Source organism: Lupinus angustifolius, chromosome LG13 (assembly GCF_001865875.1).
Source record: "Lupinus angustifolius cultivar Tanjil chromosome LG13, LupAngTanjil_v1.0, whole genome shotgun sequence".
Taxonomy (NCBI): Eukaryota; Viridiplantae; Streptophyta; class Magnoliopsida; order Fabales; family Fabaceae; genus Lupinus; species Lupinus angustifolius.
The window spans coordinates 15,972,221-16,033,570 of NC_032021.1; the positions used below are offsets into that span (position 1 = coordinate 15,972,221).

General features: G+C 32.9%; 5 protein-coding genes and 1 long non-coding RNA gene across 21 annotated transcripts; 2 read left to right on the forward strand and 4 right to left on the reverse strand.

Moving 5' to 3' along the window:
• Positions 10,606–24,340, forward strand: LOC109325247 (chromatin modification-related protein EAF1 B-like). 9 transcript variants are annotated; one of them, XM_019557486.1, is made up of 24 exons: positions 10,606–10,935; positions 12,454–12,631; positions 12,738–12,792; positions 12,873–12,970; positions 13,102–14,482; positions 14,580–14,699; positions 14,837–15,109; positions 16,110–16,301; positions 16,545–16,625; positions 16,734–16,791; positions 16,866–17,371; positions 17,472–17,525; positions 18,336–18,393; positions 18,487–18,692; positions 18,786–18,839; positions 18,961–19,041; positions 19,397–19,534; positions 19,647–19,763; positions 20,267–20,367; positions 20,549–20,764; positions 20,860–21,235; positions 21,436–22,622; positions 22,668–23,084; positions 23,913–24,340. In XM_019557486.1, the coding sequence occupies exons 2-23, from the start codon at positions 12,474–12,476 to the stop codon at positions 22,999–23,001; spliced, it is 5,844 nt and encodes a 1,947-aa protein (XP_019413031.1). In that variant the 5' UTR covers positions 10,606–10,935; positions 12,454–12,473; the 3' UTR covers positions 23,002–23,084; positions 23,913–24,340. The 9 variants fall into 9 exon arrangements, with proteins under 9 accessions (XP_019413031.1, XP_019413032.1, XP_019413033.1 ...); XM_019557487.1 differs by having other exon boundaries at positions 14,837–15,005; positions 15,066–15,109; positions 21,436–23,084; XM_019557488.1 differs by having other exon boundaries at positions 14,837–15,005; positions 15,066–15,103; positions 21,436–23,084.
• Positions 25,575–32,893, reverse strand: LOC109325251 (phosphatidylinositol/phosphatidylcholine transfer protein SFH9-like). 4 transcript variants are annotated; one of them, XM_019557492.1, is made up of 16 exons: positions 32,758–32,893; positions 31,858–31,905; positions 31,437–31,737; positions 31,044–31,143; positions 30,529–30,795; positions 30,341–30,418; positions 29,688–29,789; positions 29,559–29,608; positions 29,348–29,447; positions 29,141–29,248; positions 28,965–29,057; positions 28,173–28,257; positions 27,215–27,600; positions 27,044–27,118; positions 26,010–26,175; positions 25,575–25,916 (listed from the first exon to the last, which is right to left on the reverse strand). In XM_019557492.1, exons 1-15 carry the CDS (start codon positions 32,849–32,851, stop codon positions 26,122–26,124), a joined length of 1,941 nt encoding a protein of 646 aa, XP_019413037.1. In that variant the 5' UTR covers positions 32,852–32,893; the 3' UTR covers positions 25,575–25,916; positions 26,010–26,121. The 4 variants fall into 4 exon arrangements, with proteins under 4 accessions (XP_019413037.1, XP_019413039.1, XP_019413038.1 ...); XM_019557494.1 differs by having other exon boundaries at positions 29,156–29,248; positions 32,758–32,892; XM_019557493.1 differs by having other exon boundaries at positions 29,156–29,248; positions 31,437–31,743; positions 32,758–32,892.
• Positions 34,810–40,993, reverse strand: LOC109325249 (probable LRR receptor-like serine/threonine-protein kinase At5g48740). Of its 2 annotated transcripts, XM_019557490.1 has the most exons (16): positions 40,707–40,993; positions 39,506–40,046; positions 38,970–39,421; positions 38,756–38,873; positions 38,601–38,669; positions 38,445–38,513; positions 38,295–38,363; positions 38,095–38,166; positions 37,925–37,993; positions 37,611–37,843; positions 37,326–37,531; positions 36,704–36,830; positions 36,503–36,571; positions 36,110–36,299; positions 35,900–36,032; positions 34,812–35,365 (listed from the first exon to the last, which is right to left on the reverse strand). In XM_019557490.1, exons 1-16 carry the CDS (start codon positions 40,780–40,782, stop codon positions 35,147–35,149), a joined length of 2,712 nt encoding a protein of 903 aa, XP_019413035.1. In that variant the 5' UTR covers positions 40,783–40,993; the 3' UTR covers positions 34,812–35,146. The 2 variants fall into 2 exon arrangements, with proteins under 2 accessions (XP_019413036.1, XP_019413035.1); XM_019557491.1 differs by lacking the exon at positions 38,095–38,166 and having other exon boundaries at positions 34,810–35,365.
• LOC109363294 lies at positions 46,153–50,141 on the forward strand. Of its 2 annotated transcripts, none has more exons than XM_019609508.1 (2): positions 46,153–46,262; positions 49,441–50,141. In XM_019609508.1, the coding sequence occupies exon 2, from the start codon at positions 49,474–49,476 to the stop codon at positions 49,837–49,839; it is 366 nt and encodes a 121-aa protein (XP_019465053.1). In that variant the 5' UTR covers positions 46,153–46,262; positions 49,441–49,473; the 3' UTR covers positions 49,840–50,141. The 2 variants fall into 2 exon arrangements, with proteins under 2 accessions (XP_019465053.1, XP_019465052.1); XM_019609507.1 differs by lacking the exon at positions 46,153–46,262 and adding an exon at positions 49,292–49,341 and having other exon boundaries at positions 49,372–50,141.
• LOC109363295 lies at positions 46,823–49,087 on the reverse strand. The gene is made up of 3 exons (XR_002109485.1): positions 48,934–49,087; positions 47,345–47,350; positions 46,823–47,298 (listed from the first exon to the last, which is right to left on the reverse strand). It is a non-coding gene; the product is annotated as an uncharacterized LOC109363295 (long non-coding RNA).
• On the reverse strand, positions 53,620–56,843 carry LOC109363323 (cyclin-dependent kinase inhibitor 3-like). Of its 3 annotated transcripts, XM_019609549.1 has the most exons (4): positions 56,375–56,841; positions 54,529–54,534; positions 54,200–54,391; positions 53,620–53,966 (listed from the first exon to the last, which is right to left on the reverse strand). In XM_019609549.1, the coding sequence occupies exons 1-4, from the start codon at positions 56,725–56,727 to the stop codon at positions 53,897–53,899; spliced, it is 621 nt and encodes a 206-aa protein (XP_019465094.1). In that variant the 5' UTR covers positions 56,728–56,841; the 3' UTR covers positions 53,620–53,896. The 3 variants fall into 3 exon arrangements, with proteins under 3 accessions (XP_019465094.1, XP_019465096.1, XP_019465095.1); XM_019609551.1 differs by lacking the exon at positions 54,529–54,534 and having other exon boundaries at positions 54,200–54,364; positions 56,375–56,843; XM_019609550.1 differs by lacking the exon at positions 54,529–54,534 and having other exon boundaries at positions 56,375–56,833.

Here is a 61,350-nt window from a genome sequence, read left to right on the forward strand (position 1 = left end):
CAGCACCTTCCTGCATCTTTAGGCCATAGAGTCTCTGTTTCAAATACAGCTTATTTGTTAGAGACTTGGACATGAACCGCTTCTCTAATGTCTCCCATACCTCTGTTGGTGATGTCAGATCCATAACATGATACATCATCTCATCTGATAGACAAAGCCTTATGGTTTCCGCAGGCTTCTCCTTCAACTCTTCCCAATCCAGTTGATCCATACCCTCTGGTTTATTCTCATGCAGCGCCTTTGATAGACCTTGTTGAGCCAACACATCCTTAACCCTCCTTTGCCACAATCCGAAATTACCAGTTCCATCGAACTTCCCCACCTCGAATTTGGCACCTGGGTTAAGAGCCATCTGATACCAATTGTTGGGAACAAGCGAACAATCAAATAGTAAAGAGTATAGAGACAAGAGAATAACACAAGAGATTTGGTAACGAGGTTCGGCCAATTGTGCCTACGTCCCCGGGAGCGTTGAGCGGCTACCACTATATATTATTAGAGAATAAGGATTAGTGTTTTACTATTCTTCTCCTTGTTACATTAGGTTTACATAACATCAATATATATAGCCCTCTACCCCAACCCCTTTACATCAGCCCAAGCCCATAACTTGTATTGCTGTTATCTAGAGATATGAGTCATTGCACAACAACTATCAAGAATATCTCTTACATTTTGTGTAAGGAACTAATCTCTTTCGGAGTGTGGTTATCCCTCCCAACAAATGATACTCTCAAAAAATGAATACTTGAACTTTTAATCATTCTCGAGATCTAGCAGGATCTTACACTACGAAATCAAGTCTCGTTGATAGTTCAATTTCTTGTTGCTTAAACTCATATGTTCTCATTAAATATACTTAAACATCTATAAAAAGTTCTTCTTGTCCATGAATTTGTTCAATTGGATATTTAAAAATATAAGAAGCTCTATTTTTCTAATGTAAGAAAATATCACCAAATTCGTGGTAAATGAGAGTCAGAGGACAATGATTGGGTGGTTATAAAGTCCTAAAAAATGCAGCCATTTACCTAATGATGGATGATGAAAATAAATATATGTCATCACAATATTTTCAGGATTTGAATTCATAACTGATACATCTAGCAACAACACGAGCTAGTAAGCCACATAAATAGACTTATGAATGTATGATCATATGTGTGGATTAGAAGTTCTTCTTGTTTATAAGCTTGTTTTATTGGAATTGTAAATTCAATTACTTGATCTTCCTTTAGGCCTAAGAGTGGGGAAACACGTTTATATAATTTATGGAAAAAATAAACAATTCATGGGTAAGATGAGAAGGGAATGGTGGAGTTCTTGTAAGTATCTCATATGAATAAAATTTTACTTTTAACAAATAGATAAAGAAATATATATATTAACAATGTATAAGTTTTTTATATTATTATTAGATTATTTATTATTGATATTTAATCATCATTGATTCTAAAAAAAAGTAAGTCAAATAAATGATGGATAATAACCATGTATAAATCTTTAACAATATGGTGTCCTACTGCGGTACTAACAAACCAAATCATTGTTAAGAGACTGTTAACAAATTGATTAAGTTGTTATTATTCTAAAATCAAATCTGAAGTTGATATGTAGTTTAAATTGATTAGTTAGTTATTATCCTAAAATTAAATCTAAAAGTGATATGTAAACAAATTTGTTTAGATTTTAGAAACAACTTTTGTTTATATAAAGTATACAGTATTGATGAATAAAACATCTGAATTCATTTCTTTACATGGTATTAGAGCCAACCAAAAAAAACTTTGAGAGCACAACAAACTAGAGAAACATTTCAATTAAGTAATAATAAAGCTTCTTATATATTTGACTTGATACATTATGATTTATGAGGTCCATATAGAACTCGTTCATCTTGTGGGGCTTCATATTTTTTTTGCTATGGTTGACAATCTCTCACGTTTGGTTTAGATCTATTTACTAATTGATAAGAAACAAATCGCCAAAGTGTTGACAAGTTTCTTTTCTATGGTAGAAAATCAATATAACAAATGAGTTAAAAGTGTGAGAAGTGATAATGAAACATAATTCATTTGCATGAGAAATTATTTTCTAGATCATGAGATAGTGTTTCAAACTTCATGTACAGGCACACCTCAAAAAAATGGGAGGGTCGAATGAAAACATCGTCATATTCACAATGTTGCACAAGCTTTACGGTTCCAAGGTAATTTGCCTATTGATTTTTGGGCAGGGTGTTTGTTGACAACAAACTATTTGATCAATCACACTCCAAGCACACTTTTAAAAGGTAAAACACCATATGAAGTGTTACTTGGATAAGAACCCTCATATAATCACTTACGTGTATATGCTTCGCTCACAACCAACACACCAATGGCGACAAATTTACCAGTGGAAGTCGTAGATGTGCCTTTGTGGGATAGCCCTATGGGCAACGTGGTTGGAGAGTTTATGATTTAGAGACTCGTGAATTCTTTGTTTCACAAGATGTACAGTTTTTTAAAACCAATTTCCATATTAGTGTTCCGCAAATGAGAAAGAAATCTCTCATTCCTTGCCTATTGATGATATGATGGACACTAACTTTAATGATATGTAAACACCATCTGAGCTTGCTCTCAACTAGGGGTATATGTACTACACCAACCACAGGTGAAGCTTCAAAAAATCAAGACTCTGACATTCACCTGCGAACAGTCCCATAGCTGACATCTCAGATATCAGTTTTGTGATTTCAAACACCATAATGTCCACTAATTTTGATGAAAATCCATTACTTGGACGTGAGTATCGTGTAAAACAACCATCAAGGAGACTTCAAGTGTATGTAACAAACACAATATAAAAGTTGAGTCATTTTCCTAGTTCATCATCTCCATCACATCCTTCAGGTGTTTCCTATCCTATTGCTCACTATGTAAATTGTGACAAATTTTCTTTGCCACACTGACATTTCGTTACATTAATCGCTATAGAAAAAGAGCCCTGATACTTTCATGAGGCAGTAAGAATGCACAATGGAGACAAGTCATGCAAGCTGAAATCGATGCACTAGAACGTAACGATACATGGAGCATGCAAGCTGAAATCGATGCACTAGAACGTAATGATACATGGAGCATGCAACCATTGCCTCTAGGGAAGAATGCTCTCGGATGCAGGTGGTTGTATCGTATCAAGTACAATTCTGATGGCACCATCGAGCGATTTAAAGCCCATTTAGTTGTGCTCGGAAGTCATCAAGAGAAAGACATCAACAACACTGAAACATTTGCTCATGTTGCAAAAATGATAACAATGCAAACTATTCTTACAGTGGCAGCATCCAAATCGTGGGAACTTCATTAAATGGACGTACACAATGCATTTCTACATGGTGATCTCCATGATGAAGTATTCATTTGCTTGCCTCCTAGTTTTTTTGTTTCCAACCGAAACATGGTGTGTAAACTTCGAAAGTTGTTATACATCTTAAAGTAAGCTCTGCGATGTTGATTCACTAAATTGTCTCATGCACTCGAATCTTATGGATTTAAGTAATCATGTCTTGATTATTCTTTGTTCACCTTGCATGAAAAAGACGTTCAACTTGTTGTTCTTGTTTATGCCAACGATCTAGTCATTGTTGGTAATGATTCATAATCCATCAAATGCTTTAAAACCCACCTCAACGAACGCTTCCACATGAAAGATCTTGGCACATTGAAGTATTTTCTAGGTATTGAGGTTGCTCGCAAATCTATATATTTTTTTTCCTGTTAACATAAGTACACGCTCGATATTATTTCTGAAGTTGGCATCGTCGGTGCTAAACCTGCAGGCACCCCATTAGAACAAAATCACTAGTTGTCCCTTGCTACCAGAACTCTTCTTGCCAACCTTGAATGCTATCACCAATTGATTGGGTAATTGATTTATCTATGTTTTACACTTCCAAAGCTTTCATTCAACGTTCACACACTATCTTAGTCCATGCAGAAACCACACATTGAGAACTAGGAAGTTGCCTTCAGAGTGGTTCGGTTTCTTAAGGGCAAAAGGCATATTGCTTTCTCACAATTGTGATCTCCAGCTTCATGGATGGTGTGACTCTGACTGGACTAGTTGTCCTCTTACACACTGCTCTGTTACTTATTGGCTGGTCCAATTTGGTCAATCCCACATCTCTTGGAAAACAAAGAATCAATACATTGTTTCTCGATCGTCGATTAAAGTTGAGTATCAATCCATGACAACAAACCTATGATTCTTCACTATAATAGTCAAGCAGCCTTGCACATCACTAAAAATCCAATATTTTATGAACACGCTAAGCATATAGAAGTTAATTGTAATTTTGTTCGCAATGAAGTCCTCCACCATAATATTCTTCCAACATCTTCATGTTTGTAAAAACTTCAATTATTTTCCCATTCAACATCTTTCTAACACCATAACTAGAGACACGTGGTGTTAGAAAAGAGTCCTAATTTCTCGACTAGATTACTAAATTTATTCTTAAACGATAAATCACCAATATAATTTTTTGATCCCTTAAAATAATACTTTTTGTTCATGAATGTTGAAAATATTAATGAAATAAATCTTTGGATGACAAAAATATCACAAAGTTAATACTACTCAAAGAATTGTTTAAATCCATATTTAATAAAAAATATCATTTACTATTATTTATTATTATTATTACTAGTGTTGTGAGAAACAGATCGCAGACTTAAAAACGGCTCTATATTGTAGTCTTAATCGAATGAGAGTTAGGTCGCTTTGAACCGGAAAAGTTCCAGTCCGACCGTGTTAAACTCGGTTAAACCAAATTAACCCGAGAAGTTAACCGAATGGTTCCTTAGAAAAAATGGACACTGCTATAATATTTTGTTTTACTATCATCTGAAAAAGATAATGATGTTATTACTTCAATATAATTATACATAATTATTAATTATATAAAGTTTTATATTTATATATAACTATATATATTTATAGAAAAAATTATTAATTATTTATGGAATCATCCGATCAGATCGAACAATTTAATTTTTTAAACCGATTAAACCTAATACGGAACCTCTACCAGTTTGATGTCTGTCTCGGTTACACAATATTAATTATTTAAATTATGAGGATATTATGGAACAAGTTAAACAATATTAAACTTACATTTGTTGGCAAAATTATGATTTTTTTTGGTCTTATAAAAAATAAATAAATCAACAATAGTCTTCTTATTTAAATATATAGATGTTTTATTTTACAAAAAAAAAACACCAATTATTATAACATAAAAATCAATGGTAAGAAATGAGAATAATTAATATAAATACCTATTCTCGGGAGTCATCCATGTCTTCATTTATATTCCCTCTCTTTTCTCTCTAGAACACCTTTCTCTCGTTCTGGTACGGTTTTTTTTTTCTCTCTCTCTTCCTTTTCCTTCTTTATTTATTTGCTGAAATTCGTTTCTTGATTTATAGTTTTTCTGATTTCAATTATTTGTAGGGCTTCTCGCGTCTCGTTTCATTGTCGAAGAATCATTCAACATCTATGACTCATATCCTTTTTCCTATTACCAATTCTCGTCGATTTAGGGTTTAGGTTAACTTTCTGTTTATTTTCCCTTGAAATTCGGAGAAAATAAAACAGCGAAATTTCTCATTTTTTATATAATCTTGTTAGATCTTATGAGTTCCATTTAGTTAGGATCCAAAACAAAAGAGGAATTTTGATTTCAGAACACTGCCTTAATATTATTGTTTCTCCATTGATCTTACCTGAATAATAATTATGAAGAATTTTAATTTATTTTTATTTCTTGAAATTTGGTATTGTTTGGATTTAACTTTGAAGCGAACGCGGTAACCAGAGGGAAAAAGATCGGGAAAGGGCTCAAGCCAGAGGTGCTAAATCTAAGCAAAAGGAGGATGGGTTGACCCCTGAACAGCGCAGGGAAAGGTTCTATTATTGTGCTTTCTTTTAATTTTGAGAATTATTTCAAATGAATAATCAAATCCATATATAATGAGAATGTTGAGAATGTTGCGGTGGATTATTGGGCACATCTGATTAGAGATGAATGCATTAGGGAGAAAGTCGGAATAATTCTTGTTGTAGGAAAGATGGCCTTAGGTGGTTTAGAAATATGTAAATGAGACTCTTAGAAGCCCCCCTTAAGAAGAGTAGATGGTTAGAGTCCAATTTCTAGAAGAATATGGAGGCCTAGAAAGAAAACCATATGTCAAACAATTAAGATTTAAAGATGAACTTTTTGTCAATGAACATGATTTATGATAGAACATTATGACATCGTTCGATTTGTTGTATCTGTGTGTGTTTTTTTCCTGAAATATTGATCTTTTGATTGGCAGAGACGCAAAGGCGCTGCAGGAGAAGACAGCGAAGAAAGCTGCTCAGGCTGCAGGAGGGAGTAATGCAGGTGGCAGTGGAAGCAAAAAATAAGCAATGAATTGATTTATGGTGTTGATGATGGACATGGAAATGTTTGTGTTGCATATTTTGATCAAGGTTATTTTAGTTATGAATTCATATACGTTGTTCAGAAATGTCACTTGAAATAAACATGCTGTGTTTCGTGGAAATGTGTTGATTTTGGCTGCTGAATCATTTACTTCTATGTTTATTTGAAACACACAAGTATTTCGTGACGATCTTGTGCTCTTCCATATCTTATTGTCTCTGAATATAATGCAGAATAAGCATCCATTAAGTCCCTGAAAGTGTAGGTTGCATCAATCTGGTGATCAAATAGTGTTTACATTAATGCAGTCCCTCTATCATGGTTATTGATATAAAACTTTTGTGTGTCTGTTATAGACCATGGAGAACATGTTGTACAAGTTTTTATTGAGGGACTAAATTGATGTTTTCTATGACTAATACTAAATTGATGTTATTTTCTATGACTAATACTAAATTGATGTTATTTTCTATGATTGAGAGACTAAATTGATGTTAACTTTCTTAAACAATCAAATTCATGTTGTTTTTTTTGTTGGAAACAAGTGATCAATCAAGTAGTAAAGAGTATAGAGAAAAGAGAATATCACAAGAGATTTGGTAACGAGGTTCGGCCAACTATGCCTACGTTCGGAAGCATTGAGAGGCTACTATTATATTATTAGAGAATAAATATTTGGGTTTGACTATTTTTCTCCTTCAACTCATTGATAATGAGGTTCTGCCAATTGTGCTTGTGTCATTGGGAGCGTTGAGTGACTACCAATATATTATTAGAGAATAATGATTACAAATCCTAGTACACTCATGGACCCACCTACCCATATAATATTAATTACTCTATTTCAATAACAGACAATGTGAGACTAACACAATAACATATTTCAAGTATTCTCAACACAACACTTTTCATGATGCTCATATGCATTTTTTGATGAGTAAAATGAGTGTCTCCTCAATTATCCTATTTTCACTTGTGTAAATAGTGTCCAATCATATTATACAGCCTACAGAACCCTTTGAATACCATGAAAGTTGCTGGTATGAATATTGCATTGACAATTGATGATAAGCATCAAAATCTTTGTATTGAATTTTATGAAAAGGGTTTCTGTTATATATCTCTATCATGTTGAGTAAAATGAATAAATAATTTGGCATTTGTGTGGGGTGCATGTTATAGTTATAGACAGCTTCAAACCGATGACTTTGGGCTGTGGTATTTTTTAATGATCACGTTCTCCTATGAGGCATATTGTCTCTGAGGGGAATTGCTTATACTATGATTCATATTATATGTCAATCTACCAACAGTCGTTGGTTCAAGTGGTATATGCTTGATTTCCCTTAAGTAAGGTCTCGGGTTCAAGTCTTCTGGATGGAAAAAATGCTCGCTGGGAGAGTTAACCCCACGTACATGTGGATGTTTTCGGCTCAAATATGATTGTCTCCAGTGCGAGATACATGTGGGAACCAAAAAAAATATTATATGTCAATCTAAATGGTTTGAGGAAGCAATGTTTCATTTGTACAAGTTGGTGTGAAGTGTGAGCCCTTTCTGGGGAGCACATCTTCTATTATATGTTGTGTCATTTTATGTGTTATAAGTTGTGATTGATAAAAAAATATTTAATAACCAAATTTTTATTTTAAATACATTTTTTTAACCAATCATAATTTATGATATATAAAATGATATATTTTGTGAGACAATTGATATACTTATGTAGAGGTGGCGTGAACATGTAGTTTTTGTATATATAAGGAACAATTAATTCAGTATTTGTCAGAGTGAATGTAGTGGCTGAAATTGGGGACAAAAGTCCATAGGGAAGAAGAAACTAGATACAAAAAGAAAATGTTTCCAGCCAACAATAACCTCAGGTGCTATCAAGAATATCTCCTTACCCTTTTGAATATGGAACTAATCTTTTTTGGGTGTGTGACTGTCCTCCCAACAAGTGTTACTTCCAGTAATCGAACTCTTAACCTCTTGGTTATCCCGTGAATCTAGTAGAATTTTACATCACTTGACCAATATCTTGTTGATCTTCAATACTTGATTTTCGGTTCTCATGTAGAGACCAAGGGTGGGAATCAGTTTAAGTTTATAATGGTGCTTGGTTTGATCAGGATATTTTTTGTGTGCAAAAGATGAGAGATATGTAAATCAAATTTAAATAGTAGATAAAATGATAGGGCAAATTAGGTGATTTGAGGAAGGAAGAGAATTACATGATTCAAATTTTAAGTTGTGATGTACCAATAGGACAAAGATTGAGAAATGAATGAGTTGAAAGATGGATATGTTGGATGTAAAAAGAATAGAATATAAGATTGTAGTCATAGTTTGGAACAAAAGACACCTATAATGTTATTTGTGATTTTTCACCCAAGAAGGTCAATTTAAGTTTCAATTAACAAGATGAGGAATTTTTTATGAGAATATTGTTGGGGGGTTTGAACCAAATGCACCTTCTATCAATTTTATAGAGATACAATGTAAGTTGGAAATATAAATTATTTATAAGGGTAAAGTAGGGCAAAACTAATTTAAGTGATCTAATTGTCAATTTCATTGATACAAACTAGTGTTTTGGCTATCCCTTTTGGTTATATCAATCAACATTTTTATATTATAGAATAATATTTTTAGAAATATAAGTTATATATACTACATTTTTTTTATTATAAATATTTGGCCATTATAAACAATGAGTTGGCAATTAAAATGAATAATAATATATTCTCCTCGCAAATTCCATTATCCATAAGATAATGATATATGTTACTTGTAAATCAATTATTAATAAATAAAATGTTATTTTATGATACTTAATACTTTTCTTATTATATAAAAAAAAACTATATTTTTTATTAAATTAAAAAACTTAAACGATTAAGTTGTTTACTTAAAAAATATTGGTGATAAAAACAACTTCTTACCATAACAAACAAATACATATAAGGAATTAGATATATCATACAAAGGTTTATTTTGTGTCATATGAGTTCATGGGATACATTCAATTTTCTTAGCGCTACCAATTTTTTACTATAATCAATCTTAGATTATAAAAGCAAGTATTATATACATATTTAACCTTTTAATAATCATCAGCAAGTAAATAATATTTGCACAACTCTAACACTAAAAACTAAGTGTTTGAGTTGTATAATGAATTATAACTTTGCAAATGGGGGAGTGAAATAAATATGAAATGTAATAACCAAACAAAAACCAACATGAATTCAATATCACAAAGACTAAAGAGATGTGTTTCCATAAAATAAAGTATAAGGAAAATAAAAATATGAAACTCATGCTTATAGGACTATGGAATGTGTCTTCATTAAAAATTTCACATTCTAACATAATTTCTTTTCACCCACTAAAGATAATGCTTGATAAAAGAGTAACAATGTTCAATAAAAAAGTAAACTAGAGTTTGTTATGATACAATTATTGAGTCAAGATATCAAACAATTCATACACATTGAATAATTTTCTAAGAAAGTACATATCCTTTTTAATTAAAGGTATCCATAATATTATCTATGCATAATTTCACAAACAAACAATAAATATTCCACAACAAACCATAAAGAAGAGTGAAAGTTATTTCTAATTCAAAGCAAAAAAAGTAATTGCAATTAAATTTCTAACAAAAAGACAACATAATTCATTAACACCCACCAATCAATTTTAGAAAGGTTATTATTAAGAACTTATTTCAACTAAAATCAATTTCTTTTAAATAAAGAAACAAAATCTAAAAAAACATTGTTTTCACTTGGTATATCACATAATCATCTTCCTCAAAATCAAATCAAACCAAAACCTGCATCATTTTTTTATATGTTAAAACTATATTTTTTGTACTACAAAGAGTATCCCTTACCTTTTTGGTAAGAAATTAATCCATTTTGGGGTATATAATTGCCCCTCCCAATAAGTGTCGCTCCCAAGAATTGAACATTCGACTCCGAAGATCGAAAGAGACTTTACACCACTGTACCAACACCTTCTTAATTGTTAAAACTATTTTGATTGAATGAAAATCAAAATCTACAAATAAGAAGCCCAAAATGAAAATTCAATTTCCCAAAAGCCCTTTTTCTCTTTGCTTCATCGTCCTCATGCTCCTAAGCCCACACCACTCTTTCTAGCAGAGTTTCTCTTTCTCTTAATAACAAAAACAAAAAAAAAATCAAAACTTTTTCTTCTTCATTTTATAGTGAGCGAGAAATTCATAACCCCAATTGTTCCATTCACAAATCAACTTGAGGAACCCTTATTCCATGGCTTCAATTTTGTTCCAAAACGTTAGCTTCTAGGGTAATTCGTTCTGAGCAAAAGGACCCCTTTTTTCAAAACCCTAGGTGAAGAAATTCGACTTGGGAAGGGCTCGAATTGTGCTGTAACTTTCAATTTCGACGACCCTTTTGAGCGTTCAGGTGTTTTTCTATGCTTAATTGTTGTTTTATTACCATTCCCGTGATGTTCCTGGAAACCCTAGAATCGTGCGAATTGGGGAATTTTAAGTGGGAATTAGTGTAGTTAGGGTTTTACCTTGTTTGTCCAACTGTGCTGCGTTCCTTTTGTGATTTGCATTGTGTTGGAATGGCTTCAGGTTTGTACCTGAAGTTTGTGTATGCTTATGCTATTAAATGTGGGATTTTTTTTTTACTTTATTAAGTAACTAATTAGAGTGGGAATCTTTTGTTGAGGATATAGTAATTTGAAGGTGGTTGATGATTAAAGTTTTGAAATTTGAAGGGTGTGAATAAGTATTTATAGTATTAACTGCCATATGTATTTTTTTTTTAATTTCTTTTGCTATAAGTTCAGTTGACATCATTTAGAAGAACTACATCCGAGGGTGCTGCTATTATGCTAATTCTGTCTTGTCACACATTTCCTTTCGAGTGCGAACATTTTAATCCGGGGTGATTTTTTTTGCATTTTACCCAAATATTTTAATCCGGGGTGATAAGAAAAGCATTATTTTTACTTTTTCCTATTCTCTGTAGGGCTTTATATATGCTATTTTATGCTTATTACCTTTTACATAAACGGTATAATGTGGTGACTTATGGAAATCACAACTTTGTTCTTTAATTTTGTTCAGTAATGGGAGTTGGTAGGGTAACATGTATTTTGCTAAAGGAATGTTTAAAGCTCAATTGTAAAGGAGGATATATTTAATTGATTGATAATTTACATAAGCATTAAGAAGTTATTGTACATGACCTAGAAGTATTATCGTATGTAAGCTATTCAATACCAAATGAATTTGGTTGGGTTTTTATTTTTGTGAAAGATCCCCTATCATCATTTGGTAAATACGTTGAATCAATGCCATATGTATAATTTTCAAAAGATTTCAAATGTAGATGCAGTGCATGAACAGGATGCACAAAATGCTATTCACATCATATTCCACATTCACATCTTTCTCTAAGTACGCACATATTATTATTTAATTACTTACTAAATAAACTAGGAAAGTGTATAGTTCTACTGCAAATATAAACACCCTGCAGATATTTTCTTTCCTGCTACATAATAATTGCATGACCGTTGTTTCTTAATCCTTTTCTCATTTTAGATTTAATTAGTCAATAAGTAACACTGCAATCATTGTTTGCAAGATGGTCTCAGATATCCTAATCTAACATCCCGGTAGAGTTGAGTCCACTTTTAATTTGGGGAAATTTTTAAATATTGAATTAAATCTTGATAAAAAACATGTTACCTATTTGGCTATTTAAAATTCTTCTTTTGGAATAGATTTCTTTATTTTTCCTAAGGTAATTTCCGTGTATCTCGTGCTTTGCTTGTTGGCGAATAGTGTTAACATTTCTAATGTTTGGCCAGCGAGGAAGTTTTTGCGTCCTATGATTTTTTCTGTAATTGGATTTATGTCTTATTTATCTTTATTTTTTTCTTAAGTTTGGCAGATTTTTCAATAGATGGGAATTGAAGCTATTAGATGTTAAGGGTGGTAATGCATGGATGCAACTCAGGATCTGCTCTCCGTGTAAATGCTGAGTTTGATTCCATGGGAGGAGTTGTTGATGGCGGAGTTGGTATAGGTTTGAAAACCTCTCCATGTCGAGTATCAATTGAGAAGGCTCAAGCAGAGCTCAGGTGATGTGAAAACCCTCTGTGGACTTGCATTTTTTCTGATAATGTTTACGGGTGCTAATGTACCGTGTAGAATGTACCAAGAATAACCCTTGCATGTTGTTAACAGACAGGAGTATGATGTTCGTGAAGAAAGAAGAAAGCAGCTAGAATTTCTTGAAAAAGTATGAAATATTTTATGTTTTTCATTGTACACTCCAATACATCTATGTACATGATGACCACCTTTTCTTTGTAAGTGCAGGGTGGGAATCCTCTGGACTTTAAGTTTGGGACTGCTGCTTCAGTTAGTGTCCAGTCTACATCACTCACTGATCAGCATCATGAACAGTTCGGGACAAGGTTGACTGTTCTGTTCTTGTTTTTCTCTCTATTTTATCACCTTTGTGCTAGATGAGTATGAATATCCGTTATGCATTAATTTACTTATACTCTGTTGCTCTTTTCTGTTTTTCTCTCCTAATGTTATTCAGTGAAGCAAAAGGTAGTTTTGCATTGACTGCCTCTCCTCATGGCGACTCTGTTGACAGTAGTGCTAGACCAGGGGCTTCTTTCAGTGAACCAAATACTGCCGATAATCTTTTACTTTTTGATGGTGAAAATGAGTTGCTTGAAGGCAAAAAGAGGTCTCTACATTCAAATAAAAGGCATAACATTGCTCTGCCAGAACAGTGTTCTCAAATTGGTGTGAGTCAAAATGCTAAGGAGACCGAAGATTGTGCTACTGTCCGCCCATATGCACGAAGGAACAGGTCCAGACTAAATCATGGTCCTCGGGGGGGTTCTAGGGATGGGAAGGGATTAGTGTCTGATACAAGCAAACAGAAGGACCACAATGTGCCTCCCAGTTTTAAGCCAAAACCTGCTAGTGTAAATGGTGGCATACTTATTAAAGGTCCAGCATCGGATAATCCACTAGATAATGATAGGGTTGGTGTCCGAGCTCATCAAACAGCTAGCGGCAGTGCTAGTGTTCATGAAGATAAATGGGATATTACCTTCAACAGAAACTTCAAAGCAGATCAACGTATTCTTCCTTCTGAAGATGATATTGCACAAAAACCTGTTGCATTGGCTTCTGGGGAAGCTAATGCAGTTGAAGAAAGGGACCCGGGAGCCTCAGCTGATATTGATCCTCTGCCTTTCATAGCTACTGCTCAACCTGGAAAGGAATTTAGTCGTGGTCTGCCAAATGGGCTAGACAACTTAAAACTAGACAAGAAAGGTGTACCAAATGAAGGCCAACATAGCAGTGCTGCATTAGGCATGAAGAATTTTGATTCGGAGTCCTCCTGCGCGCAAACTAGTTTAGCTAGAGATGTAAATGATGATATTGATATGTGTACTAACAGAAAGAATGTGGATGAAAATGGAAATACCATGGAACAAACACTGGAATCTGAGAAGAAAATAAATTTAACTGGTTGTGAAGTTGTAAAAGAAAGGAACAAGACCAACTGTGGTGAGAGTGGTGCTACTGTTGATTGTGAACATGGGAGTGGTTATCTAGACTATTCTGGTAATGATAATATGTTCAAAATTGAGGAAGACATCCATATAAATAGTTCTTGCATGCAAAACAAGGTGATTGATTCTTCCAATGAGGATAGTACCGTACCAAAAGCTGCTAAAGAGGATAGTATTGTGGTGAATCATTCCAATTCTGTCAAGGAAAACAAGTGTGAAAGAAATCAAGTTCCTGTGGATGGGTCAATTTCAGAAGCACCTCAAACTGCTCTTGCTGAAAAGGTTACTGCTGCTGCGCCTGACTGTCGACCATGTTCTACGCACCACTTGGAGTTAGCTGACAAGGCTCATGAAGATTCTATTTTAGAAGAGGCCCAAATTATAAAGGTTTTCATTTTTTGTTTTCATTTATAGTGATAAGTGTACTCTTAAATTTTGGGTTTGTTCAGTAAACTATTAAGTTCTGATGTCATGTGCTAAACAGGTCAAGCGAAAGAGGATTGCAGAGTTATCTGTTTGCACTTTACTCACACAAACCCATCGAAGTTCTCATTGGGGTTTTGTCCTTGAGGAAATGGCATGGTTGGCAAATGATTTTGCACAGGTTTAATGTTTTAGACTTGCTAGTGATTCTGTTTTCTCCCTTCACCCCTGTAGTAGGGTCCTCATTTAGAGGACTTGAAGAATCTGAACTCTTATTAAATTGAAGTGATACTTAATTTATATAATACATATTTGTAGGAGCGTCTTTGGAAGTTAACTGCTGCTGCACAATTGTGTCATCGAGCATCTATTACTTCTCGGTTAAGAGTTGAAAAACAAAACAAACTTCTGGGGAGGAAAATTTTGTCTCACAGCATGGCAAAGGCTGTCATGCAGTTCTGGCATTCAGTTGAGCTTCTTCTCAACAATGATGATAATGACTGTAGCTTAATTGGCGGTTCTGTTGAATCTGGGAAAGACAATTCAAATGATGCTTCGGGGGACAAGAGAAGAGATTCTGATATGGTGCTGGTTATTTATCTGCCCTTTTACTTTATCTACATAGAAATTCTGTTGGTCACTACTTTGGCAAATGTAGTGATAGCCTGATAGGTCTTCATATATATGAATATTCTCTCTTTCTGATTTTTTAAATTAGTTGGGTTTGGAAAATATTCCTTCGAGAGTCAAAGGATTTTACAACAAGCTACTCAATTGATAACGCATATATATTTGCTACCGTGTAAATTTAGAAGTAGTTGCTAAAGTGTTATGCTTAAGGGAAACCTAAATCTAGTGATTGAATATATGAATGCATATTTTGCACAACAATAAGGTTGTTTCTTAGTGACCATGAGGTCACGAATTCTAATCCTGGAGACCGCCTCCCCGCTTGTAGGGGTAAGGCTGCATACATCTAAAATTTTATTAGATTGTGTGGTTGTTTGAGTTCTGGATTTTGTTACTTTGTTTCATTTTTTAGTTTTTGAGCTAAATTAATTTGGAAAATTTGGTGGACTTTATCATGATTGATGCTATTAGTTATTTCCTATTATTCATGCCCTAAGAATGAAATCTAAAATTGCACAATGTATTATATCCTCCTATAGTCCTATTATTTACATTTGGAGATCCCCTCTCCCCTTTTAAAAAAAGAGAAAAAGGAAAAAAATATTTTTGCCTATCAAAAAATTGCATTTGGAGATGACTTCTGATTTTGTTTTATCTTTAATGGGGAATGTAGCTTCAGAGCTGTTCATTCTCTGTATATGGTATATGTATATATGTATATTTTATTATGTTCTTGTCTTCTTTAATCATATTTTTGCCTTCTGTTTGGAAATTGTTGTATCCCATGCTGATGCATATTTGTCTGAGTTAGTAGCCTCTTTTTTTCATTAGATGCATCATAAGTTCAAAACTACCGCATGATTTGAATTTGTTTTGATATTATTATGACCTGTGTAATACTATTTTGTTTACAATATTAGCTATTTCTGACTGATGTTTTAATGGTGGTGGTTATGTTCAGAGGAGAAGCAAATACTTAGAAGGACAAAATCACAGAAAAAATACAACACTTAAAGTGCATGCGTATGCTTTGAGGTTTTTAAAGGATAGTAGATCCCGTGGAATTCCCTATCAAGCAGAAACACCAACAACACCCAACAAGATTTCTGACTCAGGCACTGTTGACATGTCATGGGAAGATCATCTTACAGAAGTATGGGTCAAGTAACCTTATATTTATTTGATTTACATACTAATTTTGGATGTTAGTGATCCCTCTCAGGAGGTTTGTTTTTATCTACATGTTAGTTAAATCAAATGTTCGCTTGTGAAGTCCATTGGAAGTGGCTTTTTCGATATGATTTAATTGATGCTTTTGCGGTTTACTTTTCCTACTAGTTTGTTCTAAAGTACTTTTTTAGAACAATTCCTTTACATGTTATCTTTTAATTTCCAGGAAAATCTTTTCTACACTGTTCCTCCTACTTCTATGGAAGCGTACAGAAAATCTGTTGAATCTCATTTCCTAAAGTTTGAGGTATAATCTATTTTACTACCTCATGCCTTCCTGGATGATATAACACTTCAGGAATGTTGTTTAAGTCTTATTTCTAACTTATTGTTTGTAATAAAATTAAATTTTCAGAAAGCTGGTAGTAACATTCAAAAGGAAGTTGAAACAACTACATATGATACTACCGCAGGTACTATTGGTACTATATAGATTATCCGATCTGTGATTTTGCAACTAATCTTTTATATTTTATACTTCAAACAGAGTTTGGATCTGAAGAAATGGCATATGATGAGGATGAAGGAGAAGAAACTGGCGCTTATTATTTGCCTGGTGTCTATGAGGGTAGAAAATCATCAAAATCTGTACATAAGAAACACAAAAACAGGATGAAGTCCTACACTCATAACTCTAGTGAAGTTGGAACTGATATGGCTTATGTACACTATACTAGTGGAACTCACCCATCTGTGATATTTGGTAAAAGGCCTGCTAGTTTAAATGTCGGTGCAATACCAACAAAACGCATCCGTACAGCTTCTAGGCAAAGAGTTGCGAGTCCTTTTGCAGTAGCAACTGGGACAGTGCAAGCTCAAGCTAAGACATATGCTTCAAGTGGAGATATCAATTCCTTTCAGGATGACCAAATTACTTTACATGGATCACAAAACCAGAAAAGTGTGGAGGGGGAGTCAGTTGGAGATTTTGAAAAGCAGTTACTTTATGATTGCGGAGAAACATCCGTTAAAATGAAGAAGCCCAAGACTATGGTAATTATAAATCCAAATTCACGTTGCTATAAGTCTACGTCATACAACAGTTTGCTATAACTGTACTTTAGCTGTAGTTGCTTAACAATTATTTCTACAGGGTTCTGCCTATGACCAGGGATGGCAATCGGATTCTGTTGCTCTAAATGAACAGGTAATTCTTTGTTTTAATTAAATTTTCATGCTGTGATATCTGTCTTCCTCGTTGGATGTGGTGAAACTAAACTTGAACTTTTGAGCGAGTCATTTGGCATAATATGCAGTATTTTGAAATGTGTTATTACATTGATTACATTAATGTGATGTTTTTACATTTCATCTGCTATCTGTGGTGTAGCGGCCACTCCATGATGCGCTATGCTGCTATAGCGTTTTTTGGGGGTGGCTTCTTCTGACTGCTCGACCTCGTTTAGGAGGTTATTTACTTTTCTCTCTTTATATTGTTCTTTTTAGTATATAAGCACATACTTATTGGTTTGAGCATATCGCTAATTAAAACTGGATCAGAGCAATGCCTGTATCTTTTAGGATATTTTGTATCTCGGAAGCCATTTACAATAACCATGAGGAAATCGGCTTCTATTTGTGTAAAGCACATGGTATTTTTGAGGGGGTAGGGGTTTGGAAGGGGAAGGCTCCTGACAAACTTTACCATTGTTTGGGTTTTTAGAAATGGGGGATTATGTGTTGACCTCCAACCAAAACCATTGTCCCTTCAGATTTTAACTTCTATTAACATTTTAAAGTTTCTCTAATTTGGATGATCATATATCCAAATGACGGAGTAGTTAGAATTCTTGCATTAAAAAATTGTTGGATTTCTATTTTTAACCACTGATACATATTTGATGATTTTAACCTCAAAATAATTCTACAATGGTTTGGGAATTATAGTTCTGCTGAAATAATTTTAATTTTTTTTTAATTTTCTGAAATATTTATGCTTTGATCCTTTACAATGCAGAGGGATCATCCAAAGAAGAAATTGGATAATTATCACTTTGAATCCAATGGAAGTAGTGGTAAAGCATCTTGTTATCTGATTATATCATTTCAATTGTCTTTTTTAGTTTATTTTTCTTCATGCTTTACATATTCAAATGCACTTTCTGAAGGTTTGTATGGGCAACATAATCCGAAGAAGCTGAAGACAGTGAAGCAATCACTTGACAATACTTCTGACAATATTGCTCCAATAACTAATTCTATTCCTCCCCCAGCTGCTTCACAAATGAGTAACACGTCAAATCCAAGCAAACTTATTAGAATCTTTAGCGGACGAGATCGGGGCAGGAAAGTGAAAGGACCGAAGGTACTTTTGGTATGAAGTTAGATGGTCATCTGGATGCAAGTTATCATTCTGTGAACCTATTGATTTATTTGTTTGCATTTTTATCATTGTTCATTCCTATAGGTTTCTTCTGGACAGCCTGGTTCTGGAACTCTTTGGTCGCTATTCGAAGACCAGGTTGTTTGTATTTCATAAGCTATTTCAAATTTATTTCGGTGTCCTTTTTTGAACAAATAATTTGATTTCTACCTGTATTGACTGGAATGGAAGGCTTATTGTATTATCCTTCCTGTTGCAGGCTCTTGTTGTCCTGGTGCATGATATGGGTCCAAATTGGGAGCTTGTAAGTGATGTCATCAACAGTACTCTACAGTTCAAGGTAACGATCTGCAAATATGCTTACTAATTGAAGCACGGTGCCAAGTTTGCAGGAAGTCTCATATCATTCTTCGCACAGTCACCCAAAATTCTTAAAAGATTGTTTATTGCCACCATTTGAACCTATTGCATCATAAGAATGCATAAGTGTATAAAACCTTTAGATTAAGAACAATGTTTTAGAGGGTAGGGTATGGATGATGATATTTATCACTAGCTCTATAGGAAGCCAGTTTTTATATCTTTGGGAACTGTGTTGCTCTGTCCATTATGAAATTTCAAGTACTGAGATTTAGAAGAAAAAAATATATTCTTGACTTTTCATGATGCACTATTTTTTTCCTCAATATTTCCAGTTTATATATCGGAGGCCAAACGAATGCAAGGAGCGTCACAAGATTTTAATGGATAGAAGTGTTGGGGATGGTGCAGATAGTGCTGAAGATTCAGGGTCTTCTCAGTCTTACCCATCTACACTACCTGGAATTCCAAAGGCACAAATACTATCATCGATTATTGTGTATTGTGTTTTCATGCATTTGTAGATTCTCGTTCTATAGCTTCGTTTTACAGCTTTTGTTAGCTTTTTTCTTGTATCTTTAGCAGGGTAGTGCCATGCAGTTGTTTCAACGTTTGCAAGGGCCAATGGAAGAGGATACCCTGAATTCTCATTTTGATAAAATTATCAAGATTGGGCAGAAGCAACATTACCACAGGAATCAGGTTTGAATCAAACGCATTTATATTAGTTGCAAATGCAATGACATTTTTATTGTGGTTAATGAAAAATCGGTTAATAAACTTAATTTGAGTGATACTTTCAATGGTATGAATACTGGTTTTGAGATCCACTTGTCTTTCAGAGTCAGCCTTATATTATTGTACATGATTTAACTTGTTGCTGTGATATTAACAATCTCTTATTCTTGCCTCAGTTTTAGCTTGTCTTTGTTTTTGTATTTCAGGTTTATTGCTGTCTTTCATGTATGATTATTCAAATGTTTGTAACCTTGTTTCCTGCTTCTTACTTTTTGAGAATTGGCCCTACCACATGTCTTTTGGTTTATATCCTGGATTTTCCAAAACTGTAGTCAACAAGAACTAGGCAACCTTTTAGTTTCTTGGATCTTTACAAGCAGGATTATAGCAAAAAATCTAAACTAGTTTACTCTCTTCCTTTTAGTTTCTATAGCATAACTGATCAGAAGTCCTTTTGTAAAATGCAGAATGATAACCAGGATTCAAAACACTTAGTACCTATCCATAACTCGCATGTGATTGCTCTTTCTCAAGTCTTCCCAAACAACTTGAATGGAGGTGTTTTAACGTAAGTTCTATTTAATCTTATTTTCCTTGGGTAATATGGTAGTTTTATAATTATGCAATACTATTGTATTGCCTAGTGTGCTCATTTGACCATAGTTTCGTTTACCTTTAAAATTTCATACTTCGGGTGCACGTTATTTTGTGGCACAAGTATTTTAATTATGTCTGCGTTCTGGTTGAAGGCCGCTTGATCTTTGTGATACAAATGCAACAAGCCCAGATGGCATAACCACTGGGTATCAAGGTTCACATGCTGGTGGTTTAGGTTTATCAAATCATGGTTCTCTACCAACGGTTCATCCTACATCTGGGCCTATTTCTTCAATTCCAGCGTCTTCTGGTATGAGTCTTGGCATTAATTTGTCGTTGCCACCTGCTCCAACAGCTGCTTTTATCAGGTATCTACATTTTATGGCTGAAGGTTGGTGCTATGCAATTATATATGCATTAGATTTGTACACATTCAAATGCTGGGTCCTGTTTGTTTTTTCAGGGATAGTAAATATGGAATTCCAAGAACTTCATCTTTAACAGTTGATGAACAGCAGAGAATACAATATAATCAGATGATTTCTGCCCGGAACATGCAGCAGTCTAGCATATCAGTTCCCGGATCTCTTTCAGGAATTGATCGTGGTGTTCACATGCTGCCTGGTGGAAGTGGTACTAGTATGGTGGGTGGGAATAACAGAAACATTGCAGCATCAAGACCAGGGTTTCAAGGAGTGGCATCACCTTCTATGCATGGTTCTGGGGGCATACTTTCTTCTAGTATGGTGGGGGTGCCAAGCCCCGTTCATTTGCACTCTGGAGTAGTTGCTGGACAAGGCAACTCAAGCCCAAGACCCCGTGAGGGTGTACATATGAGGGTAAGAAGTGTTATTATTCCATCTTAAGGCTAGTTTTTCTTTACAGATACTATTATGGAGTTGGGATTTCCTCTTGTGGCTATGATACTCAGTATCCTAGTTTTCACTGTTTCCAATTGGTTTATAACAAGTTAGTTTATTTCAATTGGTTTATAACAAGTTATTTTATTTCTACCGATGATCCCTCCCATTGTCATTAGACTGGACACAATCAAGAACATCAAAGGCAAATGATGGTTCCTGAATCTCAGATGCAGGCCACCCAAGGGAACTGTCAAGGTGATCCTGCATTTAATAATCAGACAATTGCACCACATGCCCAGCGGCCCCATCAATTACCCCAGCAACAATCTAATCTCGGCAATTCCCGCCCTCTTCTTCAAGGTCTAAATCATGTTACAAATTCACAGCAACAAGCCCATGCAATTCGAGTGGCAAAGGAAAGGCAACTGCGGCAACAACAGCGATACCGGCAGCACCAGCTGCAACAGCAACAGCTTGCTACATCAAATGCAATGGTTCCACATGTTCAGGCACAACCCCATCTTCCCATATCATCAACACTTCAAAGTAGTTCCCAGGTTAAACCTCAAAATTCATCTCAGCAAGTATCTCTCCCCACTGTAAAATCATCATCCCCTTCAACATCCATGTCCTCTCAGCAGCAACATCACTTGCCACAACATGGGTTCAGCAGGAATCCTGGTGCTAGTGGGTTGACTACTCAAGCAGTGAAGCCACAGCAGCGGCCGTATCAACAGCCTGGTAGGCAGCATCTGAATCAGCCGTTGCATGCACAGTCTCAACAGCAAGCTAACCTTCATAAGGGAATAGGACGAGGAAACATGTCGGTTCATCAGAACCCCGCTGTGGATCCTTCTCATCTAAATGGACTTTCTGTGCCTCCAGGAAGCCAATCTGTGGAGACAGGGGACCAAATCATGCACATGATGCAAGGTCAAAACCTACATCATGGATCTGGTTTAAATCAAACTCAACCATCCAAGCCATTAGGACCTTCTCATTCTTCAAATCATTCCCAGTTGCAGCAGAAGCTACATTCAGTACCAGCAAACACTTCATCAAAGCAACTTCACCCGGCTCCAGCAAGTCATATAATATCACCTCCACATCCAGTTGCTACTGATAACCATCATCAACTGCAGCAACAATCTCTGCCACAGTCTAAGCAAATTAATCAAACTCAGTCAAATGTTCAGAGAATGTTGCAAAAAAACTGTCATGTGCATTCTGAGTCATCAAGCATGCCTCAATCTGGTTCACCTCAAGTTGATCAACAGCTTGTAAACAATGCCTCTCATGTCAGTACAAGTACTGCAATGTCTGCAGGTTGTATAGATTCGGCTAGTGTCGTAACAGGTGTTCCTACTGTATCAGAGCGGCCATTTGATTCCAATACACCCGATCCAGTTACTCATGTGAGCTCTTTGGGGAGTGCAGCTGTTGGAAAATCAGCTGGAAATGAGCTGCCAACTATTAGTCAAGGGCTTGGCCCACAACAGTTATCAGCTAGCTTGCATTCTCATGCACATAATTCTGGGGTGCAGCAGCAGCCACAACCTCTCCAGAGACAATCTTCATCACAACCGATCCTATCTCAACAGCAATATCAACCACCAGAACAGCATAAGCAACAGCAACTGGAGCAGCAGGAACAGCATTCTCCCAAAGACGTGGATTTGCAACATCTACAGCCAGGGCGGAATTGTTTGCTTGTCCGCCCACCTAGTTCTAAAGCGGAATGATAACTTCTATTTGATGAAGCAGCTGAGTGTGCTTGGGTCTGTCAGGATTGGAATCTTTATGCCCTTATGTCAGCAGTGTACAGGTATTTTATTTTTCATTTTGCCTTGTATACGATAATATGGTGAATAAGTGAATTTAAGTTACAAGCATCTTTTTTCTGGTCTAATGGGGCAAGTTCATGTGAGTCTTGCACAGGAGGTTTATGAAATGGAGTGTTTATATTTTTAGGATTCTCTCAATTGCTGTTGATGATAGTGAAAAGCTTTTTCCTCAAAGGAATCTCAGTAGTTGATATTAACATGGTCCACTGCGGCATTGTTTTTTGAACTGTAACGTTTTGCAGTATTCGAAGTTTACGCGTTTTGGTGATGTGAAAGGGAATAAACTAGGGTCTTAGGTATTATTGTAGGCTGTAGCAAATGGCCTAGAAGACTAGTTCCCTCCACTGGGTAGAAATTGCAGACCCTGCCAGGAAACAAGGAGAATCTCTTGCAACACTTTTGGAATATTTGCAGTAGTGTTTTTTTGGGACAATAGCTTATCCTCCACTGTTCTATTTGGTATTATGTTTTCTTTTATAAAACAAACAAATATATATCTATCACATTTTAGACATAAAAATCCAGTTTAGGCAAACAATCTTTTAGAGCTTTCTATCGAAAAACAATCTTTAGAACCTCCTATTTTGTACAATTCCCTCATAGGAATTCAATAGTACCATATTTACCTCAAACAATAACCCTACAAGAACCCAATACAATAACCAAGTCTTGTTTCACATGGCATGCATTTTTTAGAATGGAGAACATATGTGACTTCATTCTTTTGCTGAGTGTTTTTTGTCTTAATTGGTAATATGGTAGAATGGAGAAAATAAATAAAGACATGATTTATGCTGGGTTTTGTGCAGATGAAGCTAGTTACCATTCAAGAGGGCTTTGGAAGATGGAATTGGATATCCATTGCTTTCTTCAGGTGCTGTTAAAAGTTTAACCAAATTATATTGGTAGGCATGTTTGGTACTATATTCTTGTTTGAAAAATCTTGTATATTGAAACTGTTGTTAGAGGTAGAGAGGGTGTTTAACCCCCTTTGTTTTTGGAAAGAGATGAATATAAAGGTATATGTACAGGGTCATCTCTTCTTTCCATTGTACCCTCACCTTTTTTTTATTTTCTTGTTCTCTCTGCCATTTTGTGCAGAGGAACACTTTTTTTGTTCTACTAGATTAGTGTATTGTATAAATTATCCCTGTTAGGTAATTTGGATAGCAATCATTTTTATGAGAAAATGCTAATTCAAAGTTTTGTGAATATGAGATTTCTGACTTATCTCCAAGGCTTTCTTTATTATCTTGGTACTACCATATGCACTTGAGAAATTTTTCATATTGCAAGTTCATAACTATTTTTCAGTTACTCCATATCTCCTTGTGTATGAAGAAGGAAATATCAACCAAAACAAATTATCCCATTTCTTCAATTACTACTAGAGGGTGGTGACTTTTAGCGCATTGATAAGGCTGTTTGATTTTTTTTCCCGGGAAGTCATGTGTTCAACTTCTGGAAATAGTATCTTTGATTCTAATGATAAGACTGCATATATTTATCTTGGAAACAACTTTTCTGCTTTTATAATCGGATGATTTCCTTCTAATGGAGCACAAAAATTTCTTGAAAATTCCCTACAGCTTTATATCAGCTGGAGGTGGTTTCTCCATTTGGAACCATCATGATGGCCAGAGATGTGAAATTTGTTAAGCTAAAAGGTGCCATTAGGCTCTAACCTTGTTGTTTGGATTTTTTTGTTAATCTCAACTTTTGATCCTTTTGTTTTTTATTTATCTCATTTAAATATTCAAGAATATTTATATTGTTTTTTTTAAGTATACTCTTATTCATTACTCTATTTTTTAAGTAAGTCGTGGAAAGAAAATAACAATCAGAGTGATTAAGGAATATTGGAAAAACACTTTTTTGTAATGGGATATAGATAAATAAGAACAAAATGAATAAATCAACCATTTCACATAAAATAGTACATCTATATATGCTTCAAAGGGGAATACTAACAGCTTTGGCATTATTTAATGAAGAGAAAAGGGAAATCATTACATTTCACAACCCTATTTTAAATTGTATATATGCAAATATTATGTAACAACTTAAATTACCCTGGACCAACATGTTGGTCTAGTGGTGGAAATTATCGCTAAATTCCTAGCAAAATCAAAATGTTAAGAATTTGATTCTTAAGAGCGACAATTATTAGGAGCAGACACAAACATCGAAAGAGATTAATTCCTTACTCGAAAAATGTGAGGAAATATTCTTGGTAGTACCCAAAAAAATCTTAAATTACCCGAAATTAAATGTGAAATAAATTGATTAATTAAGATTTTCCTTGATCAGTTCAAAAAACAAAATTAAGGGTTGCCTTAATTTGACGAGTTCCAAAAACATTGCTTTCATGAGAAGGCAAGAAAAACTAGCAAATTAAAAGATAAGAGTTGTTCAATCACATTTTGATCTGTCTGAAATGTCCAATCAGTAATTCCTCAAAGAAGCATTTCTCTAAGTACTATAGTGATAAATAACATGTATCCATAACAAAGAATTCAAAGGGCAAGCATATCCTACAGTAAAATCCAAAATTTACTGCTATGTGCTTGCTATATGTTACAATACATCACAAAAAAATGTTACCATTTGAATGTATATGCTACTGGTGTTAAATACATCTGAATTGTAGTAGCATAATTTGTATCAATTGAATACTCTGTACAGAAAAGCCAACAAGAAAAATAGTGTGGTTAACATACACTGTTATACCTCTTGAAAAGAGAAAGCCCAAACCCCTCATATAAATTTCTTGATGTGTAGAGTATATACTCCCCATGATCAATTCCTACAACCTGAAAAGAAAGGGATATTAGAAGATACCTCTGTTTCATTCCAGGAGTGTGTGTAGGACTTGTGTTGATATATAAGATAAAAAGGAAAGTCACCTATGAGAATGCCTTCATAGGTGTTTAGGTAGGTATAGTAGTAATTCAGCTTTAGAGAATAAAAAAACATGGACTAGGAATCTTTGCAAACTGTTGCTGAAAAGTGTGATACTCATCTTTCTGGGGCATAACATCTGCTAGTTTTAGGCCAGCATGAGTTTGTCTCCTGTATTTTAATAAAGGTCATCATTATGGGTATCCACAAACATAATTTTAAGTTCTAGTAGGAAAAAACAGAACTATTTATGACTATATCTTCTTAGAATAATATACTTAGCAATACCAATGGAGATAGGCCATACATTCCATCTTTAAACTCCTTGTAAAAAATTCAAATATATTGAACTGTAACGTACTTTGAAGAAATGTGCACAAAAAGATATGAAAAGGGTCAATGAAAGTTCTACTATTCCTTTCCCACGAAATACATCAAAGAACAGCAAAAAACAGGTATTGCCACAGAATATTGGCATCTTTATGTGTGGCAAAACCTCTAAATTTTGTAAGGAGAAAAGTATGCAAGTCCATAGGGCAAATTCACAACTAACCCCAAACAATTTATTCCGTAGTATGTTTGCTGTCAAAGCAATGTAAAAGCCTAAAAGGAGATGAGGCTTGCTTTTGGAATCTGAACCACACATCATGTACATATTAGTAGACAAAGGGTCAGACATTTGTGCTTCTGAAGCATGTCATGGGCATTGGTTAGAGTGTTAGTTAGAATAACTGTTAGGGGTTGTTAGTTTATTGGAAATAAGGCATCTTACCTAGAAATAGGAAGAGGGGTGAGAGGGAGAATTATCTTGTCATTTGTTGAGATTAGTTAGGCCTTTGGGCATAGGGAGAGTTCTAGGTCTCTCGAATATCAAGAGAATTCAGTGTATTCATAGTGATTTTCGTCAATCTTATCCAGTTCATATTTCTAATCTGAACTGGTTTCTATCATCACAGTAGCAGTGTAAGACAGTCAATTTTAGTTAACAGGTTTACACATGGAGTTGTCAAACTGAAAGTGAGGGATAATAAAAACTTACATCAAATCTACCCTCTTTTAAGATTTCCATAGATTCAGCAAGCTCAACTTGCTTTGATGCAGTTGCAAACAGTGCCTAAAATGAAGAAGCAAAGTTAATCAACAAAGTAATGTTAAATCTTCAGATAATATGCCCATCAAAGTGATCAATTTTACAGTAGCAGACATGCACCTTCTTTGTCTTTTGCAAGTCATACTCTATGGATTTTATACGACTCAATGACTCTTGAAGAATATCTTCTTTCTCGGGAGGAATTGTTCTCGGTTTGTTGGCCATTTCAGTTATTACTGCCTCTAAATTCTGCAACCTCTGCCAAAGTGGCTCTTGTACTTCCTGAGTGATTAACTGTTCTTGAGAATTGGATTCCACTAACTGGGTTTGCTGATGGCTTTCTGGTTGGTTGTCTGCAGAGCGAACCACAAAAAATTCCCCCAAGGCTGTGAAAGCTGCATATATACAAGCTAAAACTTTTGCTATTGCTTGAGCACAAATACTTGTAGTGATGTTGAAAATTAGCTTTGCCAGTGGTCTTCTCGGATAATTGTGGGTTGAATCACCTATAAGATGCACCATTTTTTTATGATAGAACTTAGAATATATTCTACTAATACGAAAGGAGATAAAATACTACAGCAGAATAAATAAATCCTCCTAACTAGAAAAGTAAACAAAAGCTACAAAACAATGAGCTAAAGTGGCTCAAACTAGTAATAAAACTGTCAGCCACACCATCTCAGCAACAAACTGAAACTACATTACAAAGCATACATACTGAAATTTCAACCAAATATCTCTGACACAACAAAGCAATAAATATTCACCCAGTTTCAGAAATAATTTTACATGGCATCCTGGGCATGTGTAAGAATACGAAGCTCATATGTGTCATATTACATGGTTTAAGTTTGGACCAAGAAATAATTTGCCTAAAAAAATTTAACTACATAAATTTCTCTTTTCATTTTCTCCTGGCTGAAGTGATACATGTAAACCAAGATTGATCTCAGGTCATGTTGTACATTCTATTATCAAATTTCTACAAGCAATAACATGATCAATAACTGAAATATAAAAAAATAAAAAACAGATCAACCCCTATTTAGAAGAGGGCATGTTTGGGATCACATACTTGTTGAAGCAACATCCCCAACTTCTCTGATAGCACTTGCTTGCTTAACCACGTTGTGAATAGGTGCACGGTATCTCACCCTTCTCTGAAATATAGTCCCATATTAGACATGAGTTGCAGATAACCTATACTTTAGATGAAAGTTTCCAGCAGATTCATGCAAAAAGATTATTAGACATGTTCCTCACATTTGTCTTTTAAACACTAATTAAATATTAAAGGATGTAGACTTTCAATTTTAATCCAAAGGATGAAAAAGATCATGTACATTGTTGAGTGTGTATTATGAGACTAATTTTATATCATTGGTTAATTATAAGCAGTTTGTACTATAAAAAATCAACTTTTACTCCAATGCATAATTTCCAATTCCACTTAAGAAGTAATCTAATTAATCTAGATATATTTGGTATGTCACATTGTCAGCCACATACTTATAAGAAAGACTACACAGGATACAAAAGACGCTTGTTTTGACCATGAACCCATTGCTTTTGTCCGAAGATGATACATAACTTCCAATGTACATCAAAGAGTTAACAGCTAGCAAGATGCACTGAAGGAAAACAGAAAGATAAAAACGTAGAGAGGATGGCCCAGTGCACAAGGCTCCCACCTAGTGGGATCTGGGAAGGGTAGGCATACGCAGCCTTACCCTCACAAGCGAAGAGGCTTTTTTCCGCGATTTAAACCCATGATCTATAGGTCACAAGACAAACAACCTTATTGTTGTACCGAGGCCAACCTTAGAAAGATAAAAACGTAATTAAGGAAAATAGAAAGACATCTCACTTTCTCGCTAGAAGGAACTAATTGCATGAAGGTTGAAGGACCTGATCCTATATCTGACACCAATCCATTTTCTGATATTTCAGTGCTTGTAGCCTGTGAAGAAACAATCATGAGTGGAGCTTTCTATTTTATGCTGAAGAGTAATTGTACAGCATAAAAGAGCATTGACACTTAACTAATTTATGAGTGACCTTGTTGGCATATGACATGATATCTAATTCATCAGACACAGAAGAACTTCTTCTAGACTTCGTTAGCTTCAATGCTTCTCTAGTATGTAACAACTGTTGACAGAACACGGAAGTATAAGCTTCTGAAATGAGCAACAGTTCTTAAATGTGAATTAATATAAATGTGGGAGCCATCATTTCATAATACCATACTTTTAAAATGTCAGGATCATTCCAAGGTCCCTTGTTAGATCTAAGACACCCTCCATCATTTGGGCATGAACAACATCCACCCAGGAAATCTGGAAGTTGGCTGTTCAAAATATTCAAAATAAATGCTCATATAAGTTTCATTATTGTTTATTACAGACAATAGAAGCACTTAATTGATTGATACAGTAGACAGTACAAATACAACACAAACCTCGAGTCTATAACCTCTAACAACTTGCCAAGGAACTTGTTTCCTAAAACCTGAAATTCAGCATGAATCATTTCAACAATGCTTGTTCGTTTCTGAAGGCAAAATACATAGAGAAAGATACTTATATACATGTATTTTGGCAGTGGTCTTTGGATCAAGAAAGCCTTTTACTGTACTCCATAGTAGCTTGAACCCATTGCCAGCATTAACAATGAACATCTGGTTTAACGTCTGAAAAAAGAGCACATTCAAAAGTGAATAATAACTTTAATCCCAAATTATCCATGAAACTTTTGTTCTGGGAATCTGCGCTAAGGGAACAGTGCCTAGAAATATTTTATAGTTAGAATGCAGTATGTTAAAGATAAGCATAATGGTTTCATTAACAAGAATAGCTGCTTGTGTCCCTAATTCAGGTTCCTTCCGACATGCAATTGAGTACATGCACATACAAGTACCCTAATCAACATATGCATGCCATGGATGTTAAAATGAAAAAAGAAATCAAATAAACACTGAAAAGTTTAGGAAAATAATACACATATTTTGTATTAAATTCACATTTTTTCCTTTGTCGTGAATAGATTGCTTCCTTTTCCTATTTATTTCCAAAACATAAGTTTTGTTTACCTTTTTTAAAGAATTCTCTGTAAAAGATCTCAGTTGGATACTTAGGTTGAGACTGCCACTTTATAGATCACTACAGCAAAATAAAATATGGAAGCCCATATAACTATGATTTGTTCTCCAAGTTAAATTCAACTTCTATGACATTTAATTACCTCAGGGTAGTTATCACCATCAATTTTTTGCATGCGCATGACAAGATCACGTGCAACTTTGCTAAAGCTCACCCAATTCTGAAAAACGTACAAAGTAATTGAGAAGCCTTGACTTGCACAGAATGTTATTCAAGCTTATTCTCATTGTAATTATAATGACATAATGATGCTGTAAGCTTAGAATTTACCACGCCATGCACATCCAGTATCGTTGTTGTTCTATCTATGTGCCGCTTTGCTGCAATTGAACATGCTGGGTATTTCTCTTTAAACATTTTCTCAAATCCTTGAACATGGTATCTTAAAAACCGATCTACTGTGGTGACATTCATCAACTTGCTGGGTTCAACTTTTCCAAGTCTTTCAATATAAACTGGTCGCCCATCTTTGTCTACACCATGGAAACCATGAGGATAATGACGCTGAACCTCGTCACACTCTTCATATATGAAGTCCTACACATTTTTTATTGTAGCACATTTCCTTCAGTAATGGAAAGAATAAAATAATTCCTGATGGAACAAATAATATTGGGAAAATCTTCCAAATGGAGTACTGCACTGGATTTCTCCTCAATAGAACTACATGCTTTGGGGTCGCTGTTGTTAGTCCAAGACTCAGCTTAGCTCTTTCAATCTTTACGTGTCAATTAGTAAAGCTTTTCCATTTAAGTAAAAGAAACCAATGTACTACCAAACTTTACCTGTAAAATAGAATCTACTCCATTGTCCTTTCTCCAGTGGAGCATATCTGCCCACATCTGGACTGTTTTATCAATGTCAAACTTTCGGGCCTTAAGAAACCTGCAGCATGAAAACATCAGCAGCCTGTAGTACAATGTGTGTCCAAAGAATTTTTCTTTTGTCTGGAAAACTAGTTAAACAGGATTGTTTAAAGTCTCCTCAAAAGTTCCTGAAAACAATTTCAACATCTAAAAATGGCAATCTGGATAAATCATACATTTCATTAAACTGGTGGATTTACTAGAACTGCCGAAGGAAAAGTATTAATATATGGGAAGCTGGAAGTGACAAAATTGAGCTATGAAAAGAAAACTGCACACTCAACATGTAGCTTAGGTCTCACATCCATTTACCTCAGCATTGTGTGATAGTTATCATGGGAAGCTGGAAGCAGATCGTTTGTAAGTAGTTTTTCACGAAATGAATTCACAGCTTCTTCCTCGCTTGCATCACGGACATCTTCTATGAAGATAGAAGCACCTTGATAATCAAATACACGACTATTACGCTTCTTGAGACTATAAGTGAGTCTCGTTGAAGCAGTCATCGCTTTTCTCCTAAGAGATCTGGATCGAGACTTCCGCAACTCATCCTCAGAGGTCTCTGGCTCAAAACTCCCACCCCTCTCATCTTCTTGAATCAATACTTCTTCTCCTAAACCCATAATAATCATCGAGTGTCAAAACTATAATCCAGAACACACAAACAAAAATAACAAAGATAAGTACTAGATAATCAACATCTCAAATGCCAGACATTACATAGATTTTGTACCTGGCATTCTACTCAAGACGCTAGAAATTCGAACCAAGATGGCCTCTGCATCAGGAAAACAATAAGTACAATTGATAATAACAAGACTCGTAACTGTCAGTGACGTATGGGTAACAGTGTATAAATTCATACACTATTAGTGTATACATTCTTTTATCTAATAATAAATGAAAACTGGAACCTACGTTAATAGAATACTCAACAGCTAAGCCTCATGCTTGAAGAAAAAAATAAAATATAACATTCATCAAGAATTCATATATTACACAATTAATAACATTATTCAGCTGAATTAAATCCATTAAAGAACAAAAACAAAAAGATCCCAAATCAATCAACAAATCTATATAGCTATATACAATAAGATTAACACTGCATTAACATTACACCATTAACAAGATGAATAATGTTATTAATTGTGTAATATATGAACTTAATTCAGCTGAATAATGTTATTACTTGTGTAATAAGATTGAAATTGAAAACATTAGTAATCTAGAACCTTCTACGATCATCTAAGACTTAGACATCAATAAATAACACAAAATTGATCGAGAAATGATAAATTAATGTATAATCGGATCCCCAAATGAAGAAAAAAACCCTACAAAAGTAAATCAATAAAAAATAAATAAAATGTGACCTTGATGCCACAAGAAAAAAACCACATTGCATTAAAATAAGATTAGAATCACAAAATCAAATTGAATGGAATCTAGAATACATATAAAAACAGAAAATTTAAGCAATGATTGTAAGAAAAAATAGCACAATTAAATTGAATTATAGAAAAAAGAGAAGGTAGAATTTATAAAGTGATTGATTTGATGAAAGGAGAGAGTAGAAAAGTGAGAATGCATAATTGAAAACGGCGTCGTAATGATGAATATTATACCTGAGAGAGTTGGTAACAAAAATGTGAATTGAATTGTAAGATCGAAATGGGAATTCTCAACTTCGGAGGAGAGAGAAAAGAAGAATAACGTAGGAACATGAAAAGTAGAGAGAGAGAGCTATCAAAAGTGTCAGCAGTTGCGTGCAACAGCAACTTCACCTAAGTGATGTTTGTCTCGCTTTCAGAAATCGAATTTTATATTTTGTCGTTTTAGTTGTTTGGTGACACTTGTAATATTAGATTAATGTTTTGTTGGTAATCTTCCGAATTAATCCGAAAGTGAAATTTGAGAAAAAATTTATGATATGTTCAATCATAAATCATAAATGGATGCTCTTCTTAAAGCAAAAGCAAAAAAACAGAGAAAATAATATTTAATTTTTTAATTAATTTGATATGTTTTCATTGCTTCGAGGACAAAGTTCAAAATAACATTTAAGAGAACAAAACTTTGTGAGTTGGTAAGAGGGTATATCATTTTTTTTTTCTAAATACATAGATGTTTGGCCGTTAAATGGCATATTAGTTGAATAATATGTAACTATAATAAATATAATAATTTTATAAATATAAATATTATTATTTGTAATATAATATAATTTTATAACAAAACTATTTTATATTGTATTGGTATGGGATAGATTTACCGATTTTATGGTTGAAACAACTGATATGATATTAATAACTATGGCTCTAATACTATCCAAGTTCCCCAGTGGAGTTTATTAATAGGGGGAGCTTCCACAAGTTGTGTCATTGGATGTATCACTAACATGTAATTAATTGATAAAATATATTTAAATTAAAAAATTAATAATTAACTATTTACTGACCAATCATAACGAATAGTACATGTAGTGGTACAATTTGTGAGATGTATCGAGTAATATGAGGATTAAATCGAGTAGCGTAGATTCTGGCATAAGATTAAGCCTGATAAGAAAATAACTACCTTAAATGGATTTAATTGTCCACAAATTTCAAGAGAAAGTGATGTGTAGATAATTTTTATTTGGGAATGTTGATTTTTTTTAAAAATTAAATTGAGAAATTATTAGTACGTTAATATTTGTTGTGGGTGAAACTCCACCCTCAAACTCCTACACTCTACCATCTAACAACCTTGTAATTTCCATCTTTTGTTGATAGTAACTCGAACCCACAACCTCCTGCACTTCATTTCTGACGATCACTTTCTTCACTATCAGATCACCTTATGACTCCCGATCAACTTGGAATCTGAATGCCACCATTATGAGTTCTGATCACCTTATATTGGAATTTGATTTGTATATTTCAGTTTACTAAGAACTAATCCCTTTCGATAACGAATATTTGTCTTTGATCTTGTACGATATCCGGAAATCCAATAAAACTTTGTACACCGTTGAACCAATATTTGTTTTATATGTAGTTGGTCAAATAGGAAAATGAAGGTGACTGGTCTGAACAGTTAAAAACTGAAATTAGGTTCCAAACAACAACAACCATGGAATTCTTTGTAGAAATGTAGATTCCTGATTTGTAATGACCTGTTAAAAATACCCTTTGTGGTATTTAATACTAAATGGTTTATTTATGTTGTCATGGGTTATCATTAGATTGGAGTAGGTTTAATGAAAATTGCACTCCAAATTGTTATCATTAGATTGAGTTGGGATGAATTTTATGATGATAAAACATTATGACGTGGTAGTCGGCCTAATCTAGTGGGATAAAAGGTTGGTTGTTGTTTGTCGTTGTATCATGTCAAAAATGACAATTTGTTTTATCAGTCTTGCCCATTGAAACATAATTCTCTCATTTTCGTAGAGAACCACGAATTGGTTCTCTCATACCAATTCATGTTTTTTGTGTGAACTGATTGATTCCCTTTAAGGAACAAACCGGATTTTACCTACAGCTTAAGTAAAAAAGGAATAATTGGTAATATATACTCACTTGTATGAATAAGTTACAACAAACAATTTTTTTATCTTTGGGTAGTTCTTCTATGGTGAAACAAAAGTTGATTCAAACCTACAAGAAGCAACCAACAAGGCGACAGTCCAGTGGTGTAAGGCTCTGCTATATCCACATGATGACCAAAAAGTCAAGAGCTTAATTCTTGTGTGCGACACTCGTTCGCAGGGCAACCTCACAGTACTAGAAACGACTGAGCAGAGAGCTATGGAAACAAACCTTACTAAATATACCTCTACCGTATCAGTATTTGACAGGATAACGTACTACATAATACATATACGCACCCGTACCAAAGAAAACCATGTATCTGATAACTATAGTCTTGCCACTTATGCTAACTACATAGGACATGTTACTAAAAGGATAGCAATTGAGATCATCTCATTGTTCCTGTTCAGAATAACTACCCATTTGTGAAGCTGTTTATAACTAATTCTGATTTTGACAAGATTCAATGAATCTGAGTTGTGTACTATAAGCTTCCTTTAGCTCTGCTAATACCTCTGCAATAAGTGGCCTTTGTGAAGCATTCATTTCCACTGATTTTATAGCAATCAATGTTGCTTTTCTCATGCTCTCTATATCAAAAGTTCCTTGTATGCTTTCATCCACAACTTCATATGCACCAGCTTGCAAGTAGGGCTTGGCCTGCATTTGGAAAGTTTGAATGAGCAATGTAATTGGAAGCAACATTGAAAGATAAGCTAAACAAGTTAAGGAAAGAAAGACACATTTGTATGGAGGATATAAAGTCTTAGTAGGGCAAGCAAGGGACAATAAAGGGTGGCCTGATGCACGAGGCACCAACCTAGTGGAGTCTGAGGAGGGCAGATGTAAGTAGCCTTACCATGGTGCTGACTGTCGAGGCTCACCCTCGAGGAAGCTATTTTGAGGATTTGAATCTATGACCTCTAGATCATAAGATAAGCAACTCGACCATCGTGTCGAGGCTCATCGCAAGCAAGGGACAACAAACATGTATAAAATGTGAGTAGTTATTTCTCTATTGGACAAAGTAGAGTTTGAGGATGGTAAAATATGCATTATCAAGAATTCTATCAAGACCAACAATACTTGATTTCCAAATGATATAAGCAACTATTTTTCCTATCAAATTTGAGATGCATGAGGAAATCTTTAAGATGTTCCTTTGTAGAAACAATTGAAGGAACTTTAGGTTACCCATAACACCAAGTTGAACGAGTCAGGAGTTCCGGAATGAGTCAATGGCTCTCTTCCACAAATGAGTTCCAAAAGAACAACTCCGAAGCTATATACATCACTTTTCTCTGTCAGCTGTTGAGTGGAATAGTACCTGCACATGTAGATTTAGCGAAATTTCGTATAAGGTTATAAAAAGAAATTCATATTTACTTCATTTCGATGACATACTCTGGATCTAGATACCCAGCAGTTCCCTTGACAACAGTGGTGACATGAGTTGCATCTGTCTGAGTTACTTGCTTAGATAAGCCGAAGTCACAGACCTTAGCATTCATCTCCATATCCAAGAGGATGTTACTACACTTGATATCGCGGTGTATGATTCGCGGTTCACTTCCATTATGCAAATAGTCCAATCCTTCACAATGACAAAAGAAGTGATTAAGATATACACTTTAATGTGTATTGAACTAATATGAAACATAGTTATACCATCCTTTTGTCCCTTGAAGGATATAGTATGTTAATATTTGTTCAAAGAAGAGTCTAACAATGACTAAGAAAAACATGATAATGTTACTTGTTTCAAAGAAAAGATTTGTTAACAACTTGGTATAGTACCTTTTGCTGCATCGACTGCAATTTTCAACCTTCGAACCCAGCTTAAGGGTGTTTTTCGGCGGTTTGCACCTAATAAAAAGATTGATGGAGGGGTTGAAATGCAATGTTAGACATAGAACTCTACTTCTGACTTCATTGTTGGAATCTATGAAAGAAAAGGGATGGAAAAGTAGAATTTTTTGTTGTTCATGCATGTAGTACCATAGAGGTGATCAGCAAGGGATCCACCAGGCAAGTACTCATAAACTAATATCTGATGTTTCGGTTCATGACAAAATCCTTCTAGAGAAACAAGATTTTGATGGCGGATTTTCGACAAGAGATGTATCTAGCACAAGAGAATATATGAAAGTTAGGCAAAACAAATTTGAAATAGAAGAGATTTTCAATGTTCTCAAAATTAGAGACACAACTTAAATGGCTCAAGGTAATGTATAAGAAGAATCTCATTCATTCAGAAATAGTTGAGAAAATTTATTTCATTATTATTCAGTGATTTGTTGCATAAAGCATAACTATACATTGATGACTTATATTCTAAGATGGATATGGCCACAAGCAAAATATGCTTACACCATAATAAGACCAATATGTATTCTGCAACCGCACTTGAACTATATTATAGACCATGATGGTGTGTAGCAGCTGACCCGCAATAGTCCCAAGCAATGATGCAAATTGCAGAGTGCATCACGTGATGCGGCCGCAATATTGTGATTGTGGTGACCATGATAGTGTGTAATGCACAATTTTGTTTTACTTAGTTCAGCTTTACTTTTATAAGCATCTAGTGTTATATGCAAGAGGAATTCAGTTAATGAACCTCATTCATAAAAGAATCAACTCCAAGTTGGGATTTGTCAAACCGAACTTTAACAGCTACCGGTTTTCCATTTGGAAGTTTTCCAAGGTAAACGGATCCAAAACTTCCCCGTCCGACGACTTCTTTAAAATTGCTTGTAGCTGCTTTGATTTCTTTGTAGCTAAAGACTTTTTCAGGACCCCAGTTCTTCATATCTGTTTCTTCTCCTTAAAGCCATTAGTTAACATCGCATTAACACATGAAAAAATATACGAAAAATATAGTCGTGATGTCAAGAACACATACTTGTATGACAGACTTCATATCTCTTGTTAGTTATGTATATAACTACTAGAACACATATCAAGATAAGAGCAAGTGTAGCTCCTCCAACCGCGCCTACTATGATCGGTAGATGGTTATGTTCGTTGTGTTTCTTTTTGCGAACTATAGTCACTAGTGGTGTCTGAATCGGAGGATTGGATGATGCATCAACACATGTGGTTGTGGAAAAAGTAAGGCATAAGTTCCCTGATGTTCTGCACAAGACCAATGTATCAATATACTTACTTTTTAAGGGCCGATACGAGTATCGGATACGATACGATACGTATCCATACCTGATATCTAAGGTTTCTTTGTTCAAAGACTGAGAAAGTGGACCTTGAAGCTTGTTGTTTTCCAAGTTCCTGCAGAATGATAAGTATAGTAAGATAGATGAAGAATAAGAAGCCGAAAAAATAAAATAGAAACAATAGATGAGAATCGAATTTATCTGATGATCACTTACAGTAAATGGAGGTTCTCTAACTCTCCTAAGCTATCAGGAACAGTTCCTTGTAGCATATTGTTTTTCAAGTCTCTTCACATGTAAAAAGCAAAGAAAGAAAGGTGACAAAAGTGGAATATAAGATTGATATTACAATTTTTATCTAAAGAGTAAAGAAAGAAAACAAATGTTTCTGTGAAAATGTTGGAAATATAACTCACAATATTTGAAGGTTAATCAAGTTATCAAGATCTACACCAAAGGATGTTAGCTGATTGAAACTAAGGTTCCTGAAAGTTTGAGTAGTCATTAGTCATTACAATTATTTCCGGAAAATCTATATTCGAGTTCATGTTCATTGGAGGCATTACAGTTTTTCAAGATGTTGCAAGCTACTCAAATCCTGAATTTCACCAGCAAGTGATGTGTTATGCAAATCTCTGATAAATAAGGAGACTGGTTATTAACATAAGAGATTGACTATGAGAAACACGAACGGATGACGCCGAAATAATTGAAGAAATTACAGTGTTTTTAGGTCCAACAAGTCACCAAATGTAGGACCAATTGATCTCAAATTTATGTTTGAGAGATCCCTGAAAAAAATTCCATAACTTTTAGACCTTCGCCGAAATAAAGAACCATTATATCGAGAGAGTAGAAGAATATGAAGTTCACACACAATGATGTAACAAGGCTTCCTTCACAATCAATGTGATTCCATGGGAAAGGTGAGCATGGATCATCTTGCCATCCTAAATCTAAGCCAGTGGACTGCTGAATAACCTGCATTGCTGAAACTGTAACACGATTTCCGCAACCGATCGGTTAATAACAAGAACTATAGTTAGTGGAAATGTTAACGAAGTGTATACTCGGACAAGGTGGTTAAGAACCTGTAGTTGAGGAGACTTCAGATGGAATATCAACCATATTATATACCTCAAATGCATTGATCTGAGGGTAGAAGTTGATACTACTTAGTGTTATATTCAAGCTATTGATACCCTTTAGTGTAACATATAAAGCACTGATTTCTGAGCCCTTTATTGTATAGTTTGATTTTACAATATCTCCATTTACCAATATATCGAATGAGGGGAACACTGGAAGAATTCCGGCAAAATAGAGGATGATATAGTAGTCCCCTAATACATCAAGAGGGAGGTTATATGTCAGTGTGTTTCGCCGCATCAAGACTCTGCCAGTTTGAAGAACAGAAATCGGTGGCTTCTCCATGACATTAGACTGGTTGAAGCTGTTATGAATCTTAAACTCGGCCGTAGCATGAAATGGTGTGAAACTTCTGTCAGCATTCCATATTCTATCATATGGATCCATAGGATACCTGTACTTTACAAGATAAACCATGATAATCAAAACTTGTTACCAAAATTTTGACGAAAATGTAAAACATTGGTGTGCTTCTTACCGAATAGACTCATTCGTGTAACCACAATCAATTCGATGACTCTTCCGAAGTAACTTATTCGGAAAATCTTCTTTGCCTTTTGTGTAGGATCCTTTAGGAAGTGGTCTGATTTCAAGTGAAGAAATAACCGGAGAACCACAACTCGGAATCGCATTTAAACAAAATGGCAGTGTGTCCTTATTGACTATCCATAGAAATTCTTCTATGCATGGATCATCTTTTGCAAGATTTATATTAGCAGCAATAGCTGTTCCAAGAGAAACATAGAACTTAGGTGGTTTTCGAAGTCCATCATAGTTCTTGTATACAAATTTTGCTCTCACAAGAATCAATGTAGTTGCATTGTCCACTGGTATTCTATAGCATATGCGACCTCTCGATTTCGGGAAGAATCGAGCTGAGACATTTTTTGACAAGGAACCATCACTATAATTGATGGTCATTGACTTCCCTGTGGTTATGTAAGCAATGTCTGGTACCCATGAAATGTTAGATGAATCACTGAAACTGGTTGTTCCACCACAAGATAGACTCAAGAAACCTGTTTCATGAAATTCGAAGAACTATCGGAAACTAAACTAAGTTGGTTTTGAGAAAATAGAAACATGATGGAATGAAATATCATCATATATAATAAGGTAGCCTTCAGCTGCAGACAGAACATGATGGAACAACATGTTATGTACTATTGTCTTCAGTTCAACCCCTTTCAGTGGAACCAAAAAGTACTATTTTTCAGCATCATGTTATTGTTTTCTTTTTTATTTACAAGTACAAGATTTTCTAATTTGTTGTTGAGAAAATGAGAAGAAACTGTTGTATATTTTAGATGAATATTGCTTTGAAAATTCACCAGCTCAAGTTTTTAAATTGTAGCAACACTTAAAAGTAGCACATTATTAGGACTTAAGCATACGAGGACTCAACCCAAAAAACTAGTCTAAGTGGGAGAATTTCATGACTTAAGTACCAGATTGAGTTTGCTATACTATCGAATGTGGAACTCCTAATATTATCACCCCTTTAAGGGTCAATGTCCATAGTGGCTTTCAATCTATCAACACTAAATATGTATTCAGTAATATACCTTAATCCAACCGTATAGGTAATGTATGAATGTACAATTTTCTACTTAATATTTCTAACAATAGAAGAATTGGTTTAAAAATTGTACTATTTTTTATAGAAGTAGAAGACTTACCATCTTGTCCACAGAAAGTGACAAACCAAAAGTTAGAAAACAGAAAGAAGAAAACCCAAGTATCCCTCAAGTCCATGAACTCTGTGATGACTACTATAAAGCCAAATGTTGTGTTTCTCTTTTAAGAACAAAGGACAATAAGAATACATAAATGTAGTGTTGAAGTTATGTAATGAATTGATCCATAACCATCATTCTTGAAAAGAACAATGAGCACAGTATATGGAAAAGAATGGTAAAACTTGAAAGAAAGGAAAAGAACACAAATAGGAATTCAGAAAAGAGTATTGGTTATAAGAGAAGGAAACAAGAAAATAGTGCATATTTATATGACTTGGTAGTAGTGGAGATTATGATTACAGCACTGCAGAGTCATTCAAGATGGATAAATCATTGCATTATTTTAGAAGATGAGTCTCGATGCAATGGTAAGGTTGTTTGTCTTGTGACCTAGTCTGGAGGTAAGGTAGTATACATCGTACATCTATGCTCCCCGGTCATTATTGAATGGAAGACTCATGCACTTAGCCGCATTTTTCTGTTTAATATTAACATTAACTTAGACTAAACTTTGCCATAACGATAAAGTTACTGTTCAATAGACGTCATACAATTAAATCATGAAAATAGTCTCTTCGCATTTAGTGTAAAGTTGCATATATTTACTTTCCTCGATTCTTATAGAAATTTCTTGCAACTCAATAATGTAAGGTCTGCTAGATCTTTATATGATTAAAAGGGGACAATATCTGCTGTCCTATTTTTTGTATACCACTCTATGTACTGTTAATTTTGATTGGTTAAAAAAATTTATTGAAGTTAAAATTGTAATTATTAAATAGTTTTCTGGTCAATAACACCTCTTGGCACATGGAGTGACACAAAGCTGTGAGACAGCAGATGTGTTCATGAGCAAAAGGTTGAGGGTCCAATTCCTGTGAGACATTTGTTGGGAGGGACACTTACGCACTCTGAAAAATATTAGTTCTACCAATGAGGGGATACATTTGGTAGTACAAAAAGAACTTATTATAATTTGCTGAAATGTAAACATAATTCTTGCAAATAAATTTGACTAAAACCAGTTCCTGCAAAAGTGATTCTTCCTCCAAAGTTTCAAAAGAAAAATCTTCAAATTCAATGCTTAGAATGCAAGTTTTAACTAAAATCTGTATGATTTGATGGAATGAAAACATGGATAGGATGCTTAAGTGATGGGCATAAAAAAAAATCATATTTAACCCTTTTCCCTTTTTGGCTTTGCTTTCAATTCCAGCACATAAAACTAACTTTTTATGCGACTACATTGTTTGCCTTGTCATATGGAACTAATAGTTCAAATATCGAAAACACCTTGGGAAGATGTTGTATATTGTTAGGAGATCTTCATCCTTCGTATCTAATATATTAGAACTTGGCTTTGTATAGTTGTATTATGTTGGCTTGTCTTGTCATCAATGGAAGATGTCACATTGACTTCTCACTAGGAAGAAGACTTTTGACACAAGGATTTCACATAATCTATCAACCACTTGTCACTACAATACTCAATTGAGCAGTTAAACTAACTATCGTGTTTGATACTACTTGTCGGGTGATCTTCTTCATCTTTGAGCACTTCTTCACACTTATAATACCCAAAAATACATCTATTGTTAGATATTTCCTGATGATCGGTGAAATATTAATCTTAGGATCTTGAATCCATGTTCTCTGATCTATTCCTTTGATATACTTTTTGAGAGTTTTGGTATGATGTCTTCCTCAACCAAATCTTTAATTCATTTTGGAACCATCTTTTTCGTTTTTCTCTCAGATGAGAAGAGAAGAGGTGAAAATTATTTGTGATTTGGTGTATTGAGACCATAACCTTCCTTATGCGTTAACTTATAGGTTCCCTCATGATGGTATCCACCCATTAATTCATATATGTTATCAGCTTTTAGAAATATAAGGGGTGTCAGTAATTAGATTGTAACCTTGGAAATAAATAACTGATATCATTGTATTAAATATATGATGCTCACCTTAATTAAAAATTAATGATTTCTAACATCTACTACTCTTCCAAATAGACCCCACCTTATAAAAGTAACTTGTCAACAAAGTGCAATTGATGATGCCTTGGATCTTCAAAAGAATATAGCAAATGTAATCAAGAAGGTTACTCATAATATCTTACTCTTGCATTAAAAATCAGTGCTTAATACATGATTGGACTATGAGATAATTATGTGTTTCTTTCAACTAATTTTTTTATGACTCAAATGTTTAACCAAGAAGTAATAGCTTATCGAATAATATTGTTTGAATTATGAGGCATAGTGATTAGAATTAGACTTGAAGTTAGTAAAATAATCAAATATCATTGTCTCCTATAAATGATGTATATGGTCCAGACCAGACAAAACTAATGAAACAGTGTACTTTCCCAAAGCCTAGAAAGATTTCATATCACAACAAATTCACTTCATTAAAATAACATTTGAAAATGATCAAAAAGCTTATCAAAATTTTTTTTTAATTATGTAAAAGTATTTGATTAAATGTTCTAATAGACACACTACTTATATAAAATTTATTTCCCAAAGTATATTTCATCTAATAGATCATAAGTTAATCTCTCTAACACCTAGATGGCAACCACTATGAACATTCATGTAAAAATATTTCTGATATAAATTTTTTGAGTAAAATAAAAATTAGTTAATAGTTACATGATCATTTGAAAAAATCATGTGCATTTATCTTTTAATATTAATCATTCAAATAAAATTGAAGAACTCATATTAATTATTCTCATTTTTTTATAATAGCAATTATTCTTGTGTGAATTTTCATTGGAATGATATTAACATATATGTTTTGTACTAAGATTCTAATGTTTTCTAGAAATTTGCTCTATAAAGTATTTTCTCTTACAATAAGATAATTTATCTCTTTAAATCTATTCATTGTTTAACATGTGTCTTATTTCCTTTCTCTTTAGAAGTTTTCATGTTAAAATATATTGTAAAAAAGAAAAGATAAGAATGTGTAAAATAATGAGTGGATTTAAGAAAATAAGTTATCTCCTGATATGAGGAGATATTTTATTCTCATAAAATAATTAAAATAAATTGATATGTATTATACACTCCCTCAAGTACCCAACATGTATTGATACCTAGGTAGTGAAATGGTTTGAAGTATCTATAATATAATGGAGACTAGTGGAAACCTACCACTTGAGCATATTATTATGCATAACATAAGCTTAATCTTTGTTAATTGAATCTTCTTCAACCTATGTTGATTAACATAGTAGTAAAGATGAAGAAAACATTAACATTATTATACATAATTATATATTCTATAAGGTCTAATCCAATAATATGATACCTTTAATTAACTATCCTTAAGTTAATAGCAGAAAAACAAATCAAATCAGGACAAATTACATATGAAACTGTAATGAAAACATAGTATGGCATTCTTGTCCACCAATGTCTGCATTATATGTGGGGCTAACTCTTTCAGCGGGTATTTTTTTCATCTATAAGATTCGAACTCGAGATTTTAGTTAAGAGGAATCAAACATGTACCACTTGAATCAACTCTAGTTGGAATTCAATATATCTTGTGTGGAATTACCAATTTAAGGCCATAAGTCTCATCATCTAATATCACAACCAAACATACTCTTGAATCATTTTATAAATTTCTAGTACCCAGTGAGATTTATCATTAAATTCAATCCACCACCCTAAACCATTGAACAGAAAAGATCAAATGACACTAAATCAAACACATTTATCTTAACATAAAGGGTTAAAAAAATTAAAATGTTATTTAGCAAGAGAAATGAAGTGGGGGAAAATGAAGAATAACCCATGTTAGAGAATGGAGGGTATTTAAGTAAAAAACTTACCTTTTTCAGTAAAATGCAAGAGAAATGTGGAATATTGTGGAGTTGGCTTTGTTGTATGAGTGGTGAAGAATGTTGGAAGGAATGGGGAGAGAGAAAAGATTGTTATTTTGACAAAGATGGAAATGAACAAGATCATTTCTATTAATGAAGAGACAAGTAGTTATTTTTACACATATCTTTATTACACGTTATTTTTTTTTGTTATTATATGGTACTTATCTCTCCAATAATGAAAAGAATTTTTACTCACTCATAGATAGATCTAATTTTTAAGATTTTTAAGAGAGAATTCCTTTATTAAAAATATTAATTTAGTACTTCATAACTCTTTAGTATTGCTCTTTGTTTTGTCACAATACTATTACATTCTCACATAAATCTATCAAATTATCATTAAAGATCTCTTCCTAGTTACCATAATCTTGATTTTTTATTAGAATTTAAATCATTGTAATTGTAATAATGAGATGGTAAAGAACTAAAGATGGAGAAATGATCGAGATGAAGATAAGAGAGAAAAATTAGTATTGTCGAAAATATTGATCTTTAATTGTAAAAAAAATATTTTTATGGCCAGAAAAATATCTCTAATGAAATTTTGTTATATTCTAATAAAAATCAAATACTATTATGACATTAGGTTAAAATTAGAAACAATAATAAAAAATAAATTAGATCTTTTTTAATTGAAACACCAAAATAAGATAAAAGATTAAAAAATGTTTTAACGAAATTTTTTATAGTAGATACTTGAATTAATGGCCTCCAATTAAATTAGATTGATTTATGCTTTATTAATGACGTGAAAGCGTAGTATATAATAGAAAATTAAGTGAATATAATCGAATACAATATAATTAAGATTAATATCTATACATTATTAATTGAAGTTTTTTAATGTAATATTTATATATTGTTATTATCAAAACTTATGCCTAATTAATATATAATTCACTATTTATTTGTATTACTTTTTGTTAGATTTTTAGGATGACCAAAATGTTAATAATCTGAATCTTAAGAGTAATTTGAGAGAGACAATTATATATCTTAAAATAGATTAGTTCAATATCTATAGGTAAATAAGATACATCTATGTCGGTAGTACCAAAAAAAAGAGTTAATTACACTGACACTCCTGAGTTTTAGTGAAATTATACAAACCACTCAGACCTTTTTAAAACCTATACAAATCCCCTTAATTATATATATATACATTATACTGACTACTCCTGTAAGATAGATAAGTGTAATGTATATATAAAATATGAAATAAATATCGACTTTTATACTATTTGGACTTGTCTTCACAATATATCATATTTTGTTTGACTTAATTACATCAGTCACCATTTTTTATTTTTTGTTTGACTTAATTACATCAGTCACCTTTTTTTTTTTTAAGAAATTCACTTATCTATCTTAAGTAATCAATGTAATATATATATATATATATATATATATAATTAAGGGGCTTTATGTAGGTTTTAAAAAGATCCGACTGGTTTGTGTAATTTCACTAAAAGGAGTGTCAATGTACATGTGTATAAATAAATAATGAATAGTGAATTGGAGAAGAAGCTCAATATTCTTCGAACTTAACTCTCATTCTTCTCCTTTGAGTTGCATAGTTAGCATCAACTCAGGTGCGATTCTTCAATACTTACACATCATTCGCCTTTTTTTCTTGTTCTATTAATACCCCAATTGCTTAATTTCCATCCTCGGTTCGAATCATGCTTTAATAGACTTTGCATATTAAATGTTTGTTAAAATGCCTATGAGGAATTCAGTCTTGCTTTTGTCACATAATGCTTGAGATTAGGTCTTGAATCGTTGAAAATTTGCTAGAAGTCACGGTGCTTGTTAGATTAATTTGTTGTTGTAAGGTTGCTGCTCAGTGACCAAGAGGTCACATGTTCAAATCTCGAAACAGTCTATTCGCGTGCGTACAGGATTGAAGCTGTGTATATTTACTATCTTAGGACCCCACTAGGTGGGAGAGTCGTGCATTGAACTACCTTTTTCTTTTCTTTCTCCATTTAAGCTTGTGCTATAAGTATTTTAAGTTATTGAGATTTATTCTTTAAACATTTTCGATTACTCTTTTTTTGTTCATGTTTATATCTGGTACTAGTACTAAGAAAAAGTGTGCATGAAATTGTGTTACTTTTTAATGTATGACAAAACGTGCTTGTATATATCATAATGTTTTTTTTTGAACTCCCGAATTTGAAACAATGTGTGTTTGTCTGGGTGGAAGGGGCTTGGGTCCTTTCTGAATTTGATCCCGTGATTTATGTGTATGGAAAAAAGCTTAGGCACTTGATCAAATTCTGTGAGGCTGAGAGAGTAGCCTTTCACCTATCTGGTGGGGATACACTGTGAAACCAAGAAAGCTCTTGAATTTGACAACCTTGGATGCTGGAATTCATTGCGGGGTCATGCTTGCACTGTATTTAGACAACACTTATATTTAGTTTGTTAGTTAATTAATTGAGGTTGTCTGTCTAGTTAGTAGTTGAGGGCTGGGATAGTTAGAAAAATAAGGTATGTTGCCTATAAACAAGAGGAGGGGTTGAGACTTCAGAGATATTCCTTCTGGAATTTGGGAAGAGTTAGGACTCAATTTGAGTAGAAGAGTGTAAGTCTCTCGAATACTCTGAGTGAGGAGAGGCCAAGCTCTTGAATTCCCTGGAATTGGGTGTAACATTTAGTGTTCTATAACTAATATCTCAGCATATACTGCAAGTCTTATCCAGTACCTATCAACTGGCTATCAATGTGATAGGTAACCTTAGTTAGTTAGATATATGCTATTAAGTGCTAGTGAAGAAGTTAGTTAGTGAGTTGGGGTAATTAGAGAAATAAGGCATGTTGCTTATAAGTAAGAAGTGGGGTTGACAGAGGGATCTAATCATTTTGTAGAGAGACTTGGGGCCTTTGGGAGGTGCAGACTCTCGAAGTTCTGCAATGCTATACTGTAATCTCGGGGAGATTTTCCATGTTATTTGTAAGGGAAATACTAGAGTTTTATTACAACGCTCCAAGATCAACAACTCAAAGCAAGAATTGGAGGAGGGCTTCACAAGTTGGAGACGGAACTGGAAGAGGAATGTGATTTTCAAGAATCCTGCAGAGCTTCAAGAACTCGATTGAAGTGATTTTCAAGAATCCTGCAGAGCTTCAAGAATCCTGCATTGCAACAAGAGGTTTGATGGTTGTACCAGCCCAGGTGCATCAGAAATGGAGGGGGAGTGAATGGGGCTGGCTGTGGAAAGTTGGGGATACCTCTGTTTTCAGGAGATGAAGTGTTTGGATGGGTAAGCAAGGGAGAATGGTACTTTCAACTCAAAGTTATCCCAGAGGAAGAAAGGCTGCAAACTGTGTTGGTTGCAATGGAGAGAAGAGCTTTGAGTTGGTTTCAATGGTGGGAGGTACGTATTGTTAACCCTTCTTGGGAAAATTTTAGGACTGCTGCAATTAGAAGATTTTAGCCGTCAATGATTCAGAACCCATATGATTTGTTATTGGTTTGAGTCAAACATCAAGAGTGGAAGAATTTGGGGACAAATTTTTAGAAGTATGCTGGACGCTTGAGATGCATTGATCAAGAATGACTTAAAAGGAGTTTTCTTGAAAGGGCTAAGGGGGGAAGTTAGGGCGGAAGTCAAGTCGCATCCAATGGAGACACTTTTAAAGATGATGGACTTTGCACAGCTGAATGTCATAGATGAAAAAACCAGGCCCTGGACAGTTGAAAAATCTCAATGGGAAGAAAACCAAGAGCCCCTAAAACAGTTACCCGTCACCCAACACAGTTACCTATGAAGTCGGGTCGCAAGGCCAACCTTCAGGAATTGAGGAAGCAGCATCAAGAGGCGCACCAGTGATGAGTTACAGGAGTGCTATGAGAAAGGTTTATGCTTCCAATGTGATGAAAAATATGGCCCAAACCATGTTTGTAAGAACAAACAATTTCATGTGATGTTGGTAGAAGAATGTGTACAAGATGGGGAAGAAACCATGTCAGTAGGGAACCAGAAATAGCTGCATTAGGCTCCCAGAGGTGGAAGTCATTTTTGGCTAACCTGAGTTATCCACCTTGAGGACAAGATGAATGCTTTGGGGGGAGTATTGTAGGTAACCCTCTTAGCTAGCTAGTTAGTTGAGGTTGTTTAGTTAGTTCGTGACTGAGAGCTGGGTTAATTAAAGAAAATGCTTGTTGCCTAGAAACAAGAGGAGGGGCTGAGAGAGATTCATTTTGGAATTTGGGAAGATTTAGGACTCAGTTTTAATACAATTCGGATCGAGCACATATCACACTCACTGTGTAGATGCATAACCGTGTGGATACATAATGCTTTCACTATATTTTGCTCCTACATTTATCAAAGTGGATTTTGAAGGCGTTAGGAAAGTTGTATAATGGCTTTCTGTCTTTTCATAATGCATACAATGTAATTTTCATGATACTTCAATAATTGAAGACCAGCCATCGGATTATTAGGGTGGTCTCTCTCTCTTGGATGATTGAACAAACTTCTATGTGATTACATTATACTCGAAACTTACTTGCACGCACCATTTGGTCATGTTAAAATAAGCAATGAAATGTAGGGCATATTGAACGTGATTTCGTATAAATGTCTGGTTTAGAATCTTTTTGTCAGAATTGACTCTTGATCGGAGTGCAGAATTAAATCTTTTCTCCTTTTGCATGTGGTATGCAATGCTGTGATGCTGTTGCATCAGGCATGTTTGCAATGTTGTCATCTCTTTTCTCAAATATTGGGATACTTAAAATGGTCATTGGTCATGCAGTTTTTTCAAATTATCAATAAACAAGCAGAGGACATGGCAAATCAGCCAAAAAATGAAAATCAGCAAGCAGCAAGTTCCACCAACCCCATCCATAAAACTGAAGACGATCAAGTAACCAGTGCCACTTCTGTGCTAGACTTGAAAGATTCATTGGTGCAACAGTATCTCAAAATCAAAGAGCATGCAGAAACTTACCCCTATGTATGGGCTTCCTATATTGTTGTATATGGTGGCTTTGCGCTCTGGACCGGCTATAGATGGAGAAAGCTTCGCAGGACTGAGGCCAGCGTACGAAATCTTCAAGAAAGACTACGTAAGCTTGTTGAAGCTGATGAGTCTGCTATTTCTACCAAAGCAGTTGAAAAGGGTTCCACACCTTCTGAAAAGCCTTCAAAGTAGCTCCAATTGCAGTACTGTTCACTAAGGCCAGGTAAACTATTTATTGCACCATATGACTTATCTTGATCATCATTGTTGCCCATGGCATGAAATAAGATGTTTTGTAGCTGTTCTAATCAACTGAATCATTGTAGGAAGTCCTCAATTTTATTGAGCGTTGTAGAATTTGTTAAAATTAAATACTGGTATTTTTCTTTCCTAAGTTTGTAACCATTCTATTTGACAAACAGCACTGCACTATATATTGTTTACAGATTTTGAGATTCAATATTTTATTGAAGTTTGGCTTAAATGCATTTTTTTTGTTTAGAAGATAATTTTCATGTGAAAAAGTTATAATATGTATAGAACATTTATTTTTTAATAAATGTTATATATATATATACCAGAATATATAAATATATAACTATACTTGAAAGTATCCATAGATGGTGCACATGTATCCACAAATAGGCGTGTGTATGAGCTGGGTAAGCACTACTTGCACTCGTTCCGTCTCGTTACCATCCTTAGTTGGTCAATCATATATTATAGTAAATGTGACATTAAAATGAGGGGAATATGGACAATATTAGTTTTATGGTGACAATGAAAGCTATTGATTGATCTTATTTTCATTGTTTTCTGAGTTCCATTATAAATAGAACTCAGATTCCTCATCCATTTTTGAACTGGAATTATGGAGAGGATCAAAGAATGGGTTGAGATTTTGGAAGGAATCAAAAAAAGATATCATGTATTTCCAGAATTGGGAAAGTGCATTCATGTGAATGAGTGAGACTATAATAAAAGATGACACAAGTAATTTATGCAATATTAAGGTTAACACTTATCTGAAAATTTGTGAGTGTCTTGGTGTCTGCCTTAAAATAAAATAATATGATCATTCCCTCAAGGGGAAAGCTAAATGTTATGAATGTGTCTTGGTCCCTAGAAATTTCAAATGTGGGTCAAATTATCATTTTTAGCATGTTTTACATTAGTTGGTAGGAATTAACTTGACCCAAAAAAGGACTAATTTACCCACATTTAAAATTTTTAGGACCATTTTAAGTCTTTTCTTTTTTAAAGGACTAAACTAGTAAGGTCGAAAAATATGAAGGACTAAAATGAGTATTTACTCAAAAAAAAATTACTTTAAGATTTGCTTTAAGTTACTTAGTGATGATATAAAGACTAGATACCTTTTGATGAGGATTAAAGATAAAAATGACAGACATAAAGTTTGAGATTGTGATTGAAGGTCATCTTGATGAAGATGAAAGGTTGAAAGTTTATGGTTGAAGGTTAACAGAATCTCTAGTTATTATGCCTTAAATTTGTATTAAAAATTATATATTTTAAGTTATGTATTAAAAATTAGTTGGGGTTATAATTTGTATTGTATCTTTGATATGAATATTGTGTCCATATTCAAACACATATTTTTCTTGAAACAATTAGTTTTTATCAATAACTAAAGATATAACAATGAGACAAAGCACTTATGAAAAATAATCAAATTGTGGAAATTGCAAAACAAAAGCAACAATAATTCTCATATTAATATTAAGGTACATGAGAAGAATAAACCAAAGGAATCTAATGAACCTTAATCTTAATAAATAAGATGAAATATATGAGTAGTGATAGTGATTGATCTAGTTGATAAAAAATACGAGTGATGGTGTTGAATGAGTGACTTAGAGAGTGAAAATAACTTCTAGTAAACATCAATATAATGATGGAGGATTTCATAAGCAATGTCAATGGTAGTATCCATGATAGTAATGGGAAAATGGGTTGTCCATCCCATTTAGTGTATGCCCGCAAAATAGAAACAGTCGTGGTTGTGGTTATGCTTATTTTTTATTTTTGGATAAAGAAATTGAAGAGGAAAAAAAAAAACAAAATAAAGCATTAATATGTTATATGAACTTGATCATATCACATTATATATCGCAAGTCGTTGGAGACATTAATTTACATTATATCACAATCTATTTGAATTGTAGCACTTTTATAAACATTAAGCTCGTAGGTTATCCATATTACCCAATAGAAATGCTCACGGGCATAGCAGAAAAATAGACAAATTGACTAAACTTCAATGACTTGTCCATAAATTGACTAAACTTCAATGACTTGTCCATAGGTGGGAGAACAATGGCTAGCTTCTTTCTTTTTAATTAGAAGACACTTTCTACATAAATTAAAGAGTTCTACCAATTTAAAAAGATATTTTTTACGTTGAGAAAATATCACCTCATTTCATTTCCTTTAAAATATTCACAAAAATGTCAAAAGTTTTATTTAAATGGGTGACAATATACCTGATTTAAAATCAATTTAAAATATATTTTTTCATGAGTGACATGAATTGTACAAAAAAGGATGTGATGGATGCAGAAGCATTTGGAAACTACTATTTTTACTCACATTTTCATTCACATCATTTTTATCATGTAATTACATTTGATCATACTTTGTTCTTTCATTAATATTAATAATTAATTTAAAAGTATCTTTTAATTAAGATAATAAAAAATAAGTACTTTTGTATTTAAAAATGTCAGAGATAACAAATTGAGCAATGTTGAAATTACTTTTGAAATATTGTTGTCCTTATTTCATATGTTTTAAACAATGTTTTTTTAGTGTAGTATGCAAGACACTTTTAAATGGATCACATAATATATTTTATATTTATTTATACTTTTTAATAATTTATGAGACCCAACTAATATTTTATTCTATCCCAACTACCCAAAACAAAAAACCTTAAATGGTAGGATAATGTACCAACATCTATATTAATTAACCCAAGAATCTAGCTACATTTATATTTTCCTTCTCTATTTTTTCTTTATTACTGCAATATTCTTTGAGAAGAATCTACTAATACTTCATTCATTATGGACAGGCAATACATATTACATTAATACAGTCAAAGTCAAATTACTCTCCATTAATTAAGAGAAAAGTGCAATATAAAAGTAAAGAAAAAATAACATACATTAATATTTATATCTTTTTAATTTAAAATAATATTATACTTTTATCCTTAAAATATAAAAGAAAAAGTTATTTGTCTCTCCATTACTTGAAAGGAGTCGCACTCACAAATGTGCCAAGCACAATCATTGAGGAGTAAGAACCAATCACGTTATAATACAACCCTTTATTATTTTTCATGCATTTATCTTGATTTTTTAATGTACCAAAACTTTTTGTCAGACATGATAAATTAATGTGCATCTAGTTTACTTTTTATAAGGAAAAAGAATATACGTATTAACAATGTATAAATTTTATATATTATCAATATTACTGCATTATTTACTATTCATATTTTATTAGTATTGACTCTTCAAAAAAGTGAACAAATAATTGATAAATAATGTATTAATTACATGTTACTCTTTACAGATAAATAGATATTACATGTCCTATGCAAAACCAAAAGGTGTCAAGTGAGGAATATTCGTTTGAATTGATTGTTCCTATTGATATTCTGAAAGTTTAAATTAATGTGTTTGATAACTCTTTGTTTTTAGTGGTTGAGAAAACATTATTTAATTTTCAAATTCACAGCATAAAATGAAAAGCTTGCATAAATATTAATTTTTTGGAATGTGTCCTTTAACCTCACTTTTTTATAATTTTTTTATGATCAAGAAAAATCACAAGGAAAATGATAAAGAAATAATTAAATCTCAATACTTTTGGAATGGATTATCTCTTAAAGTATAATTGATTTTTTCAGAAAAACTCAACTTAAAAAAATAATCCAAAAACAGATAGAGACAATAAGATTTTTGACAAGAAAGAAGGATAAGTACTCTACATTAACACTTAACTAGATATACTCATATACCCCTAAAAATCAGAAGAAGAAAAAAAGCACTTAACTCTAAAAAGTAAAAGCTACCCATAACATTATTGTTTTAGAAATCTATTCCAAACATATCATTCCCTTTAGGTCGTTGAACAAAAGCCTCAACAATCTAAATGGTTAGTTAAAGCAACTAGATATTTATTACATTACACAATTCTTCAATAACTCAAGCTTATAATCCTAGTTAAGTACTTGGACCCATTTGTATTGTCCTTTGAGAGGTACATCATTGACAATGTCAAAATTGTACCTGCAAAATAGTAGAAATAATGTTACAAAATTAACATTTATGTATTGTCGGTATAAAGATTTATATGCATTCAGTATATCATCCACCATTCATTTGTAGTACTTTTATTTAAAAGTCAATGATGATTGAAAATAAATTGTGGATGATACGATGATAGTGTAAAAAACTGTTATATTATCGGCGCGTAAAGCAACATAAAAAAATAGGTTGTTGTGGGGATAAGAGAGACACACTTTTGCATAAACATAGCTTGTTGCTGTCTCTCTGCATGAACAAAAAACTCATCCATTTCATGAGAAGTTGGAAAAATTCTTTGAACATTTTCATGATTTATTTGGTGTGTACTTTGCCTTGTGGATGAACCAGGGATGGTGATGGAATTTGAGTCCATTATTAAACTACAAGGTGTGCTTTCTCTGGTGCTTCTGTAAAAACAAACAAAACTGTAACCAAAACAACATAGCAGAGAGAAAAAACTCAAAAAGTGTATAGTAATGTGACAAATTTGTGAGTCAGATAAAAACACAAATATTGATGACAATGTTATCAAAAGTTTCTGCACCTGAACCTACATGATATGTTATGTGATATAAGTGGTGACAGCAAAATAATAAGTGAAAATTTCACTCTCACAAAATCTGTTCAGTATGAAAGAAGAGACAAATTGCTATTCTAAAAAAGTAACTGGCATTTAATGAGACAGGTTCTGGTTTTGTGGGCTCTAGCACTCAAAAAATACAAAGAAAAAGATATGGTCAAATCTTTCTTAATCACTGCAAAAACCCAAACACTAATCCAAAAAACATAAGCCACTCAACTAGGTCCCATTAAGGCATTAATATATGACACAACATTAGAAAAATGTATACAATAATAATATATTTATTTTATATACAGTAAATACATCATCTACTATTTATGTTTAATCATTGTTGACTCTTCAAAAAAGTAATAACTGTATATAAATCTTTAGACTAACGGTTCATAGATATTATACACATGATATATGTCATAAGTGTTATAGCTGCTTTTATTATTAAAGTTCAGTTTTTTTTTTCAACTTCACCATTATGGAGCACTAAACTTAAGAAAAGTATGTTTAGGATAAAAAGTAAAGATCATGACAGAAACATTACTCAATTTTTAGGTTCATCAAAATCAAGCAAATAAGACTATATATTACAGAGAGACTCAAAATATAATAACTGCAGGTAGATTGTTAAATCACAATTAGTCAACATCACCAGTTTCAAGTTGGAGATGCTCTTTTCTCTTTAAAAATCAAGTTAGAGAATTTATTTTCCATTTCATAGTTCTTTACTCACTTGAAAAAGATTGAAAATTTATCAACACCTTACTTAAATGGGTGGTGGGTCTAAGTCATTGATTCCTACCATTAATTTTTTTTCCATTCAGGTTCCTGCCAATTATTTAATGAGAAAAAATAGCTATAGCAAATAATTTAGTATTAATAAATATTGTACTAGAGAGTTTGTGCAATTATCAAATCATGGCAAAAAAAAAAAAAAATCATTGGTCTAGTGGTATAAGATTTCATTTGATCCCAAAAAAGACAAAAAAGTCAAGGATTCAATTCTTGGAAACGACACTTGTTGGTGCATCCGGAATGAATAAGCTATTCTGCAAGGACATGCAAGTTGCAGAACCTATAACAAGTCACAGGAGTTACAAATATGAACAAACCTTTGTAGTTGTACCAACAGGCTTTTACCACTCAGTACACAGATTTTGACAGAGCAAGAAATCCAAACAATCACATGAAAGTTAAAATACATAACCCAAAAATTCAGGGATCAAGACCCACACATAGTATTAAAAAATATTAAAAAAAAGGTGTAGAGGCAAAAAAGTTGTGACTTTTAGAGATAAAATAATTAAAATATATTATTATACAGCTACATAAAACAATTCTGAAAACCCTTTTCTTCCAAAATCAACAACATTAAAGTTAAAAAAACAACTACATAAAAAGATTCTTCAGTTTTCCAAGGGAATATACTTGGGAAATTTCTCCAAATTAACCCTGGTTCATTTCAATGAATCACAAACACACAAGGCTACACATACAAGGCAAATAATCACACAAAAGCAATAAAAACATCAAGCAAAAAATCATACCAGAAATACCACATGAATTATTAATTTTTATTAAAAATAAAATATATAAAACAGAAAACCCACATGAAATTTTTATTTATATTTTGAGTGCATGACTTTCCCAAATAAATATCCATAAAAAATAAGCAAAATTGAACTACCCACATGACTTTATTTTTAAATTAAATTCTGCTGCATAGCTTTTCATACAAAAAATGTGAAATTGAAAATACCCAGATGAAAAAAAATTAAAAAAAATAGAAATTAAAAAAAATGAGAATTTTATATACCTATCTATGGCTTCACCCTCCAAGAAATTTTCACCACAAGAACCTTCTATACTCAAATCAACACTCTCTTCTTCAGCTTCCAACTTTCCACTTTCACTCACCGACGACGGCGACGCCGTTTTCTCCGAATTCTCCTTAAGCCTTAAATTCTCAACCTCCACGCTGCTTTCCTTCCGCGGCGGTGGTGGCTGGAGCTTGAGAAGACGACGGCTACGTAGCTGAAGGTATTCTGAACTATCGTGAATCTGCGGCGGAGAAGGCGGTGGCCTGAGCCTGTTAGCCCTTGTTTGAACACCGAGGGAAGAGGAAGCAACGTCGCCGGAAGTTCTCGATTTCTTCATGTACTTTCCCATCAACAGTGAAGAACACGAGTTTCGAAAATGGAGAGAGAAAATCACAAGAATGAAGAGAAAGAAAGAGAGAGAAAGTGGAGAGAGAGAAAAGAGAGGGAAAAAGAGAGAGAGAGAGGGAAAATGGAGAGAGAGAGAGAAAATGGGAATGAGGGATTTTGTAATGAGATTGAAGAGTATGAAGTTTATTGGGGTTGAGGGGTTTTATTAGGAAAGAGAAAAAAATGTATGCACTATGAGTTTTATACATTGTCATTGTATCATCACCATTAATTTTTTATTATTATTGACTTTTCAGAAAAGGTAATCAAAAGGATGGTGGATGATGAAGTGTATGTATATAAACTTTTACATTGTTAGTGTATCTATTTTACGCTCTTTAGGAAATAATGTAAAATATTAGATTTTCTTTCCTTTTTAAACAATTCATAAATGAATAAATAAAGTATTACTTCTTTTGTTTTTTTTATTTTTCATGTTCTTACCTATTATGGCATGATTCTATTATTTAATATTTGTTTATTGTTTCTCTTTTCATATTTTTTATATTGGTGTTGGTTAAGTTCTATTTTTCAATATCATACATTGATGAATGTTTGATGAGATAATTACTTAATAATGTGAAACCTGAATTAAATATTAAATAAATTGGATTAGGTTTTATATTAGGTTTAATCATTTTAATTGTTCAGTTACATTGAGTGACTTTATATATAATTAATAATGATCATATATAATTATATATCAATGCAAAATTTTATATAATTATACTGAAGTAGTACATCTTCATCTTTTTTGGACCGAAGTAAAATAAAATATTAGATTAGTATTTCGGTTTTTTAAAGTATGTGAACAGTTTGATTTACTTTTTGGGTTATTGCGGTTTACCTAAGTTTAATACGATCAGACCAAAATTTCTCTGATTCAAAGCAGTCTAACCCTTTATTCGTTAAGATTACAAACTAGTGTCGTTTTCAAGTTCCGTCAGTAGTTGTACTAGTGGGATCACCTCGTCTGGTCTAGTTCTCATAACATTGGAATTAGCATTATCATGTTAAAAATGTTGAAGACTCAAATAAGATTGTCTCTATAAAACTGGATTAGACCTAAACAAAATAATAATAAAATTGTCTCAAGTAAATAGAGATAAATACAAAAGTTTTATGTTGCATTTACCTACCAATAAGATACTTTCTTTTGTAAACAAAACTATTGTCTCATCCTATATTGATAAGAAACTAATCTATTTTTGGTGTATAGTTATTTTTTACAATAAATATTACTTACATGAATCGAACATTTGATTTTTTACATGTTATGATACCTAAGATCTAATTAGCTTCATAAAATTTTGTTAATTAAGGATAAAGGTAAATATAAAAATGATGCTCTGTCACTTATCTGATAACAACTGTCAAGATACTTTGTTTCTAAAAAATATATAAAAAGTCGTATCAATTAAATGTAAAGATAAGTATAAAAATATCGCCATGTCATTCACCAACAACTCCAAATATACATTAGTTCTAGAATAAAAACACCACAAATACAAAATATAATCATGTTACTTACAAATATCAACCCTAAAAATACAATGGTCCTAGACAACAAATATGTAATAACATTATGTCAATTAAAGAAAGAGATAAATATTAAACTTCTTTGTTTCATTCACCAACCTCAAATTTATGTCATTTCTATATAAAAATAATAGTAAATTCATTTCAATTAAAGAGAAAGATAAATAGAAAACTTCCTCATGTTACCTACCATCTAACCTGAAAAAAATACTTTGCTTTTATAAACAAAGTATATAATTAACTTGTGTTAATTAAGTAAAAATACAAAATGTAGTTGTGTTTAGAAAAAATTATATCAATTAAAGATAAAGTCAAATACAAGATATAGTTGTGATAAGATAAATACAAAATGGTGGCCATTTACCAACCATCCTAACACATATGGTAGTTAATTTGGAACCATGAACATGTTTATATGGATCCAATCTCTATATGTGTAACTTTTTTTATGGGAAGAGATGATATAAGGGTCTAAATAATATAAGTTGAGTCGATTTTATCATTATTCGAATAAATAAAGATTGATCATATTCGAATCTCAACTTGAGTTTGATATAAATTATTTTTCACTCAAATTTAATTTGATTATAGTTTATAATTATTTAATTCAAATCATCATTTCGAATTATGATTAGTCATCTTATATAAATATACTCTTAAAAAAATTAAGAAAGTTTGTATTTTAATATTTATACTTAATATATGTATGTACATATATATATACTATATTATGTTTATAGCTAAATATAAAAAATATGTAGAATGATATAAGTGTATGAAAATTTGCTTAAAAAAGTGATATGTTTCATTGTTTACTTATTTGAAGTTGACACATAATTTTAGTTACCATATAATTTCAAGAATTTTTTAGTTGATTTGTGAAGTGAAGAAATTATTTCCCATATTATTTTTTTATCCAGCTACATTGATGTGTTGTATTTGTATGCCATGTTATGAGTTTAGATTAGTACTAACTAGCTTTATGAATATGTTTACTCAAATTCTTTTTATATCTTCTTATTTTATTAATAGATTTTTTTAGTTAATTAGCCTTTCATATTAGATGGAATATAATATTATTATGAGCTTTCAAACCATTGATAAAGTGTTTCTTGATAGAGTATTATATAAATATTTTGAGAAGCTTTTTCTCTCACTTATTTGGAGTTTATTAATAGTAGTTCCAATAAATAATCAAAGACTAAATCTTTCCATACAAAATAAACATCCTAATAAGTTTTGTCTATTGATAAAGTTTATCCATACATAAATAAGGGTTGAAACTCTAATATCTAATTACAAAACTTAATTATCAATCAATTATATTAAGGACAATTGATACATGTAGTAAACATACATACCCCTTCAATCAAAATAATAATTAAGAAAAAATGTATACACTAATAATAATTCATATTTAATTATTATTGACTCTTAAATAAAAGTAATACAAATAAATAATGAATGATATGCTGATTATGTATAAATCTTTACACTCAGAGTGTATAAAATTTATAAATATTACACTTGTAATAATAATATGAGAGTAATATATAAAGATAGGCACATAATGAAGTTTGGTTTGATAGCTCTCTTACTTTTTGAGTTCTTCATTGATTTATCCTTCAATAATATTTACATTTTTGTTCAAAATAAATGAATAAAAAATTGTAATGAGCACATTTTTAAAGTAGTGTAATTTTGATCTAATATCATGAAAACAATGGAGGTAAAAAAAAATCACAAATTTCAAAATAATATAGCACGTGACATTGTTGTCTTATTAAGCACAAATGCCTCATAATTTAGTCTATCGAAATTTAACACATTTTTTGTGAATAATATATAACATAAAGTTAGTTTATTCTTTTCTGTACGAAAAGTAGGTTAATTTTAAATGCGTTTTATATCCTTAATGCTTTATTGAGATTGTTAGGACACATTTAATAACTTTTTATTTTCAGACACGTACACACAAAAAGTGTATCTGGTTCTTTTATAAGTTCAATAATTATAATAATAATAATTGCTTTTTGCGGCTTTTAATAACTCTAAGGTAAAACCTCATTAGATCATTCTGTATATTAAAAGATTAAATATTTGAGTGTTAAGAATAACATTTGTTTAGAGAAATATTCATACACCTTCAAAATTATTAATTCCTTATCAATAAAATGACGAAATATCTTTGATTATAAAAAGAATAATTATATGACTCTGTCTATAAGACAAAATAAAAAGATATAATATGTCACATATTATAAAAAGGAACTTTGGACAAATTGTTTTTCACTTTATGTAATCCAATTTTTATTTTCAATCCACCTCAAGGCCTATTTGCAAGGAACACTCTATGTTATAAAAAGGAGAAAAAATGTATGTATTAATAATATAATTTTTTTTACATTAATACTGTATTATTGATCATTCATATTCATATGGTAGATTGATTATATATAAAACTTTCAAATTACTAGTATATATTAAATTATAAATATATATTAGATTTCATATAAAAAGAAAACAAAATGTCAAAAGATATGGAAAAAATCAAAGCAAAGAATAGTACTCAAAACAACTAAAAAATGTTTCTCAGGACACATGTCACTTTCTCAACCAAAATTTTCTCTCCAAAACATGTACATGTTATTCCTATATATCTTCTCACATTACATCTTCCATTTTATATATTATATATTTTAATAATTTAATGACAATAATTATTTGGTCCATTTGTTTTTAACTTACCTATTACCTAAATAAGAAAAAAAATGTTCATCATGACACATGTTACTCTCTCAACCAAAATTTCCCATTCAAAACATGTAGATGTTGTTCCTATGTACCTTCACACATTGCATATCCTTTTTTATACATTGTATATTTTAATAATTTAATGCTAATAACCAATTGGTCCATTTGTTTCATCTTCGTCTTCTTCTATCCCCCTCTTCCATTTTTAAAGTTAGGAATGTTGACTTTAATAAGTGATGTTGACTTCATAAAGTTATTACATAATATTGATATATATATATATATATATATA

Coding starts and splice junctions, on each gene's coding strand:
- LOC109325251 (XM_019557492.1), bottom strand. CDS start 32,851: ATGTTCCTACGTTATTCTTCTTTTCTCTCTCCTCCGAAGTTGAGAATT. Junction 29,790..30,340: donor ATGGTGATAACTACCCTGAG/GTAATTAAATGT, acceptor CTCTTTTTTCAG/ACGTTAAACCAGATGTTCAT. Junction 28,258..28,964: donor TAGTTCCTTCTAGCGAGAAA/GTGAGATGTCTT, acceptor ACTATATTTCAG/AGAAGGGTGAGATACCGTGC.
- LOC109363294 (XM_019609507.1), top strand. CDS start 49,435: ATGCAGTTTTTTCAAATTATCAATAAACAAGCAGAGGACATGGCAAAT.
- LOC109325247 (XM_019557482.1), top strand. CDS start 12,474: ATGTTAAGGGTGGTAATGCATGGATGCAACTCAGGATCTGCTCTCCGT. Junction 12,632..12,737: donor AAGGCTCAAGCAGAGCTCAG/GTGATGTGAAAA, acceptor TGTTGTTAACAG/ACAGGAGTATGATGTTCGTG. Junction 16,792..16,865: donor TACATATGATACTACCGCAG/GTACTATTGGTA, acceptor TACTTCAAACAG/AGTTTGGATCTGAAGAAATG.
- LOC109325249 (XM_019557490.1), bottom strand. CDS start 40,782: ATGGACTTGAGGGATACTTGGGTTTTCTTCTTTCTGTTTTCTAACTTT. Junction 36,831..37,325: donor TTGATTCTTTTATGAATGAG/GTTCATTAACTG, acceptor CTCTTGTGCTAG/ATACATCTCTTGTCGAAAAT. Junction 35,366..35,899: donor CGTTCAACTTGGTGTTATGG/GTAACCTAAAGT, acceptor TTCCAAATGCAG/GCCAAGCCCTACTTGCAAGC.
- LOC109363323 (XM_019609549.1), bottom strand. CDS start 56,727: ATGGGAAAGTACATGAAGAAATCGAGAACTTCCGGCGACGTTGCTTCC. Junction 53,967..54,199: donor CAAGCTATGTTTATGCAAAA/GTGTGTCTCTCT, acceptor ACTATTTTGCAG/GTACAATTTTGACATTGTCA.